At 31.7% G+C, this 72,089-nt stretch overlaps 4 protein-coding genes across 4 annotated transcripts; 2 read left to right on the top strand and 2 right to left on the bottom strand.

The window, feature by feature from the left end:
• Positions 1-7,502: 7,502 nt before the first annotated feature.
• On the bottom strand, positions 7,503-16,316 carry LOC114412765 (cullin-4-like). The gene is made up of 17 exons (XM_028376793.1): positions 16,018-16,316; positions 15,315-15,430; positions 14,854-15,200; positions 13,354-13,534; positions 13,010-13,132; positions 12,635-12,922; positions 12,143-12,268; positions 11,904-12,005; positions 11,752-11,805; positions 10,417-10,523; positions 10,198-10,258; positions 9,965-10,096; positions 9,702-9,839; positions 9,517-9,597; positions 9,290-9,370; positions 8,150-8,230; positions 7,503-7,891 (listed from the first exon to the last, which is right to left on the bottom strand). Exons 1-17 carry the CDS (start codon positions 16,211-16,213, stop codon positions 7,778-7,780), a joined length of 2,328 nt encoding a protein of 775 aa, XP_028232594.1. The 5' UTR covers positions 16,214-16,316; the 3' UTR covers positions 7,503-7,777.
• A 9,858-nt stretch (positions 16,317-26,174) lies between these two features.
• Positions 26,175-26,516, top strand: LOC114411346 (VQ motif-containing protein 1-like). Its single transcript, XM_028375053.1, has one exon. The coding sequence runs from the start codon at positions 26,175-26,177 to the stop codon at positions 26,514-26,516; it is 342 nt and encodes a 113-aa protein (XP_028230854.1).
• A 7,553-nt stretch (positions 26,517-34,069) lies between these two features.
• Positions 34,070-35,652, top strand: LOC114412764 (uncharacterized protein At4g22758-like). Its single transcript, XM_028376792.1, has 2 exons — positions 34,070-34,590; positions 35,216-35,652. Exons 1-2 carry the CDS (start codon positions 34,362-34,364, stop codon positions 35,392-35,394), a joined length of 408 nt encoding a protein of 135 aa, XP_028232593.1. The 5' UTR covers positions 34,070-34,361; the 3' UTR covers positions 35,395-35,652.
• A 26,101-nt stretch (positions 35,653-61,753) lies between these two features.
• LOC114412762 (DELLA protein RGA2-like) lies at positions 61,754-64,023 on the bottom strand. Its single transcript, XM_028376791.1, has one exon. It carries the CDS (start codon positions 63,773-63,775, stop codon positions 62,204-62,206), a length of 1,572 nt encoding a protein of 523 aa, XP_028232592.1. The 5' UTR covers positions 63,776-64,023; the 3' UTR covers positions 61,754-62,203.
• Positions 64,024-72,089: the final 8,066 nt, after the last annotated feature.

The raw sequence follows: 72,089 nt of genomic DNA, 5'->3' as shown, positions 1-72,089 counted from the left end.
CTTGAACTTCGCGTCTAATCTCTGTGTTTAAACCAGATACAAAACAGCTTAATAACATGGGAGGGGAAAGACCAACAATACGGTTGGCTAGCCTTTCAAACTCCGTCAAGTATTCGGTGACTGAAGCTCGCTGTGTCAGCTTGAATAACGCACCGCGAGGGTCATCGTAAAATGATGGTGCAAAGCGTGTCTCAATAGCCTGAAGTAACGCCGGCCATGAGGTAATAAAACCGTTTTGATGCATCCACTGGAACCAGCTAAGTGCTGCGCCGTCGAGGTAGAACGAGGCAACTGTAATACGTTCTTCCTCTGGAGTGCCTTGATACTCGAAAAATTGCGAGATTTTAAAGATCCATCCAAGCGGATCATGGCCGTCGAAACGCGGCACGTCGAGCTTGACGGGGGGTCGTTGGTGTGAGCGGAGAGACGGGGAAGAAGATGGAGCCATGGAGGAGAAACGCTCGAATATAGCGTCAACTTTAGTAGCTAATTCAGAGTGTTTGGTGGTAAGGGTGGAGATAGCTTCTTCGAGTCTATCAGTAGTGGTACGGCGGGTTCCGTGTTCCGCCATGGTCAACGGCAGGTCGGACCAAATTGTTAGGGTCGCGTTTGAAGAGAGAAGGGAGGAAGTACTCTAAGCTATTACTCAAGGGGTTTCTATATCCTTTATTCATCCGTGAGCCTGTCTTTTATACAAGGTTCTATATGAGTTAGGGCCTGTAACTACCCGTGTAACAGAATAACGGCCCTGTTAACTAACTAACTACAATCCAACTAACTGGTACATGTGCATGGCTTCTGCATGATGCTTACACGTAGTCTTCGAGGTGTTTAGGACGTGAGATCTCCCTTCGTGGTCGAGCTATTGGGTCTGTACTAACAAATAGTCACGTTAATAAATCTTTTGTCCCTTTAGACATTAATTACAATATAACACCGCATTTAATTATTGGATGCAACTTTTCATTTGCTACGAATTAAATTTTTTAAAGTCTTTTCTTAACAAAATGAGTTGATCCTATTCATGCATAGGTAAGTAAGTCATGAGTGTAGAACACAATAAGCAGAGATTGGAGCTGAATACTTAGAATATTTCTTTCTTTTTAAAAGAACTGAGTACTTTTTTCTGGTTTCCCAACGTAATTTTCGCTCGTTCTTCCTCAATTAAACTACTTCTTTGACTATTTTACATTTTCACTTCTCTTTCTACGCCGTTCTCCCACTCCCACTCACAGATGGGAATGTTGCACATTTTCCTTTTCTTTCATATTAAGAAAAAGTCATTGAGATCGTCACTGAGTGTTTTTATCGTCCAGATACATGAACCGGAGATATTAATTAACTTTTAAGCACCGGGAGACATCTTTTGACTAAAATTTCCTTCTATTTCATGTCCTTAATTAATTGCTAAAGAATTATATATACCTTTTCTTTTATGATATAATTATATATACCTTGATAAATATGGCAAGAACTTAATTATATGCATTTAAAGGGCAATTTGCGTTTGATTCACGACATCCTAAAACAATAAAGTATATGTTATATTCTTCCAGAAAATATATACAGTAAGAAATATTATCATTATAAGCCTAAATGAGTCATTTACTATCAGTTAAAATAAATGAATTTGGTATGGATTAGAATATAAGTCGTGCATGTTAGGGTTTTTTCATCAATATGGAGTAATTTACTTTTAAAATTTCTAAATTAGTTTAGTTTTTTTATAAAAAAAATTGTGGAAAAAAGTACAACTTAATTATCCCGTTCTTAAGAAAATTATGTTAGTTTAATTTTAAAAAAATCCCGTGGCAGTGTTGTTAACAGTTTTGAATTGCTCTCTTTTATATTTATCGTCAAAAAGCTTTACAGAGCTCCAAAAAATTCAAACAGTTTTCTAGTTCTTTCTTAACTGAATCTTCTAGAAATTTTTAATGCAGTTGACCAGTCTATGTAATTAATTCTAATGAGTTCATGGATAATATGTCACGAATTAGAAGCGGGTATCCTGCAGGCGTGTCCAATCATTATTTTGTAATAGAAGTCAATGTTAATACTTTTTTGTTGCTGTAAGTCAATGTTATATTACTAATCAAAGGGGGAAAAAAGGCAATTTGATGCTTATTTTGCAATTGAAACGATGATCATCGTGAAAAAAAAATGTGATTAGTGTCGCGACAATAATAATGTATGTTGACAATAATAACTATGTACACACAAAAGAAGCTTTGAATATATACTACATTCGTATAATTAAGAAGATTATTCACGAGTATTTTTCCCAAAAACATTGGAACTATCAAAATCCACCACGTAATTAATTCCTTAGTGACTTAGTTACTCTTTAAACACATGGGGGCCATAAGGAATTAAGGATAAGAATGGCATAATACAAAATATTTTAATCATATTTGTAATAATGCTTTCCCAGTCCCACACCATTGAGTCTAGACACCAAGAACTTTTTTTTTCTAATTCAAAAGTTTAGATGAGTCAGAACTATAATATATCAAAACAAAGATAAATCTCAAGATTCAATAAATTTACATGGATACTTACTGATTAGCCAAGGTCCTTACCAACTTATCAACCTTTGTTGATACTGTTATTCGTCATTATTATTACAATTGCAAGACATGCAAACACAAATATTGTGATTTAGAGAATTTCCCATAAATGTAAGTATTCTTTGTATAATACTGTATAGCTGTAGTTACTAGTTAGAACTTGACATCAACAGTTGCCATATAATATAATATATCACGTTGCTAACCAATGGTTATTATGAGTTCTGTCATAATTTGACAGAATAAAAAAAAAAAAAAAAAAAGATGTGACAGTGCTGCTGGTGCCACCTGTTGATCGATGTTTACATAGAACAGATTTGCGTGTCGTATAATTTCAATGGGGCGCGAGGTATTCTGAAGAAGCAGTTTGAGTTATGCATCGCTTACAGTTACATCAAAACCAAACATCCATATCAACAGCTTTTTTGTTGCAGAAAAGCATATCTATCTAAAATTGATGGTAGACACAACACAAACCAGAGTACAAACTACAAAGCGAGCACTCATCCTAGTGCCATGTCACAATCCAAAATGAGTTCAGCTCAATGCATAATGTCTCGTATGTGCTTTAGGTATAATTATGTTGTATAATTCTTATTTTGGCACAATTTCATATTTAATTTTAAATTTGGAGTGAGATTTACGAAGTTGTGAATCACACTTATGACTTCATTGAGTCAGTGAAAAAATTTAAGAGGTCATAATTATAATATACGATTTATTGTAAAAAAAAAAGCATAATAAATTACTGAAGTTGTGTATAACATGCATATATTAGTTTAAAATTTGCAGTAAATTAAAAAATTAGTTTAAAATTTAAATATATTTTGTCTCTACAAATATGATATCTTTAATTTAAATTATAATGTTAAAGATTAAAAATACATTATTTTTGTAATTTTAAAAATTAAAATTATGCTACTTTTATACAAACATTTCCTTGCTTAAATTATTGGCTGACGGTACGAATAACCTCACTGGTCACTGCAACATACATACAAAATAAATTCAATGCTAACCAGTTCAAATTCAAGGAACAGGTTACAACCCTCGAAAGTTAGAACTTAGAAATCATTGTGGTACTTACTGGGAAAAAAAGTCATTAATGTGGCTAAATTACAGCATGTATATGCTTGAATGTTGTCACATGTATCATGTATATACGTTATATACCAATGACGTATAGTTCACTTGACTGAAAAAGATGTGAGTTATAGGAAATCTTTAATATATATTTTTTATTTTTACGGATAATATATATATATATATATATGTATGTATATATATATGTATGTATACACGTTGTATATTGTACAATAATAGCCTGTCAGTCTGGTTGAATGTTGATTGTTGTGAACTTGAACTAAAGAAACACTTACTCTTAACACTATTTTTAAAAAATTTAAAGTGGATTTATTGGAAAAATGTGGATCCTGAACTCAAATCCAAACAAGCTATAAGTCACGTTGCACATCAAAGGCAAATAATATTGTCTGTTGTTGTTGGGATCGATATATTTCGTGTTTAGTTTATCGTTTACTTTTCATTGGATCCACATATATCTAACTCGAAGCAACACTTAATATTTGTTGCTTCTGCATTATCTTGATATTTTGACGTGCAAAAGGTGGTTGAATTGAAGACACGTCAACTACAAGACGTCGAAGTAAACACGCGGTGAGAGAGGTATGCATCATCCCCCCACCCCACCTCAGATTATTCGTTTCAACTTACTTTCAGGTTTATTTATTTCTGACCAAATTTAAGAGTGGAAAGGTAAATGAAAACGAAAGCATAGCTTAGTTAATAGTTAGTGGCTTCAAAGTACTGACTTTTTGGGCTGGGGAGGTGCCAGACTACCGTTTGATTCATGAAACCTACCTGAAGGCTGAAGCTTGTCATTGTCATGATTGATGTTGCGCATACGGAAGAGAAAGCAATGAGACTTAGTGGGTATTAGTGTAGTTTGCGTGAAAGCTATACCAAGCTAACTCAAGCTTGCATCTCAGAAGAATGTTCCTATGCATTCACGCTATACGACGAATTTATGTTCTATTATGTAAGGATACGAATTCTAAAGGTTTGGAGCAAAGTCACCTTCATAATTTGCTCTAAACTCAGATACCATTTTAATTATCACTTTCACCCAAATTAGCTATAGGATTTAACCAAAGTATGATCCCAATGTATTTTTTTCTTTTACAAAGCATACATATCTTTTTTTTAAAAAAAACAATCTTATTCGAATCAAATACAACCATTAATCATGCATATTAAATATGACAAGGGTATCACAAATAAAGAAATAAAAAAAAAAAAAACTCATTAGCATTTGATTTATTCATTCCTACATAACAAATTCCAAGTCTTTAATGGAACTTCTCAAAGATTTGGACGAGATTTGGAAAAATATGCTTGGGTCACATTAGATAATGGGGTTTTGAACATACTCTTAGAAATTTGCATCATCCTTTGCTCAAATCATTTTGGAATAAGTTACTGCCTTTGAAGGTCAACACTTCTCTTGAAAAGTCGTGTTGGAAAGGAGACCAACTAAAGAGATCGAATTTAACTAAAAAATGCTGTAATTGACCCAATAAATGAATTTTGTATTATCTCTGGTCCAATTCTAAAAAGCAAGGACAGTTTTTCTTCTGATGTGAAAAATCTTTGAAGATGTGAAATATTATTTGTAATGTTTGGATTATATACCACATTTCAAAAGTTTAGAAAAGAGCATTACTTTCAATTTGTGGACTCCCTATCTTTGATTCTAAATCATGAGCAGTGTAGAATTTAATTATGCACACAAGTTTATGGTCCATGATTAATTGGCTTCTTTTAAGTCAAAACATTCAATTCTACTATTCTAGTAATACTTTAGACTTAGTATAAAGTTTAGATTATGGTAGCGGATTCTATCAATTAAACCAAAATTCTGATTTTTCAAAATCGAATGTTTGAAGGGTTATACTGCAATGACATTTTACTTCTCTCTCTTTTTGGTCAATTAAACTTAAAAATTATAAAAGGGAGTTTAACCTTTGATACAGTGGTGGAGTGGAGTTAGGTTTTGATTTATGACCTATATATGATCTACCAAAATCTCTTTACTACGAGTGAACTTGTACAAGTCTACATTGTCCTCCCATTGCTCGCATCCTGCTATCCCATGTCCAGTTAAATTCCAACTAAACTTCAACGTAGGCAACAGTCAAAACACAACTTCAACTTTATTAATAGTATTGTTAGAAACGTAGAGAGTGAAATGAAATAGAAACGAAAAATGAAAGTCGTTCTGAGAAATAAATAGTACATAATACTAACATTTTCTTTTTGTTTTTATATACATGACTTTAGTTGAGCCCAACTGGATTGAGCAAGTTTTGTGTAAAGTTATGGACATGGTTCAAATCAAACCAATGATTTGTTGAGACAATTGCTATATCCACTCTCTCTCTTTGCTTAGACACTCCCCTTTTTAATTTGTTTTCCAAAAATATCCTCTTTCAAAAGATACACTCCCCTATTAATATTAAACCAGTAGGATATAGCACAAGGAGTACCCCATCCAGTTTCAGAATAATACAAACATCAAAATCAATAGGAACTACTTCAGGAACTACCTGGTTTATCCACCTCTGTTTTTCTTTTTTTATAAGCCAAACGAATTAATCAAAGATACGTAACAGTTATGAAATATCCAAGGCCTGACCCCTACATAAAATATAGCAGCAAAAAACATGTTTAACTCCCTCTAGTTATATGGTTCTCAAACCCTGCGCCATTGTCCCCTGCTCTCCTATTATCGAGCCATGCATCTTCCCTACCCATATAAAGTCAAGTGCTGTTATTTCTTCAATGAAATGAGGCAGTACGAGGGGCAACGATACCACTCATAGAATCAGAAGGACGCCTTCTTCCACCTAGCTGAATCATAAAAAGTTGCTGTGAAATCTACCTTTTTAGCTTTAACCCTAGACCAGACCTTGGATTTTGACAGATTTCAAAATGTGTTGCATATTATCTTTATTGCCTGCATCTTGGTTTATTCCGAAACTGTTAACGTGGGAGTGTATTTTTTTAAAAGGAAACATTTTTGGAAAACAAATTAAAAAGAGGAGTGTCTAAGGGAAAAAAGAGAGTAGATATGGCAACTTGTTTTGTTGGATATCTGAAATTGACTCATCTAAAGTTTGGACAGAACATATTTTTCTAAAGTAGGCTCTTATCCTCTTTTTTGGAGCCTGTCTATTTTTATTATACTTTGTAAGTTGTAACTGTGTGAGAATGCTTTCGTGAGAGAACATTCAGTATATTTTTCTGAAAAGCAAAGGTAATATCATTAATAAAGAGCATTTAGGATATTAATTAGGAAGTGTGTAAATGGCACATAAATTAAAGAGGTGGCAACATTATTGTAACATTGATGCGACCATGTAAAATAAGAATTCATATCAAGAGAAAGAGAATTTTAAATTAAAACAGTAATGGCAAGAACTTAAAGATATTTTATGTATTCCATTAGTTGTTTTCCATAGTCACAACAATATGAACAGCAAAAGAGTAATTAGGAAAAGAACTTTAACAAAAATAAGGAAAGGAAGTTCACTCAATCAATATAGTACAATCACACGGTACAACTGCATCTAATCACCAAAAGACCCTTCCAACAAAGGCTACTCACTTATCATCATGCCCCAATCTTAATGCAATCATTACTTTGATAAGTTTAAACTCTTGTATTTACTAATACAGCAAATAAGAATAAAGAATACTTTGTGAAAAAATTGGGAAAAAAACGATTAATTCTTTAGAGTTACTCAAATAATAAAACCTATGTAATTATGAGTAGAAAAAAACAATAAAAATAAAAACATTATATTATAGTTGAATAGTAAATTAAAAAAATAAATGCACGACTTTAAGTGGTAATGTGACTAATAACTTCTAATATTTATCATTAAATTTTATCCAAATGTTTGTGTATGGGTTTGGGTCAGTAACTTCTAATTGGAAGAAAATAGTAAAACTTAAAAGAGAATAAACATGTTTTATAATTACAGTACAGTTCCCGTCAATGAAAGGGTGGAAAATATCAAAAAAGGAATCATTCATGCTTACTGTACATATGACAAGGGATTAAACATCAAACCCTCTCCCATGTCATTTACAAAAGAAAATTTAAATGTAAAATAAAGCAGAAAATGTTATGCGAGGTAATTGTATATTTGAGGATTGCTCTTGTCCCTCTCTAGATACTCCCTGTCAATGAGGCTTTCAATCCTTTTTTTCAAATCAGCTGGTTTTATTGGGAATTTCAGCTGGACAAAAAATAATAAATACCTAAAGTGAGTATTATATCCCCGAAAATCAGACAAAAGTAGCATCAGAAGTGTGTCGTTTTTATTTAATCACAACAGAAGGGATCATGATGCATTTTACATCGTTGTCAGTTACAAAGTGGCTTCCTCTAAAACTAAGCCATCAGAGTAGCAGGAACACATTATTTTGAAATCGAAATATTAGGAGTTGACACATACAATTTGAATTAAGAAACGAAAGATAAGAACTGAGTTCACCTGTTGGAAGAGTTCAGTAATAAGAAGGGTGTGACTAAGCACTTTTCTAGTCTTCATTATCCTCACAATAGCAGCATCAATCTGAACCATGACAATAATGAAAATTTTAGTTACAGATGATAACCAGTTTTAAGAAGATTTGGTTACATAAACATTTGATCTTGGATACCACTACACCAGGACATCCTGGACCTAAGATAAGTATAACAGGTTTTTTGTGTTTGGCATTACATTGTTAGATGTCCAAGCATAAGTCATTGAGATATATATATATATATATATATATATATATATATATATATAAAGACAAGGTGGAAACACTGCAATTTCAAAATTAGTTATCATTTTAACCAAAAAAAAAATGAATATAACTATTATTCTGATATTCTCATATTTTGTAAAATAAAATTAATGAAAATATATTTGGTAATTAAAACTTCCTCCAGTCCTATTTATAAGACCCAATTATCTAATTCATCGAGAAAAGTGATTAATTTAGTCGATAGCAATAAATGTTTTAAATTTTTTTTTCAAAATTACCATTTTCATTAATACTCCTCTCTCTTTTCTAATTGTTTGTCATTACAACCTCTTTTAATTAGGGATATTTTAGTCTTAAAAAATTAATGCAAGGCCATTATGGATTAGGTCTTGTAAAAAGGAGTAAGCACCACGTGTAATTTTGGTCTTATAAATAGGACTGGAGAGAGTATATATAATATCTAATGCCTATCCATCTTAGATTCTCATGAATTTGAAAGGGTACCAAATGTCAGAGAAGATCGTGCTGCACCTAACAAACACCTTGATTCTATGAGCATTTTCTAAGGTTGTGTCGGATAGGGGTGAGGTTTTTTTTTTTGGGTGAATTCGGATACGGGTGAGTGAAATTGATTAAATGAATTCTAACGAAATAAAGCGAAATGGAAAAAGGACCACTTCCATCTCATTCCCCCAAATAAATAGAAACAGAAGAAAAAGAGGTATTGGAGGGAAATCATGGAATAAAATGGAATGCATTCCATTTCTATCAAGTTCCATTCCACTCCATTTCATCCCCTTTTACTAATCCAAACATTACCTAAACCAAAGCATCAGCTCCAAAAAAGTGGGGAACATTTGAAGGGAAAGAACATTAACCTGATATTGACGGTCATGGAAAACTCTTTCGGTGGTGCTTGTGTTCTCCTCAACTGTCTCCTTCAATTGAATTGCATTCACCTGCACTTCATAACTTAAAAATTAGTATGAAAAAAACCTGATTAAAGACAAATTTATGCCAAGCTTTTAACTTTGAGGTTGAATTAAAACGCAAAGTTCAGATTCCTCCAATATGAGACCAAGTGTTCAAAAGCAATGAGAAACACCTTTATACGGTAAAGAGGAGCTGTAAACCCATCATTAAAAACAAATAAGTCATCGTCCTCCACATCTCTTCCTTTGGGCATCTGTTGCATGGTCATTAAAGGGGAAAACAATGAGAAATATACGGAGACCATAGTTATAAATAAAAATTGTATGTTGGAAATTCTTCAAATGATTACAAACACACCTTTTGTAGGACACGAACTTTACCACAAGCTAGTGATTGCAGAGTCCTTCTGAGTTCCTTGTCCTCAATACCAGTAGCATCTTTGATATCTTGAAGACTTAGCTTCTCAGCATCATTGAATAACATTAGAACAACAGTCTGGAGGACAGCCAGGCGTGCAGAATTAATATAAAAAAAAATGGAAATTTGTGCAATAAAAGATGCTAAGATAAACTGCAAAAATAAATGGAGATTTTAACATTTTAAATAATGGTTTTTGAAACCTGAAATAGGGACACAGCCAACTCCTTTCTTCCTTTGGGAAACTCTGCCTTCAAGACACAATGACCTAGTGAATTTTGCCACATCAGACGTCTTCCACTGTATTTGCTTAGATAGAACTCTTTGAAAATATCCTGAATGCCCGATAGAGGAAAGAAAGGACCATGTCAAGGGAATCACTCAAAATACCAAGACCACAGTTAAAAGAGAAATCAGTCACTAGCACGTGCAGAACCTGGTAAACATTCAATTCATGAGGAAGTCTAACATCCATGGGCGGATATGTTGGCCAGTGCCTGCACTCATCCAACTCCAGTTAGATTCTCCAAAAATCTATCTTTCTATCCACACACACATATACATATATATGATGAGAAGACACAAACCTATCTTTCTATCAACACACACACACACACACACATATATATATATGATGAGAAGACACAAAGCTTACCCTGTAGTTAAAACATGAACACTCATTTCAATCCCTGATGCAAGTTTTGACCTCGCCTGTGATGACTGTTTGAATGAATCATTTATTTCTTTTGATAATTCAATGTCCTGATTTACAAAAATTTGAGATGTAGTTGTCAGAAGCTGTGATGTTAATAAGAACTATAATAATTCATGAAGTTTGTCAGAGCATCATCATTCAAAAGATCATCACACAAAATAATGAAACCAAGCATATGATCTATATAAATGTACTTTTCATCAACAAACGTACTTGAATCTATGTTTATGCAGAATGTTTAAAATTTACATGTATGATATAAATACTTACTCCATATCAACCAAACAAACAAAAATGCCACCATGATCTTGCTGCACATTACTGCTAGGGAACATATTCTATACACACAGAAGTATACACCATAAAAGGGTAACAAATGAACTAATATCATAACATCTTCCCATGCAAATTTTATTACATTTAATTAAATGACTTGAGTATTTGTCTATATGACCATTTCCCACTAGATATTTAAATCAAAGGGTGTTTGGTTATTCATTGGAAAGTTGTTGCACACATGCAAAGAAAAAATCATGAAAGGAAAAACTTTATGTAGATTTATAAGTCCATTAGGTTCTATTCCAACAAAAAAACAAACACACATCAGATACTGAGTTTGATTTCAATTCCTCTAGAATATTTAAACTTTGAGAAATTAAAATAATCTTCTCTATATCAAAATGAAGGAATGCACACCTACATTTAAAGCCTACGGAAATCCTCCGTTAAGGCATTAACAATTAAAAACAATTACAAAAATAATCCCAATTCAGTAACTTTCTTTAAAGAATTTGACCAATATCATACGACTCTAGTACTGTTTTCTGTTAAAGAAAAAAGATCAATTGGGTTATTTGTAGTGATTTCTTTTTAAATTGTATAGGGATGCTTTTGAAGGTATTGAAAAATAGGGGAAATATGTGGGAAATTTCAGGCAAATGCTGGGTTGGTGGGATAAACTGTCCTAATGTTGAAAAAAATATTGGACCTTTCAAAATAGGCAACAACAACAGAAGCTCTGATCTAACCCTTTGAGAAAGGGGTTGAAAAGGGTTTCTCAATGGATTTGAATTCCCTGTAAATTGGCAAGCCGAAGAAAAGTGAAAGTGATAGGTAGGAGAAAGAAAAGCCCAGTTGATGATTTCCATCAATCAGTCATTGCCACCCAAGCACGGATGTGACAAAAATTATAAGAAAACATCTATTGAACAGAAGTCCACAATTTGAATCAAATCTCTGAAATTAAAAATTGACTCCAAGAAGAAACATGTATACCTTAAACATTCCTTCCAGTTTGTTTGTGAACTGGCTGCCACACTCAGTCTTCAACTGTATTAATGAAAGAAAACTATTAACATTACTAATAATATTGCAAAGAAACCATCTATTGATTTCAGATGTTAAAATAGGGGAAGAGAAGCCTTGACCTTGGAGATCATAGATTTCTCAGCGTCAATAGAAGCACTCTTTCCTAAAAGCAGTCTTTTAGCAAGATCTTTCTTATAGAATGCTTCAAATACATCCTTGCCCTAACAACAAAAAATCAATAATGCCAATATCAGCATAGAGAGAAAGACCAATAGGAGTGCCTGATTATGGCAGAAGCCTGAATAAAAAATTCAGAAACAATTAATTATTAGCTACTCCAATAAAACATTGAGCATACCTGAATGAACCTGAATAACACCAGGACTTTATCAAGTGTAGCCTCCAGTTCCTCTTCAGAAGTACCCTTATTACCTGCACGAAGCTTCTCATCCAAAAACTTGGCAATCAACTCTGCAGGTCGGTTCTGTCATATGAAAATAGCATAACAGTGAGTTGATTGCAAGTCACATCATACACCAAACATCCCAATTTGAGTGTAAATGATTACTTGACATAAAAAGTTTAACTAGCTAATGACAAAATGGTACATGTTAGCTATATTTCCTTTCCTACTACTAACTACCATAAAAAAAGTTTTGATGTTAATTGTTCAGTTCCTAGATTAACATTATGTTAGTGGTGATATACTATGGAACAAGGATAGACTAGCACACAAATGTCAACCCAAAACATATCAGTTCAAGCTTTCTATCTTGAGGAATTTCCGCATGTTAGTATGCAAACTACATAACACAAAAGCTATAAATCATAATGGAAAAATACATAATACCTGACGAAGATTGATAAGATACTCAAATGCATCTTTAATTGAATTGCTGAAAGCTTCATTCTTGAAAAAGCTTTCTTCCCATATTGTGTCAAGAGAAGCCTTAAATTCAAGAAGGGATGAGACCATATCTTTATCTTTCTCCTCATCCATAACAATGCCCTGCCCAGTTCTCCTGATGTATGAACTAAGGGCCTGCTTCAGTGATTCAAGAGCATTGACCCTTGAAAAGAGCGAGTGCATTCTCTGAAGGTCTTCAATACGATTCCCATCCATAAGCACAGTAAAACCCTGTAAAAGAAGACAAAAGTAAAGAAAAGGGGAAAAAATTGCAAAGGAAACTTTACCAAACAAAAATCCAAAAATTGTTTTCAGAACCTTATCAAGAATGGCAGGTATATGACGTTCAAGAAGTTGCTTTTCCGCAGTTGCTATCAATGGTTTCCTAGTACTTGCATCCAAGTACAACAAACATCTTTCATGTTCCTCTTGCAATCTTGTCTATAAAAATGAGTATCCAAAAATATACCCACAGTAAATACAATGTGGAACAAGGATGGGATTGAAATTAAAAAGAAAGATAACTTGTATGGTCAAATAAAAATATTTAAAGTGAAAAGTCTTGGCATGATCCATTTGTTAAAAAATACAAAAGCAGCATATGGGAATGTCAATGATTAAAGCTAAAACTATAATACACAAAAGTAAGGGAAAAGAAGCACCTCAACATGCTTCAAGTAATCTGGAGCATCTGATTGCTGCATGTATTTCATACCTTCAGCAGCATAAAATTCGGATGTGCACTCAAGGAATGGCTTCTCAAAGGTTTCTGCATAAATTCCCAGAGCAGTAAACATCTTCAAAAGATGATTTAGAAGAGTTCTATCCACTGATTCACCTGATCTGAAAAATCAGACAAAATTGAAAATGTAAGACTTAGAGTAAGTTGAAGAATTATATGGCCTAATTCATATACAGATGGAATAGCTAGTCAACTCCCTGCAGTAAGATTGAAAATTACTGGCTAAGTCACATAATTATTGTGGAAGATGAGAAACAAAATTTTTCTTAATATGCTGGATTGTCTTTTCTACCCAGCAGAATGGCCTATTTATATTCAAGAGTATTACAAAGATAATTAATGCTAAAACAATTTACAAAAGAGCAATTCAGATCTACTACCACTTCCTAAAATGCATTGAACCTAGCTATACCAAGTATCTAGGCCACAATGAAAAACAAACATTAAAGAAGCTCTAATATCCTAAAATACTCCCATTTCCAACAATTATCACAATAGGAATCTCTATATGGTGTTTATTATATATCACTATTCTGAAATTATTACTTTAATTATACACTGATGGACCCATTTTTTGGCAAGATATAGATTCTCAGGTCACAAGGCAGCACCTTTAACATTGTACCAAGTCTCTCCATCTTGCCCAACATATTCAATAAAAAAAGTGGATATATGATTGACTACAACAGTAGGCAATTGGTAGAAGATGGTTTTGCAGGTAGTTCAAGGATTATTTCTTTCAAAAACAATAAGATCAGCAAAAATAATTATGAAAAAGCCCATCTCTAACAAGAACTCCATTCCAAACCCATTCAGAAATCTCAATTCTAGTTCCCTCATGTCAGAGTGATGGTTCCTGATTTTACAGAATAAAAAGCAGAGTGGCAACTTAAGGTCTCCCCAAACAAATGGTCACTCTGCTTGGAATATTAAGAAAATTGGATGGCCAATAAGGTAATTGCTACAAGGAAGGGAATGGGAAGTAAAAAGCGTAAACACACATGGGTGAGGAGGACAGAATAAAAAATAAAGGGAATATCCACATTGTTAAGTTTTCTGCATAACCCAAGAGCTGGACTGACAAGGAATAGTGAGAGGTCCCGCAGGTGGAAAATAATTAGGGAAAAACAAAAAAAAAATATGAGGGAAAGATATGTAGTGCATAGAAGGCATGAAGTGAGGGCAAAAAGGGAATGGGCTTGGGCTAGAGGTTCAGTATATCTGCATTTTGCAAAATTCTAGATTTATCTTTTATTCTGCACTTATGTTCTTGTAAAGAACTAGTCTTCGTTGGTTTTATCAGTAACAACTGGTTCCCATCACATGAATTCTAGAATGCATATACAGAACACATGAAGAACAACCTGCACATACACTGTACTGGTCATTTTCATAACTGAGATTGCAAAATATAAATTACCTTTCACTTCCGATCATACGAAGAAGACCAGTAACAGTTTTATGTTCTACTTCTGGAGATAGAGAAAGATATTTGCAGAAAAGTTGCAAACCCATGTCCCATAATGACTGTACATTTGTTGTTTGTTTCACATACGTCCTATCCAGAAACAAGGCTATACCACGAATCATCAACATTTGGTCACAAAGATCCTGCCAACATCTCTCAACTAGCGATAGAAAAACAATCAAATCTGGGCTTTGGCCAACTAAAGACTGCAGTGCTGCAGATATATGTGCTTCACACTCCTTTTCAATTCGTTGATAAAGATTTCCCCCCATTTTGTAAAGGCAAAGATCATTCACAGCCTATGGAAAAGAATTGAGTTCCCATAAAACTCTAATGAGCTAATGTGTGGCGAATATTCAAAGGGCTAAATTAAACCCATTACCTGATAAAATAAAAAGATTTTCCATGATTACCTGATAAAGATTCTCCAAGTCACAAGAAACAGGTTGCTTCAAGAATATAGCACCAATAGCTGACTTCAATTTTGCCCATGTATCCTCCTCAAAATTTGGGGGCAATGTTGGTATACCTTCACAAGAAAAAACAGAAGTATAAAAAAATGTAGTAGTCATCCAATCCAATTCATTAAAAAGAGGGTGATTCATTGGACAAGATTCCCACCAAGTGAGGTCTAGGGAAGATGGACACATGCAGCCTAACTACCTCAAGAGGGGACGCTGTTTCCAAGATTAGAAACCATGGCCTCCAACTCACAAGACAGCAACCTTATCTATGTGCCAAGCCTCACCCCCAATCATCCCATTCATAAGATAAATATTTAATATTTGCTATATATGACTGTATCAATGAATTAAGAAAAAAATGAAACTAAGAATAAAGTTCAAAGAAGGAAATGAAAACGAGCTCTCTAGAGTTCAAATTTCACTTTCCAAAGACTAATACGACTGAAAACGAAAGAAGAGCGCTGTGCAGCTGTCGAAGTATAAACATCGGAGAAGAGCACCAAGTAACAGAGAAAGAAACTAAAATGCAGCTTACAATTGAACTAACAAAGTAATAAACACAAATCGATGAATTCAAATATTGAATCCGGCATCTGAAGAGAGCAAGAATTGAAAAAACAGAAGAGTAATCGATTGATCAATAGTGAAGTACCTTTGTGGAACTTAATGAGAAGCTTCTTGGGGGGATGGGGAGGAGTGGCTTTTTTGCGAGACAGAATGGCGGCGACGAGAGCGGGCGCATTGGGGTCATCGGAAGCGGCGGCGGGGGATTTCAAAACGGCGTCGTCGTTCTTGGAGTCGATAGATTTCGCCTTCTTCATAGGCGGTGACAGTTTCGTATTAGACATCAACAACAACAACGCATTGAGTGAGTGAAGCTAAACAGAAGAAGAGTTTGAGAGAGAGAGAGAGAGTTGAGACGATGATGAAAAGAAGATTACAAAATCAGACTCACACACATATATTTATTTTTAAATCTATTTTTATATATTTATTTTCGCTTTTTTCTTTTATTTTGCTTTAAATTAAAATATAAAAGGTTGAATGAAAAATAAATCATTTCAGAATTTTTTTTTATAAATGAATAAACAATAAATCATTCCAGAATCTTTTTTCTTCATCTTCTTAATTTTTAAAATAATTATTTTAAAATAATTTAAATTTATAAATAAATAACAATATAAATTATTTTACAATACCAATATATTTAGACATCAAATTCTTAATTTAATATATAAAAATATTAGAAAAAAAATAATATATACTTTGACAATCAATAAGAAAGTAAGAAATTATATCATATATAATAACTTTTTATAATAATTATGCTAAAAGTTATACTTATATTATTTTTAATTAATTGATAATATAAAAAGTTTTATAATATCCGTACATAAAAATTAATCTTAAAAATATCAAAATAAATAAATAAAAAGTAAATACTAATAATTCCAAGAAACGTGAGATAATGAAATATCTTAAAATAAATAAATAAATTTAAGGTGATGTTGGATTTAACAAATAGAGATACCGTTAGGAACGACAAAATATATCAAAATTTTACCGATATTCACAAATAGATAAAATAATAATCCTACAAGTATATCGGGGACAAATAAAAACACAACTACTCATAAAAAAATTAATATATAGAATTTAAACATAAATACGTATATAAAATATAGTAGGAGTGTTGGGTTAAGTGGTCTCGGAATAATTAAAAAGGAGTTGAATTAATTATTATTGAACTTTTACCAATTAAAAAACTTATCATTCTTAATGTTACTAGATTCAGTTAGATTTTTACTACTAAGTTAAGAAAGTAAAGAACAGAAATAAAAACTTAATCAAAAGTAAAAGGGATAATTAAAGTGCAATAGTTAAAGTATACAGTGGAAATTAAATAGTGTAGGGAAGAAGAAGACAAACACAAAAATTTTATATTAGTTCGACAATAACCCGTGTCTGCATTCAGTCCCTAAACAACATGTGGTTCTTGAGATTTTTTTCAACCTTGAAAAATCCTTTACAAGCCAAAGATCCACAAGGGATGTATCCTCCCTTATTCTCTTTGAAAAACTCAAGTGGATGTACCCTCCCTTATTCTCTTTGAAAAACTCAAGTGGATGTACCCTCCACTTAAACTGATCCACAAGAGATGTACCATCTCTCATTCTCAGTATAACAATTTTCAAGTAGATGTACTCTTTACTTGTACCACAAAAAAGATGTACCCTCCAATGTGTTGAAACAAAGAATTCTCAGGCGGTTAATCCTTTGAATCTTTGTAAAGGGGAAACAAAAGATATCTCAGGCGGTTAATCCTTTAAAATCTTTTGCTTACGGAAGAATCAAAAGAATTCTCAGGCGGGATCCTTTGAATTCTCTTGGAAAGGGAGAAGGGAAACACAAAAGAATTCAGATGATTAGTCCTTCGTTCTTTTGGAAAAGGGAGAAGAGAGACACAAAAAGAATTCAGGCGATTAGTCATTGTTGAATTCTTTTTGGCAAAGAGAGAAGAGAATGAAAAAATATAACACACTTTTGTTTTCAGCAGAATTTTCACTTGCAAAAGAACAAGGTTTGGAAAACAGAAAACTTAGAAAGTTTTTTGGCAAAGGAAGAAGAAGAAAGATGAGTAGAAGAGAATTCTTAAAGACTTGTAAAGGTTGTAAAGGTTTAAAGGTTTCTCAAAAGATGTTCAAGAAGATCTTATGAATGCAAGTCAGGGTCTTGCTTTTATACACTCTTCATGTCTGGTCAAGAAAACCATTGAAAAATTTATAACCTTGAGAAAATCATGTCAAGAGTTACATCTCTTTGATCTTTTATTCAAAACTTGTCATTGATAATCGATTATCATAATTATGTAATCGATTACACAATGCATTTTATGAAAAGATGTGACTCTTCACAATGGAATTTGAATTTTAACGTTCAGATACACTGGTAATCAATTACCAATATATTGTAATCGATTACATCATTTAAAAATCATTTGGAACGTTGCAAATTCAGTTAAAAACTTTTTGAAAATAAATTTTATCATTGGTAATCGATTACAGGAGACTGGTAATCGATTACCAGAGAGTAAATACTCTGGTAACTTAGAAAAATTTGAAAAAACTTTTACAAAGTTGTGCTATGTTTGGTTTTTGAAAAATCTTTTTCAATACTTCTCTTGTGAAGTCTTGACTTGTTGCTTCTTGATTTCTTCTCTTGAATCTTGATTCTTCTTTATGTCTTTTCTTGAATCTTGAAATCATCTTCTCTTGAATCTTTAATCTTCTTGATTTCTTTTAATGAATCTTGAAATTAATCTTGATCTTGGACTCGTTGACTTAATCTTCAAATCATTCTTTTGGCCTTTTTGTCATCATCAAAACTACTTGATTCATACTTGATTCATCATCATGAAGTTTGCTCCGACAAGAAGCCTATCAAAATATATGTGTTCAAATATATATATTTTTTATCTCACACCTACAATTCTCACCCAACAAATTCTTCATTCTAATATACTTGTTTTGTTTTTAACTAGCTATAAAATTATTCATATAAAGTACCATCACATGTATTCTAATATATAATTATAAGTTAATTAATTTTGATGTATTTTTTCCAGGTCTCAAAGAATATCATCATGTAAAAAGGTTTATATTGATTATGTTAATGATTAAAACATTATATTTAAAAACGAATTGTTAGATAATTGTGTTTATAATATTGTTTTTTATGACTTATATTTGAATGCTTTAGGTTATATTTGAAAGTTAAGTAAAAAAAAGGTTATATTTAAATGTTTTATTGTTATATTTGAATGGTTTAAGAGTGAGTTTTTTTATTTAGTTGTAGTTATTTTTTTAATTAATATGTTTTTAAAATTACTATTCATACAAGTATGAAGACGAGTCGAGTTCTGAGTATTTTTTTCAAGCGCGTGTAATTATAAAATGAAATGAATCCCAGGCATGTTCATTATTATTATTTGAATTGTTTAAAATAAGATGAAATGTAAAAGAAAAAAAAATAATGTTATAAACTATACTTTATTTCATTTGATTAAATAACTTTTTTTCTGTGGCCTAAGTCGGATTGCATCGGGTGAAGCAAAATTGTTACTTCATATATAAAAGAAAATAATATTAAAATAATTATATGATCAATAATTTTATTCCATTGAACCGTAAATATAGACAATACTTTATTTTATTTTATTTTATTAAATAAGTCTTTTTTTTCTTTGTTTGGTTCCCATGGATGTGTTTCAATTCATTGAGTTAAACTAATTTTATTTACTATGAAAAAAATCAAACACAATTTTTTTTTATCAAATAAATCATGTTTCACGTGTAAAACAGTCGACCTTACACCATTACATAATTTTTTTTTCTTTATAAGCCTAACTTAGAAAGCATGAAGTGAGACAAAATTGTTACTTATTTTATAAAAGAAAATATTCAAATAAGGATGTGATAATAGTATTCCATTGTACTGCCACTTTCAAAATTTAGTATTTTTGTAAAATTATTTATGTGGAAATATTATTTAATAATTTTATTTTAATAATAGTATCCTTGATGATATTATTTTATATTTAACAACTTTTATTTCTTCGTTATCTCGATCAATTAAAATTTTGTTATGAATTTAAATTAAAAAAATCAATTATGTTATTTTATTATGTATTATATCTCAGTATGTTTGATTAAATATGCATGTAATAGAATATTCATTGTTAACTTCCTCATCTGTTTTTGGAATAACTTGTTAATTTCCTCATCAAAGATTACTAATTTTAGTCTTACTCACTTTGAGGTACGAGTGACAAAACGGACTTGACCAAGTCAATCTACTTGGTATGTCCCATTTTCCCTACCAAAAAACGAGCTTACAAAAGGGGTGAGGTAAGTTAGCTTATTAGGTCCATTTTTTATTTTTAAAATTAAATAAAATATAGTACAAGAATTTGGATTTTAGTTTCATTTATATAAAGGGGATAGTGTTTAGGATGTAATAATTTAAATTAGAGATGATCAATAATTAAAAGTAAATGTTTCTCAATTAATTGTTTTTTTTTATTAATGTCGGTATTGGAGACAAGGCAATTGCATAAGTTAGATGAAATAACACGACTAAAAACATTAGATAAACAAGTGAGAGAACTGTCAGCTAATAGGCACATAAAACTATTTTCTTTGATTATTATTTTTAATATTTTAGTTCAATCTTTATTTTATATTTCACTACACTAATAGTTTTTACTGGTATCAGTTTACGTCAGTAATATTGGTATCAATTCCTTTTAGGCACACTCAAATATTAAAGGATTATTATATTTTTATTCATTTTAAAAGTTTTATGTTAATCTTTAAGTTTTTAATTTTAATACTGGTTTCTGATAAAAAACATTAGAAAAAATTTAAAATAATTAATTTAATATAATAATGATTTATCTTTATAAGATAATCTCAATTCTAACCTTTGTCCTTCCCCAAACACCGTTTTTTCTAACGAGTCAAGCCTCATCAAACCCAGAGTCGTTGTTTTGCAATATGCATTTGGCCTATCGCAAGTAGCAGATTCTTAGTCATAAACCCAGATCTGGCTCAGTCCGTCCATGTCCACTGGATCTGAACCAACCCACAAAAGGGACGGGACAGTCGAGGATGCTGGGGGAGAGAACCTCGGGTTTCTACAGCGAAAACGACGTTGTTGGTGTTGGAGAAGACGGGGAGGAGAGGGTTGATGTTGAGATCCTGTGAGCATTTGGACGACTTGTTTGAAGGAGGTGGTAGCCTGGTGGGGAGGTTCGCCGGTGTGTCTGTGAGGAAGATGACGAGGACCAAGCGAATGGAGTGGCACAAATCTCCTGGGTTTTTTTTTTTTTTTGAAAAAAACACACTGAATATTTTTAACGCTTATTATTTTAATTTAATTATTTTAAAATTAACAGAATTATTAATGTTGTTAACGGAAATAGGAAAAAGGATTAAAATCAGACACTTTATAATTAACAGACCACAATAATTTTTTTATAATTTGATGCATTAGAATCAAATAACTAAAAATCATAATAGACTTAAAAAATGACATTAAACTAATATTAAATATGAATGTTTCTTTTACTTAACAATACTTAAATTAAGTGTGAGAACAATTACTTAATTTAGTCCACTTTGCCTACCCTCAATAGTTTTTAAGAAATACCTGCTAAAAAGCAGTTTGAAATAATTTGCGTAAGAACTTAGACCGAAGTCTTCTTATTGCCATTATACACGTTAAAAAAAATAGTTATTGAAAAATGCTAGTAATTTGATGTTATGGAACACTGTTTTGTACAAAAGAAGAGAGAAATTAAAAAGAAAACAAGAGAAAATATGTTGATATATAGTTATGATTAATGTAATTGATAAAATAAAGAAAAATAATAATTTATAAAATTAAACATTTTATAAAGAAAAATGATACATGGTTACTCAATGTGTTATGCGACACCTATAAAGAGGGAGAAAAAAAATACGGGTGTGATAAGATTTACATTATGATGTGATAAGAAGAAAAATAAGAGATTATTAGGGTTCTAAGTAAAGTTTTATAAGTGTAGAGATCCTATATAATATTCAAAAACTGACTAATTCGATTTGTCATGCAAAATACTTCTTTTGATTAGTGATTTCGAAGATGAGTATATTATGATTGAATCAAAAGTAAATTTTTATAAGTTGATATTGTGATTAAGTATCAACATTAGAATCAAGTGCATATATATTGTTTAACAAGATTTAGAAGTCATTTGATTGCATGATGGAATGAGGATTTGATTACCAATTTGAAAGAAAGTTTATTAGAGGTGTAATGTTTATTTAATTGAAAAATCAAAAAGAAGTTTGATGGAGGTGTAATGCTTATTTCAATGGATGACAATCAAAATGTGAAAGTTGATAAAGAGAAAGAAGCTTACACAAAGTGTACTGCTCATTTTGATGGACAATCAAAATGTGAAAGTTAATAAAGAGATTTGTCTGATGAAACATTTAAAAAGTTTCTAAGTGTTTGGTGAAAAAAAGCTTTTGATCATGCATCCGAAGACAACTATTAGCAGTTTGCGATAGAAGAAACAAAGAAGATAGTTATCAACGGTTTTTCAATTGACGAGGCAAAGACAATTGTGAACATCTTAGATGGTCTATTTGAATAAGTTGCATATGTGTATAAATTTTGTAATTCAACCATCGAGTAAAAAAACTATAAATGGGTATGCTAGTAGCCATTTTTCCTAGGGAAAATATTTGTACAAGTTTCATTTATACTATCACGCTACACGGGAAAAGACGTTGGTTATACAATAATGTTTATGTTTGAATATATTTTAACGCAATTTATCTTTTTTATCATTCATTTTCTTTTAATCAATTTAATTTATTGCATTCTCTTCTTTTCCATTTATTCTCCAAACTCTCACTACTAAAAAAAACATTTTCTACGACATCAAAACGAAGATGGTTCCTCAAGAACCGTCTTAGTATATAAGGCGGGGACATTTTTATAAATAAATATGATCACTCTATGACGATTTTTGTAAAAACCATCTTAAAAGGTTTTTGTTGCTTTTAATATTTGATTTCTCTGTTTTTCTAAAAACCACCTCACTCTCCTTCTCACTCTTCAACCTCCCTCTAGGGTTTTGAAGTCGCAACTACACCTGTTGGTGCTCCCACCTCCTTACCAAACCCTCCCTTTGCCCCCCCGACAACAAAAACAACTTTTCCACCATCACTCACCCAACCCTATCAAAATGCACAACGCAACACGCACCGAAGCATAGCGTCTTCTCTAGATTATGGAGAAGCAAAAGACATTGACGTCATACTCTACTAGATCGAAAATTTTTCTCCCTCTCCTTTCTTCGCCTACCACCGCGTTGGTCCACGCAAAAACATATACTTTGACCCTTCTAGTGTTCGTGTTGCCATTGTCACCTGCAAGGGTCTTTGCCCCAACCTTAACACCGTCATGAGAGAGCTTGTGGTGGGCCTCTGGCAACTCTATGGCGTCCGTCGTATTTTTGACATCACTGCTGACTACATGGGGTTTTACTCCACTGACCCACTCCCCCTCCATCCCAAACTCAATCACCATTGGCACAACATCGGTGGCACCCTCCTTTAGACATCCATGGGTGGTTTTGACCTTCATAACATCGTCGATGCCATCCAAACTCACGCCTTTAATATGGTTTTGCTCTTCATGGAACGCTCAACATTCACAATGTCGATTGCTGCCTTATCCTCGAATTAGATTTCTTCTTGGAAGGGAAATGGGGCCTCTTCAAGTTTCTTGGCTAGTGACTCAAGGAAAATAAATATGTCGTGCTTGTTGTTGTTGAGGGTGCTGGCCAGGACATAATACCCAAAACTGAAATGTGCTATTCTCATTTTTCTCCAATCAAAAGAAAACATGTCATTAAAAGAATAACATTTATTTATTAGAATAAATTTTTTTTCTCTTACTTGTTACTTTTTTAACTTCTTGAAGTGTTGTTTGAATTAGAGGAATAGAAAATGTTCACATGGAATTTGAGTTCAATATAAATACCTCTTTTACTGTTCCCATCATTTTTAATTTTAAACACTATATTTCTCTAAAATAAAATTTATATTAGTTAGAATGAAAAAAATATTAATTTTAAGTTTCATATCTCATGTATAAGTTGATATTAGATAACCCCAGAAGAAGTACTTATCCATTCCAATGGTTTGACTCAAACTATGTAAGCAGGAATCAGTCTTGGATTTCTTTATAGTATTTACCTTGAATGTTATAATGTCGAAACTAAATTGTTTCAATCTGCTTGGTGCTTCCAAGTTAAAAGGGTTTTTGCATGAAGGGGGATACTAAAGATAAAAGCAATAATTCTTGGGCTGCAACTAAAAATATAGTTTTCAGGATAATTGTTTCTAGACAGAACTGATAGATAATTCTGATTCAATTCCCCTTATATGTTTCCTAGTTCAAAATAATATATGCTAAGGTGTGAGGATATTAGTTAATAAAGTTAACCTTTTTTAATAATTAATGTCACTTGTCGATTTATTTTTCTATTAACATGTAAGATTTAAGCAACTCTAGTAGTATAATGTGTTTATTGTCATCGGAAATTATGATCTACCTTCTATTCTTATTCAAACATCATTTTTTTTTCTTTTGTTGATATAGGTGGTTGAGAATTCATTCTTTGTTAGAGATGGTGCAGCCTCATGATTTCTTATTTTTTCTTACTAATTATGAAATATGAATTATCTTTAATTTTATGTATTTTTAATGTTTTGAGTATTTTTATATGTATGCACTAATTTTTTATTCTCATAGCTCTCATTTTTCTATAGATTCATTGTATAGAATATATGCTAAATTCCAATACTTAATTAAAATCTAATGTGTGTCTCATAAGAAAAATAGGGTAACTAAATGAGTGGTTAATTTTATTCTTTTTTATATTTATTTTATTGAAAAAAACAATTAAATGCATGCATGATGATATTCAAATAAATCATCAAAGAAAATAAATCATTCTAAGACGATTCTTAACTAAAAACTGTCTTAGAAAGACATTAAGAATTGACTTAGAAATATACCCTTTTCTAAAATAGGTTTTTATGGAACCGTCATCGAAAGTGAAGACTTTCATGACGTTGGCTTCAAATACGATTTTGAATCGTCTTTGAGTATATCTTACAACCGTCGTTGTATGTATTTTTGCAGTGGTGTCAAATTTTTTTCCAATATCCATTTATTCTCCAAACTCTTATTCTTTTATTTTTCTTCATTTCATATTTCATTTCGAATACACAAACAATTATACTTTTAATTTTGCACAACTTTTCTTATTGTAAAGGTAATCAAAGAATTTTTGTTTTGATTTTATCAGTGATATATCATTATTTTTGAAGATATTAGTTTCACATAATTTTCTAATTGTGAACATAATTAAAGAATTTATGTTTTGATTTCATGAGCCATGTATCTTTATTTCTAACATATTTGTTTCACATAGTATTTTGATTGTAAACATAATTGAAGGTTTTTTGTTTCAATTTCATAAACGATTATATTTTTATTTTTAAAGATATTTTAACTTTATATAACATTCTAAATGCATTATTAGTTGTTCAAATAATTTTCTAAATTAATCTTATTGTTCTCCTAATTGAAAGTTAAAACAATGTTAGTTTAACTAAAAAGAATTTATAATTATGATTCTGTCTTACTAAATAAAATAGGTTATTTGTGATTGATTAAAATTATTTAATAAATTTTCACCATAAACAGAAATAATAGAAGTATGTTTAAAATAATCAAACGTCTTGTGTATTATTAATTTTTTATAAATAACATAATTGATAGTTCTTTTATGTATTTTAATTTGTCGGCTTGTAAATTTCATTTTCAATCGAACCACATGTATGATAATCCAAGAACAATCAAGTTGATCACATTCCAAGTTGGGTGCTTTTGACTTGGCATGGACAAGACAGCGTAACAATTTATAGTCCCTTAAGACTGCCAAGTTCAAAGGCTCACTCGAGTACTAGCCCGTGGACGCACCTCAACCACACCTATAAAACACCCACATATCCTCGTGCACTTTTTCAACCCTCACACACTCTCCAATTCAGCAATTCTCACTAGATTGAAGAATTAGCAAAGATATAGCTAGCAGAGAAGCTAAAGGGTACCTAACTTAAGATTCTGTTCACTAGGCTTCAGATTCTGTTCAGCAACAAGCTCATTGCATCACACAACATCATGACGAGTGGACCAAAGATAGTGCACATCGAAACACGGTACGTGGAAACCGACGCTATACACTTCAGAGATGTGGTTCAGCACCTCACAGGGAAGAACTCCTCCACGACAAATTGGGTAGGAAATGGTGCCTCATTCTCATCCGTGGCATGCTCTTCAGATTATAATAAAAGAGGAATTGCAAATGGTGGTGTCATGAGTGCCAAGCCACATGAAGATAGCACTACTGATGGTAAAAAGAATAGTGTTGCATCTTCCATGCTACTCATGAACGTGTCCTTCAAAGACTTTGAGGGTCTGTTGTCTGATATGCCTCCCATGGAGGAGTTGCTCATGTTGTAGGTGGAGGAACACCTTTTTTTTTCCTACTAGTTTTCCAATTTTCTCTATTTTATGTCGGTATTGCTGAATAAAATATACAAGAGAAAAAGAATTATGTATTTAGTGTAAAAACAAATGATCAATCAATCATAACTCATTATAAGCATAACTGAATGAGAGTATAAAACTGTTTATGTATAGACATTAAACTCTAAACATAATGTCGTGTTTGTAAAGTATAACTAGTTTGATGATGCCTTTAACGGCAGAGGATGATGAGATTCTATGCTAGATGCATAACTGTTCTGTGCAAATTTTTCCATCTCTAATTCGAAATCAAATAAAGGAAAACAAAAAATAAAGATAAAATAAAGGAATACTTTTGAGTTAATATATGGAACTACCATATTTTTATTTCAGCAAGTCATAAAACGATAAATTTTGAAGATTGCATTCCAGAAAATTGCGCAAACTGGCCGTTGCAGAAGTTTTATTGATTGTGGGGACATGAAAAATTAGGACCGGAGTTTGTCCTCTAAATGAAAAGGAAACTCTGTACGACGGAAACTTGACTATACATCTTTATTCATAGGTCAATTGTATAGACTCGCGAGTGGATCTAATCTAACAGACCTATATACTATTTAAATAACATGTGGTAGGAGAAGGACCGCATATATTAAATGGAAAATGATCGGTGCAAATCCAGTTGCTATTTTATACAAAGAAAAAGAAATAGAGATAAAAAAAAATACACATTGAAAGAGATAAAGATATATTGTTTAGGATTACTATTTGAAATTTTAATTTATTATACTTAGGTCTCACAAATATTAGAATTTTAAAAAGAATAATTTCTTTATCACTTCAATTCAACTGTCAAAAGATTTTTTTTAATTAACCCTTGTGTCTACATGACATGTTATTTACTTATGTAATAATTAATAATATACACATAAATGATACGTTATAAATCCATGCACATATGTGACACCTAAGCTAATAATGTACATGTGATAGTTTGGCCAATGATCAAAATGATAATAATTATTAATTAGATATTCACTTATTATTCATGTATACACAGTCTCAATTGTTATATATATATATATAGGATTATCACATATCATGCACGTAAGTATCATCAATTGATACATAAACACAAATGTTAACTTGAACAAAAATATTTTAATGGTAGGATTAAAGTGACAAACAAAATGCATTTTTATGAATTTTTTTCAAATTTTAATATTTTCAAGACATTTAAATAATGGTGGATTACACTATACCACAAAATTGATATTTATCCTATTACTTTAAGATTTAATATATAATTGGGTCTTAAAATTAGATCTTTGAAGCTAGTTTATGACTGCTTAAAAAAAAGTGAATTATACAATTCCGGCCATGTATTGGACAGTCATCACTCTAATTAATATTACGTTAATGTTTAAGGACAACTTTTGCAGTAATACGAAATTACGGAAACTGTAGTAGAAAAAGAAGTGCAATAGTGCTATTAGTATAGTGTAAAGAAGACGCCAAATGCTTCCTTTTTGAATGCCTTGAGACATGTATTTTAGTCCTTTTCTTGGTTTCAAATTTGGTTTCTTATTTTCCTTTTTCTTAGCTCCTTCTTATTTACACGTATGGAAAAAGAAGAGGTTATTTATATTTTTCAGTGGTAATATTTCTTTTTCGGACAAAACTGTAATTATGAATGATCAAACATTAAAACAGATAATATCTTAAATATGATGACCTTAAAGACTACTCTAGCATGTGCAACAAACTTAAGGTCAGATTATTATTACTATTATTTTTTGAGGAGCTATGGAATGATTTGATTCCGTACTAGTTGGTTTAGCTTCGTGCTCGAATGTTGAATGTTCTTAGTTTTCTTATGGTCAACGTTTTCATTAATTAGCCTTGATGTTAACCCTGGTAGTTTAAATTTCATCCTTCATTTGAAATGGTGTTGGAGGGTTCTGGTCATAGTAACTATACCGCTCTCTTCAATAAAACAAAACACGGCTCGTTCATTGTGTGCAGTTGAGACACGTCTTAATTCACATAAGATTCAACCGATTGCAAGTTGCAACTGTCATCCAATCACCACAAACTTCTTTTGACATATTTTCTTCTGTAAAAACAAATAAAATTGACTTGTATTTTAAATTTAAATATAAGTAAATTTAACTAAATTTATTTTTTATTTAATGATATTATTCTTAAAACACCATTTATTTTGTTGTGCCAAGAACAAGATCAAACACACTCTCACAGAAGTGTATCACTCACTCAAGCTTGATCAGAAAAAAATCTCAAAGAAAAAAGATAAAGAACACAAGATCAAAGAGAATACAGATTTACATGAGCAATGTGCTCATGTTTCAACAACAAGCTATATTCTCTTATTCGAACTCTGAGGAGGAAAACTCTCAATGATAACAATCGTGCATCTAAGACAGAGTTACAGATTTTTTTTCCATCTATGGCAGAGATCCTTCTCTCTTAGCTTCTTTTACACTGCACAAGGAATGGAAGAAATATTCTAATTTCCTAGCTAATAACTAATGTAACTGTCAAAACAGAAAGTTTCCAAAAGTAACTAACTAGCTAATGATTGTTTGAGAACCAACAAACAACATAATATTTAATTACAATTTTATTTTCAATAATTCCTTTTTATTTATAATAACAAGAAAGATATTTTAGAAATAAGTTTATTTTTTACTTAAAATTATTAAAATTAAATAGTGTCAATTAACTTTTTTAATTAGTGTTAAATTAATTATTTTTATTTATATTCGAATAAAAGGAAATATCATCTTAAATTTTACAAAGACTTCCAAAAAGGCAAATGGCATACTATAAATATATCAAAATTGAGTTGCTGATTAAGTTAGAATAACAAGCATTTATATAAAGTATAACAAAACATTATAAATATAAATATACAGTTTGGACTCCAGAAATCTCTTAGAGCATGGCTGGAATGATTTATCCTTTGAATCTTAGATACAATGTGTGTGTGAGAGAGAGAGGAAGCATGGGCTCAAAGCCTGAAACAGCATGGCATACACAAGGTAAAGCAGCATCACTGTCGCCAGAAAAGCAAATCATGGAAAAAAATATCATTTAAAAATAAATCACCTTAATTTCCAGTTTTGCAATTGGCCAAGTACAGATAGCATTCCTGACAGCTTTAGATCGCCATAAATAAATAAACAGTACCACCACTTCTAGTTGGTTAAGCAGAACACATCAATTATTGTAAATCTTCTGATATCTATTATTATGAACTTCCTGATATTTATGTTTGATTGTTACAAATAAAGAAAAGAAGAAAATAGACAGTTTTGCAACAAATTTACAACAGATCCTCAGTTAAAGTCTCATAGGAACAAGATGTAGCAAAGACAATTTTTTTATTAATTGTCCACCACACATGTAGATAAGTTACAGCAAATCAATTACTAATATCAACTACTGCATGTGATCCAGCATATAAACATGGCTGCCTGTAAGTGTTGTCTTGAAGAGCATTAAGTTATTGGCACTGGATAGCTACCTATCATGTAATTATATAGAGAAAACCAAGTCCTCTGAAGATTTCAGATATAAAACCGAAATAATTTTGTTGTTGGCATTTCATAGTGTTTGTCACTTTAATCCTACCATTAAAATTTCAGAGCCACTCTCTTGACCAGGTTGGTCTGGTTCTAAAATTGGACACTGACGTTGTTTTTCAATTTCTCTAATTAATTTTTTTGCCAGATATTGCATAAAACATATCATACATATACTTGATAACCCTATCAGGACAATATATAACCTCCAACCGCACACCACAAAATGGAGAAGGAATAAAGGGGTTCAAGAATTTGCGCAAGCTTCGCAATTTTCTTATATTGGAATGCTAAGAAATCTTTAATATAATCTGCCCCAATAAGTAAGTGTAAAGTTGTTTCCATTCCATCATGGAAGAATGAAATATGAATGGGATAATTAAAAGAAGACAGGCAGGCACTCATTAGAAATTTGATTGTCTAGATATATAAAATTAAACCATCAACTACAAATACAATTTTATCATAGTTTAGATTAATTGAAGCTAATTATCGATGTGGAACAATCATCCAGACGGGGGCATGGTTGACAGAAAATTAAGAAATGAGAAACACGAAATTCAATTCAATGGACAGGTAGACTAATTCTTATTTGACATACTCTTCTAGCTTGCCAGAATTATGGCTTTGGGCGATCTTCAGAATCAAGGACTTGTATGTTATTTCTGGGTTTACCAAAAAAATAGTTGAGTGTCTTAGAAAAACTAAATACCTTTGAGCCCAATCTAAATTGGGCCACCCATATAATGCCCTTGTGTAACAAACAAGATGGATTCTGCTATTCCCACCTAATATATTTGCTTTTTTCTCTCCATATTTTGTTTGTTATTTTTTTCAGACCTCTTTAATCTTACCCCTTCATCCTTGTTTGGTTCTTACACGAAAATTGAAACTAAAAGCTATAGGGTCGAGCTAATTCACTATCACAATTAAACAATGCAGGGGCAGAAAAGGGAACATGAAGATCTATAACTATAATTCAATTATAGGAGCTCACAAGTTATTGTTGCAAGAGTTGGGTATTCTCTTTCTAAATATGAGAGAGACACAATGTTTTACTTCTTTGATATCCAAGAAATTAAAGAGGAGACAAGGAAAATACATAAGCTGGTTATGGATTTTCTTGTAGTGGGGTATGAGACCCAAGTTTAGGACCAAAGGGTGTAATTATGAAGATAATGGAAAATGGATTCTTTGTAGGCTAAATAAATAGAAGTTTGCAATGTTGGAGTAATAATCAAGTTAATCCGCAATACCATTGCTTAGCCAGACATTCTTTTCTTAGAAGTGAGCGTTGCTTGGAGTGTCCACCTATTAATTGCAATGGTATCTCACTGATTATGATTTCTCTAAAGTGTCTTTATTGAGATCTGGCGTTACTTTTAATGGGTCTAGACTCTAGTTTCAACTACTACCGAACAAAGAATTTATTTATTTATTGAAATTGAAGTGAATTTGGCATCTAAACATAAAAGCCTCGAATCAATTTGTATATATCAGGTTTTTACGAACATCTTAAAAATAAATATTTATTTTGTTTTAATAATTTTACTTTCTTAAACTTAATTAAAATAAACAAGTGAGCAAATAAACTATTAATCAGATCATTTCTACACTTATTTTCATTGAATGCGAGCTTATAACTTCTTTGCTCTATACCGCATTTTAAAGAACTTTTTATATTAGATTAAATCAATATTTTGTTTGTCTTCCTTTCAAAAACAAAATATTTTCTTTGTCTTTAAATATTAGTTATCAGATCAAAATAGTTTTTAGAATTATTTTAATCAATATTTAATTTTCCTAAATCAGTCTTAAGTATAATGAGAAATTTGTAAACTATTATTAAAATAATAAATTTTCAAATAAAATCATTTTCTTTTTGAAATTATAAAATTTAAATTCCTGTATAATTTTTTATATAAATTAGAATATGTATCTTAAATAACAGTGCTTTTAGGAGCCATTTTTTAACGAAAATATTTTTAGGAATTTTTTTAACTTATCTCTTTCAATGTCCTTTTTATCTTTTTTTCTAAGTTGAATTTTAATATATTTTAAAAAATATAAATAATTAAAAATAACCTTGTATAAAATATAAATTGTTTATCATAAATCTAAAATATAATTTATATGTTAAAATTATATATTTTTTTTATAAATTTTAGTTAGAACATAATTTATATTCAAAAATATTTATTTATTATAAATTTTAGTGTTATAAAAAAAATTATTCTGTGCCTTATGCAAACTTAAATGCTACTTTTTTTATTATCCACCGTAAAATCGATTTTAGTAAAGTTTATATTCACATCTTCACATAAAATCCACTTTTATCTAATAAAGTAGAATCTATAATTTGGAGAGTAGGTCTCTAATTTTGTTCACTCTCTCAATTAGATATTTTTAACTTTTTTTCCTTCTTTTTTTCATGGAAGGTTTATTTCACACACTCTCACTAAAAAATATCTCTCTTAACCATTTGAAATACCGTTCTGTTGTTGTTATTATTATTATTATTATAACTACCGTTCTGTTATCTTTACATGTATACTTGATATTTATTTATTTTTGGTACAAAGTGGAAATTTGAAGACCAAAGAAAAAAGAACTAGCCAATACTGGGCAAGTCACGTAAAAACAAGTTCAAAGTTTATTTTTAAGAACTTTTACAAGTAATTTTCACTAAAAAAGTTTAACCATGTGCCTTATGTAAATCTTATATATATTGAATATTTAGTTTATTTTTTTAGATATATTTGTTAATTTAATTTTAAATTTAATAATTAGTCCAAAAGAAATATCTTCAGTTATATTTTATCTTTATTCGCATTCTTGATTTTCTTAACTTTTTATATCTTTTAATATGCTATTTTCATATTTATTTCAAACTTGAATTCAATAAATTTTTAAAAATATCAATAACTATAACAAATTTATATTATAATAAAAATATTTATTAAAATTCTACAATATAATTTATATAAATATTATAATAAATTTTAATTAAAATATAATTTAGATATTAATATTTTTGTTTATTATAAATTTTAATTATATAAAATAATATCTATTAAACAAAACAAACTAAAATACTGTTAAAGAATTTTTTATTAAAAGATTGTGTTTGACAACACATTTAAGTCTGTCTATAATTTTTTAATTAATTGAAGGGTTTGTTTGATGGCTTGATAAATGAGCTTTTGCTGTAACTTTTAATATTTTTTAAGATACTATTTAAAACGTTTCTTAAAATACTTGTTTTTAGTTTGTTATATTTATTCTCTTTTTATCCTCATATATTTATTAAATTTTTTTAATCTTTTTTATTTTTGATAAAATTTTATTATTTTTATTTCTTTACGTAATTTTACATTTCAATCGATAATATTATGAAATATTTATGATTTAATAAGATAATTTTTTAACTTTTAACTATCTACTAATATTTTTAACTTCAAACTAGTTTTAAACTAATTATACCAAACATAACATTTATGTAATTCTTTCATTTGAATTAGATTAAGAGAAATATTAGTAACATATATTTTTATTATTAATTGAAATTTAATAAAAATTATAAATTTTGGAAGTCCCAGCTCTCATTCATTTGATAATTTTCATTTTTTATTTGGTAATTTTTAATAAATTTCAACAGCGTGCCCTTAAAAAAGTGCGTTGAAAAGTATATCAGTAACATGGCTGGTAGATTAAATAGATGTTGAGTGTAATACTCCTAAAAAGAATTGAGGAGCCGTATATAAAGATAGTTATGAAATGAACCCATTTCTGTTTAGACAACCACGTGAGAGAATAAATACATATAATTTGACCCCGACTCAAAAACTCAAGAAAACAAACAATTAATAACTTACTGAGCAAAAACAAAACCCTAATAAGACTTTCACCAAGACCCTTCCCTATATAAAGACCCCCACCTTTGTCTCTGAAAGAAACCAAAGTCTATTTTTTTTTTGTTTCTGAGCCTCCCCTCCCCTCTCTCTAAGATCCCCAAATTGCTTGTGAATGCTAGAAACCCTAGACAGATTCGATTGGATGCGCTCCCATTTCACATCAAGGGCGAGCGCATTCGGTTCTTGCAAGCAAGCCTGGTACTACCGCTGCCTCGGCCTCGACCCCTGAATTTGAACCATTCATCACCACCTTTCTTCATTCATTCACGGTTTTCCTTTTCGACTCGATTTGTTGTTTTTTTTGTTTTGTTTCCTTGACGATGTTGACGATGAGCAAGCAGAAGAAGAACCAGAACGCGAAGAGGCTGTTGATAAGCATCAATGTGCTGGGGAGCGCGGGGCCCATTAGGTTCGTGGTGAACGAGGAGGAGCTTGTGGCGGCGGTCATCGACACCGCACTTAAGTCCTACGCGCGTGAGGGCAGGCTTCCCGTCCTGGGAAACAACACCACCGGTTTCGTGCTTTATTGCCCCCATCTTGGATCTGATGGTACCTTTTTTCAAGTTCTCAATCCAACCCTCTCTGTTTATTTAATTGGATTGCCAAAATTGTTTTTTTTATCTTAAATTGAATTGGAGAAATTGGTGCGTTGTTTGTGGTTGCGAGTTATTTTTAGAAATTGAATTGGACAGATTGTTCTGTTGTGGTTGCAAGATATTTTCAGAAAATTGAATTGGAGAGATTACTGTAGCCGTCCGGAGTCATGAACCATGCTAGTAATCTGTGTCTAGTGACATTTAGTTGTTTTATCAAAAAAAAAAAAATCATGAATTGAAATTTTGTTATGTGTTTGAGACATGAATTGGAATTTTCGGTGAACTTATATGGTGTGGGTGTGTTTTAAAAAGGAAAAAGCTTTGATGAGTTTTCTTAGGTGTTTTTGGTGTTATTCTCCTATTAGATTAATCTTCCATCTCTGCAATATTTATAAATAAAGGTCTGTCTTCATGTTCAGCTATGTTGCCAAAGTAAAATTCTGAATAGAGAACAACACCACAAACACCTAAGGCTAAGGAATTAGTACACATCTAAGTTTTGTCTTTTAGGTCCTTTAAAAATTTGGCTTTTTGTATTGGGTTTGTGTTGTTCTGAATTGTGTGTGATGGTGTTGCAGCTTTGAGTCCTTGGGAGAGAATTGGATCACATGGGGTGAGGAATTTCGTGCTGTTTAAGAAGCCAGAGGGTGTGGCGGATGTAGATGGAAGTACAGCACTTTCTCGCAGCAGCAGGGGGAGTGGGAGCTGGAAGGCTTGGTTCAACAAGTCCCTCAACCTCAAGATTTCTACCCACTAATGAATAAATCTCTCGGGGAATTGAACATGATGCCTTTTGTGGTGAATGCCACTAATAATATCCATAATACGTAGTATTTCTTTTGGTTGTTTTTGTTCTCGCTAGCCAGAGAACCCTCTCTTTAGGAAATTGTTCAACTTTGACATTTAGGTTTTGATTTTGATGGAATACAATAAGTTTTGATTCCTCACTTCCTTGCCATTTTTTATTCAATTAAATTAAACTTAAGATGGTGAATGTGAGCTAATATTCCAAGTATATTCTCTTCTCTTTATGTTGCTCGGAAACGTGTTAGTTTTTTTATCCTCTGATTAGTGTATGATATTGGTTATGGTTTTGGCAAATCAAAATGTATTTGTAGTCAACAAATTGTCAGCGGGAAACTTTGTTGATATTTATCTTAGAACTTAGAAGGTTGCTCATCAACAATACGCGGTGCAACTTGCAAGCCCAATAATTGCGGCAAGGAAAATGCATTTGAGCAGTAACCCTGGGTTGGTAATTTTGCTTGCGGGCAGTTAGAGATGATTTTGGAATAAAAAAATTGTAGAGTTGACAAAAAAAAAAGCCCTGTTTGTACAAGATTTTAAAACAAACGAACCTCTAATTTGGCTTCCAAAAACAATTTTCCGTGTTCATAAAGTTGCCGAATATTAATAATTTAATACAAAGAGTACTCTAAAAAAAAGTATCCACCAAAGAAAAGCTTTCTTAGCTTTTGCTTGAAAGTGGTTTATTTTTAATTCAGAACCAACCTAATGCTAAATTGAACGGAACCAGTAGTTTGTGCATTGCTTTCTTTTGATATTGAGCGTGGAATGTACGGGATGATATATGATATATGGTACGGTCAAGTCAACTAAGAGGTTAAAATATACCGACCTACGTATAACGCTCTTACAATTTCTCGAGGACAAATTGATCTTGAGATTTTATTTTATTTTGGTGGTCAAGTAAGATTAGCACGTTATTTTAATTAATTTATAATTGATTAAATACTTTATAAATTTATTTAATTAAATAAATGAGTAAAAACTTATTTTATTAATTTATAATATTTTTTAGATGCTATTAGTATCCATTTTTTAGTTTATAATTTATTATTTTTAATTTAAATACACTAATATTATATCATTTTTATATTGATAGTACATAAAAAAGCTAAAATTTTCTATTATTTATTTTAATATTTAATAAAATTATTCCTTTACTTTCTTAATATTGGACCCACTAATTTAAGAAATATTCTTACCTTTAACCTTTATATATCCACGTTATCCCCAAGTCAACAACAGCCACTGCCTCCGTCTTTCATGATATTCTCCGTCCATCTCGGTCTTCACATAAGTAAAGGTGATGGTACTCACAACAATAATTTATGATAATAAAGGTAATGATAATAATGGTGATAAGTTAATAATAATTAAGATATTTTAGAATATATTTTTTTTTGAATTTTTTAAAAATTTGATCGTTATATTTTAATTTAAATTTTTAAATATTTTAATTTTAACCGGTTATTATCTTTAATTTGATATAATGATTGTTATTAATTATTCTGATAATATTCGTACCAGAGTCATATTATATATATATATATATGTATTTTATGTTATTTTATATTTATTAACTAATTTAACAATAAATTTTATCAAACATTTCTATTTCAACAAATTAATTTTATAACTTTCTTTCAGATAATTTTTTTTATTACTTTCAGTTAATTTTTGAATTTTAAACTTATTAACTTTTCTTTTGTGAAACACCCTTAGTTGATTTATTTTTCCCAATTGATCACCGAACTAGAATTGCTGCTACCTTATCTTGATAGGTTCTCTTTGATTTCAATATGAGGATATGATCATGTGCAAAAAGGTGCATGTTTCTAAAGAATAGAACCAATAAATATAGATGTATATTTCGATGCTGCTACATTGATCTGTGTAGAGTATTAGAATATATGTCAATATATTTTTGTATCTAGTTTCTTTATTATAGCCTAGCATATGTTAGAATATATGTTAATATATTTTTGTATTTAGTTTTTTTATTATAGCCTACGATTTCTCTTGTATATAATTAGTTTCTGTATTATAGCCTAAGATCTCTCTTGTAACTATGGTATATAACCATAATTTTGTTAATGGAATGAACATGAAATTATATTCTTTCATGGTATCAGCAGTCTAGGGTGCGATCCTTTATTGCTTCTGCCGCGCCCTAACTTCTCTTCTTCTTCTTCTAGCCGCCATTTCTCTTTTCATGTCAGCCATCATGACTGACTCCAACAAATTCCACCCAGCTTTTGTTGTCTCCAACAACAAGAAACATATCTCCATCACCCTGGAGATGGAAAACGTCTAATATGTGACGTGGGCAGAATTGTTCAAGATTTATGCACGTTTTCCCAAGGTCCTCCACCACATCGTCCCACCGGAGAAAGGCAAGGAGAAGGTGCCTAAAACCGATGGAGAAAAGGAATTGTGGTTGACCCTTGATGTTGTGATCCTTCAATGGATCTATGCAACAATCTCACATGACATGTTGCATACTATTCTTGAACCTGATGGAACGACAATGGAGGCGTGGAATATGTTGCGTGATATATTCCAAGACAATAAGAATTCTCGGATTGTAACTCTTGAGCAAGAATTCTCCCGTACCAACATGAACGATTTCTCGAATGCCTCTGCGTATTGTCTATGGCTCAAGGAATTGCCCGATCAACTCAAGAACATAGGTGGACTAGTGTCGAACAACCGTCTTGTTCTTTAAATGGTTGTTGGCCTCACCGAGGCTTACAATGGGGTTGCCACACTCATTCGCCAAAGCGATCCTCTTTCACCATTCTATCAAGCCCGCTCTATGCTCACCTTAGAAAAAGTTGGTCTCGCGAAGAAGGTTGCAACCGGTGGGGTGCCGCCATGGTGGCTTGAACCACTGATGACTCTCACTCTCTCTCTCAAAAAATTCTCATCAAAATGGTGGTAAAAAAGGTCAAAATCGCAACAACGGTGGCAAAAAAAATGGTGGAAATCGTTGTGGTGGCTGCAGTGGCGACTACAATAGTGGCTGGTAGCAACAGTCCAACCAGCAACAACTGAGGCACCAATAGTAGTGGCCTATCGGACAATGGTAGTGGCTATGGATGCCTTGGGCTCTTCAACCTTGCCTATACCCTTCATCCAACAGCCCACCCCCTCCTCACATTGGGTTAGGCCTAATTTTCAGCAAGCCCAATAGCGCCAGACTGGTATCCTTGGGCCAAAGCTACCATAGGCTTACATGGCGACAACAACTCCACCCACATTGACAGACATCAAAGCAACGATGCACACTATTGGGCTTAATCCTTCGGATGTCAATTGGTACATGGACACTAGTGCCACCTCCCACATGACATCCGAGCAAGGTAGTCTCTCGTCTTATTTTAATTTGAGCAATAATTGTTGGTAATGGTCATTCAATTCCAATTCATGGTTATGGTCACACCAATTTGTCTCCCTCAAATCCACCATTTGCCTTGAAAAATGTCCTTCATGCTCCTCAATTTATTAAAAACTTAGTGTCGGTTCAAAAGTTTACAACTAATAATTCAATTTCTATTGAATTTGACCTTTTTGGTTTTTCTGTGAAGGATTTCTAGACAGGGATACGTCTCATGAGACGTAAGAATTGGGGCGACCTTTATCCTATCATTACTAATCAAGCCACTTCACCATCTACTTTTTTCGCTTTAGCACCATCGTTATGGCATGCTCGTTTAGGTGATCTGGGAGCACATGCTTTTGACTCCCTTAGGCTAAATAAGTTTATTGAGTGTAATCAAACTCATAATTCTCATGTTTGTCACTCTTGTTCTCTTGGAAAACATGTTAAGTTACCATTTGTTTCTTCTCATTCTTGTACTATTATGCCTTTTTATATTATCCATAGTGATATTTGGGCATCTCCCGTTTTGAGCTCTTCGGGCCATCGATATTATGTTTTATTGTTGGATTATTACTCTAATTTTTTGTGGACATTTTCATCATCTAAGAAGTCTCAAATTTTTTCCACATTTTTATCTTTTAGAGCTTTCATCCACACTTAGTTTGAACGAGAAGTAAAAAACATTCAATGTGATAATGGTAGGGAGTTTAATAACGGACCCTTTTGAGAATTTTGTAAAGTAAATAGGTTAGCTTTTTGCCTCTCTTGTCCACATACATCATCACAAAATGGGAAAGCCGAGAGAAAAATCTTTACCATTAACAGCATTATTTGTACTCTACTAGTCCATGCATCTTTACCACCTTCCTTTTGGCATCATCCTTTGCAGATGACAACATATCTTCTCAACATTTTTCCAAGTAAACAATTAGCCTATCAATCACCTCTCAAGGTTCTTTATCAAAAGGACCCTTCCTATTTTCATCTTCGGGTGTTTTGGTGTTTATGCTATCCACTTTTTCCCTCTACTACCCTAAAAAACTTTAAACCTATTCCACCATGTGTGTCTTTTTGGGGTACCTATCTAATCATCGAGGGTACAAGTGCTATGATTTGTCCTCTCGTAAAATCATACTAAGTCACCATGTCATTTTTTATGATACCCAATTCCCTTTTGCTAAGTTGCACACTCCACAACCTTACACTTGTGGTTTTATGGACAGCGAACCCTCCCCTTATATGGTCCACCATTTGACCTCCCCATCAGGCCCAAACCAACTGGCTCAACAGGTCTTGCCCAACCTGCAACTTGCTGCCCAAACTACACCTCTATCTGGCCCACCCACACCTAGCCCACCCACACCTAGCCCACAATTGCCACAACAACAACCCTCACCCAGCCCAACACTTACACCTTCACCTCCATATTAGCTCACTCATTTTTTGGCTCCCAGACCCATGACACGTAGTCAACATGGGATTTTCAAACCCAAACAAAATTTAAATCATAACAATATTGTCACTAAATCCTCCCTACCACGTAATCCTGTGTTTGCCCTTTGTGACCCGAATTAGAAAATGGCTATGGATGATGAATTTAATACTCTTATCAAAAATAAGATGTGAGAGTTGGTGCCTCGTCCAACTGATGTGAATGTGATTCGATCTATGTGAATTTTTACTCAAAAAAAATATAACGGTGTTTTTGAGAGGCATAAGGCCGTCTTGTAGGGGATGGCAAAACACAATAGGTTGGCGTGGATTACGATGAGACCGGAAACTATTCACATTGTTCTTAGTTTAGCTATCTCTAAAGCAAGACCCATTCACCAACTTGATGTGAAGAATGTTTTCTTGCATGGAGAACTCAAAGAGACTTTGTACATGCATCAGCCCATGGGTTTTAGGGACTCAAATCATCCTAATCATGTATGCTTGTTGAAGAAATCTCTATATGGCCTCAAGGAGGCCCCTCAGGCTTGGTACCAGAGATTAACTGATTATGTTTCTACTCTTGGATTTTTTCGCAGTACTTCTGATCATTCTTTCTTCATTTACCGACAAGGTACAATTTTGGCTTACATTCTTTTGTATGTAGATGATATTATCTTGATAGCTTCCTCTGATGTTATTCGCAAGTCTATCATATCCCTTCTTAGCTCGAAATTTGCTATGAAGGACCTAGGGGTGTTAAGTTATTTCTTAGGCATAGTTGTAACTCGTCATGTAGGTGGGCTATTCTTATCTCAGTAGAAGTATGCAACAAAGATCATTGAACGGGCCAACATGCCATCTTGTAAGCTATCTCCTATTCCGGTTGACACCAAACCAAAGCTCAGTGGTAATTCTAGCACACCATATGTTGATTCATCCCATTATCGAAGCCTTGTAAATGATCTTCAATATATCACCTTCACGAGACCCAATATTGCTTATGTTGTGCAACATGTGTGTTTATTCATGCATGACTCGAGGGAAGAATACATGCACACTCTCAAGTGCATTGTGTGCTACATTCAGGGTACTCTTGATCATGGCTTGCATCTCTATCCATCTTCCACATCCACTCTTCTCTCTTATATAGATGCTGATTAAGTTGGGTGTCCGGATACCAGACGCTCTACATCGGGTTATTGTGTGTTTCTTGGTGATAATTTAATTTCTTGGTCCGTCAAACGGCAAGCTACATTGTCACGATCTAGTGCGGAGGCAGAATATCGAGGTGATACCAATGTGGTTTCTGAGTCTTGTTGATTATGAAACCTTCTTCTAGAGCTTTATTGTCCTATTCGAAAAGCTACCTTGGTATATTGTGATAATGTTAGTGCGATATATCTCTCTAGAAATCCTATTCAACATCAGCGCACTAAACACAGAGATGGATATTCACTTTGTTCGCGAAAAGGTTGCTCGTGGGGAATTTTGAGTCTTACATGTCCCGTCACGTTATCAGATTGCATATATTTTTACAAAGGGTCTTCCCTTGGTTCTATTTTGAGGATTTTCAAAACAGTCTCAATGTATGACAACCTCCCGCTTCGACAGCAGGGGTATGTTAGAATATATGTCAATATATTTTTGTATCTAGTTTCCTTATTATAACCTAAGATATGTTAGAATATATGTCAATATATTTTTGTATCTAATTTTCTTATTATAGTCTAGGATCTCTTTTGTGTATAATTAATTTTTTTATTATTAGTTTCCTTATTATAGCTTAGGATCTTTTTTGTAACTATGATATATAATCATAATTTTGCTAATGGAATGAACACGAAATTATATTCGAGAAGATACCACTTTTTCTTTTAACAAATTAACATAAAATGTAGAGTTTAATAAATGAAAGGCTCAAATTAAAGAAGAGATGATTTCAGAAAAAGACCACCCCATGATTTGAGAATCAAGAAAGTGATGACGACCGTCCTCCATTTGCACCAAAATGTATGTTTTAAATTTGAGTTATATGCAACATGATGAATCCTCCTCCAATATAAGTCATGTCTTACACTTGTAGATAACGAAGTTTTGGCTTGAAAGTTCCCACGCAAAGGAAGAGTGTGGGCTACGTGTGTGGTTATATGTTGCTATCAAAGTGTGTGCATGATCATACGATTCCATTCTACTCAGTTTCACTACGGCCATCCCTTTTGCGAATGCATGATGATACGCGAATCTTTGAGATTGTTATTTTCTTTGGTCTATGCACGTTACTTCACCTATATCAGTATATATGCATGGTCTTAAATGAAATCCATAAATAAATTAAGACATTCACTTAAGATAAAAAATTTTGAGTGATAGGGAAAAACATTATTTTCTTTTAAAATGACATCATATCAAAATATCGTAGAAAAAATTAAGGATACAATTACTCGTTTTCTTGCTTATTATCTAACGGAATTCTAACTTCACAGCCAATATTAATCGCTTGTGATGAAACAAGATTTTTTAAAGAATGTAAAGCTATATGAAAGACTGCCTTGTGTGAGGGAATTCTAAGTTGTTTTCTTTTTTTGGTAATAATTTATTTTATCAGTAAATATTAGTTTGTTAGGATATCTCTCTCCTTCTCCCTTATTTCTTTTTTTGTATTAATGGCTTCCTTGTTTTCTTAATGAATATAATATAGACATTTCATTATTTTATAATTTTTAGTGTTAGGGTTTTGCAAGGTTGGTTTCAAGGACTAAACCCCTCTAAATGAGAGATAGACTTTAATATTGTGTTTGATTAACAATAAAATTTAGGAAAAAAATAAAGTAAAAATATATTATTTAAATAGATAGAAATGAGAAAAGTTTTCTTCACTTTGTTTAGATGAATGGAAGAGTAGATAGAAAGAAATTGATAATATGTATAAAGACATTTTTATCAGTATGTAAAGAAAATTGAGAAAAATAGAATATAAAAATGACAGATTTGTTGATTTTTTTCAACAACTACTTTTAAAAGTCATATTACTACTATTTTTTATTGATGAACAGTGTAATTTTTTTTTACATTAACACTATATAGCTATTAAACTAAAAGGTTAATAGTTAATAATATAAAAAATTATACATGCATATAGCTAGTAAATCATGAAGTTATTAATTTTTTAACTATTAATTTATAAATAATTATTATAATTAAAATTTATATTTTAAAATGTACTTCCTTGATTTTGAAAAGTAAATTCTAATTTCGAATGGTTTGTATTTTATAGTTAGATGCCATGGTCCTAAATCAAGCATTGTTTTTTAGGAGTTCCTAGATTAATCTAAGGCATACACTCTTACTATACGCTCACCACACCAAAACATTTCCCTCTTTACTCTCACTTCGTCTTTGGCGGCTATTTCTCCCTCCACTTCGACGACTCCTCTACTGTCTCCGGTGACCCGTCACCACACACCATCGCCAAAAACGCCACCTCCTCCACTCCCTTCTTCCCCAAATCAATGTTCCTCCTCATGACCATGAGACACACTTCAAGGCTCCTCCTCACATCCTAAAACCCTAGCATCTTCCTCCTCTAAACCATCGTCTCCAAACCTAAGATTGGATATCCAAAAGCCTCTGTCGCACAATCGGAGCACCCTCCATGGATACCATTCACTGACATGTGCATCCAATTCAAAAACCCCGATTGTTCCATCAGGTGCAATGAAAATCCTGAAGGGAATGACCATTCTACAGGCCTGCGAGGTCATTGATTGACATCAACATCTCTCAATTTGTGTCACAACAGACTCTCGTCAGTAGTTGGAAGTGTTGGAATTTTCTATTCCAATAATTAATGTGGACTAATATTATAAGACAATTATATTAGTTATTTATCATTAGTGAGTTTTATTTTATGTAATCAAATTAAATGAGCCCGTTAAACAACTAAATTAGATAATATGAGCTTAAATGAGTAGATGTCAATGTTGGCCCATTAGGAGATAATGGGAACCTTATTGGGTTAACACACTATAAGAAGATTATGGTTCCTAATATACTAAGCCGTTTGATAACTGAGAAATTTAGGTTTAATTGATAGTCAAATCAGACAAAAATGGTTAAATTTTCTCTACTTTACTGTTTGTTTTTAAGAGAATAATGAGGATTTTAATATCATTTTAGTTCTTGACCAGCAAAATTCAAAAGAAGGAAAATTATAAGTGCTTTGGAGGTAAATTGATGCAGAAACTTGAAGTAAAGTCTTGAAGAAGAAGTTGAAGTTAAAGAGCATCTTGCTTAGCGCGTAAGACAAGTTCAGCTCGACACCTCGATCAGCGGCCAGCCAAAGCTTAGCACGAAGAAAGCCCACGAATAAACTTGAAGGCGTGCTTAGTGCGAATTCCGCATTAAGCATGTAATCACCACTATACTCGCTAAGCGCAGAAGTCGCGCTTAACGCAAGGTTGCATGAAAAATTTCCCTCCTTCTCTGTCCCTTTTCTTCTTTCACCCCCTTCAACCCTCAAAGTATAAAACCTCTAATGACAATGGGAAGCTAAACCCCCCATTGTTGGGAGTCTAGTGGTCAAACTCTTGTAATGTAATTTTTTTTCTACTATCTATTTAATGCAATTCTAGTTTTTATTATTCCTTTTCTATGCTTATTGTTATTGATTGTGGTCTGATCACCCATACTCATGCATCTGTTTAGAATTTAGGCATTGGAAAGTGTTTATTTTTTAAAGAATTGGGAAAGGGCATCTAAATGAATCATGTCTAGGGATAGAATGATTTTGTTTAGCCTATTCATGCATCTCTATTTGTAATGTAATTTACTGTTTTATCTTTGCAAAGGGATTAAAGAGAGAAAATAGATAAATTAGGATCTTTCACTTGAGGAATCAGGATTAGAGTATCAGAGTAAATGTAAATAAAAATTGGGATAATATGCTAGACCACAACACATTTGCATTTTGAATTAACCTTCGCATTTAAAAGTGTCTTATTACAATTCATTGTCTTATTACAATTCTTTAAAACCAATTCTTTCATTTTAAACTTTACTACTTGTGATGATTTGGTGCATTTGTCAATGAGTTAACACCGTTACACATAGTTTTTCTTCTCATCATCTGAAGAGTTACGAAGGTCCTATTGAGGAATAAAGAGGCTCCAGTTGAGGAAGAACCATGAAAGTCGCTGGTTACGCTGTTAGATGATTTTCTGTTGTCTCTACAAAATCAGATTTCGTTGGATTTGCTTGATCAATCATTATAGATCTAGGTATTCATAAAACTCTTCTTGATAATCTAACATAATGTGTTTCTAGTGATTATTGGTATTTTATAAATATCTCCTAAAATTCCAACAGGAAGCATAATCGTTGTTGGAGAAACGAATTTTAGGGGAATTCTCAATGCGTATTGGAGAATCTTGTGCTTTGTGTTTTTGTTGATTGTTTAGTGTTCAAGTTCCGTGCATTTGGTTTGGAATTGTTTTGCTGAAAACTTGTTCCAATTGTGGATTTGTTTCATTCATTTATTAGTTTTCATCTTTTAATTTTCAAATCAAATGTCATCGATGGTTAACATTCTCGTGGTGACGACATGTTTGTTTTTATTGGTGAATGAAATGGTTAATTCTGGTTTCGTTTGATGTGCGTGTTGTTGTCTTTCCTTTTGCAGTTTCAGGAGATTAATTTCAAATTGTGGCTTGTTTTCTCATTGAGGTCGAGAAATCACCCAAACCCATCGTACGCCTGATATGTTGATGTTGCTTGTTAGAGTTTGATGTTGTTGATGATTATTAGAGTGATTCTGCACATTCATATTTGTTTTTATTTATTTATTTATTTGATGAACTGTTTTTTGTTTGATTTCCATGACATAGGATTTTAGATGGACATTGATCAGGAGGGGAATGGCAATGGTGTGTGGTGACGGGTCGTCGGAGATGGTGGAGGAGCCATCGAAATGAGAAAGAGCTGCTAGAAAGAAAGAGAGAGAAAAGAAGGAAGTGCTTTAATGTGGAGGATGTATGGTAAGAGTGTGTGCGTTAAATTATTCTAAGAACTCCTACAAATGGTGGTGCTTGATGGACCACTTACAAAAGTGGTCCACCTTAAAACACTGTCTAAATTTCTATATATTAAATTTGTATATATTAATTAGTTTTTGTACTTTGTTGGCTCAAAATAAAACTCCCGTTGCAAAATTCTTAATGCACCCTGGGATCAAATTATCAACATCGAACAACATTTTGATACGATACAAATTTAATCCAGTGAAAAGTTGGACGGATATTACTTATTTGTATACATTCTCACCATGGTTGTATACAGCTGCCTCTCTAAATGGTTTAAGGCACCCATTTGTGGGCTCTTGCACCATAATAGTGTAATTTTTTTTTATAAAATTACCATAACAGATTTTTTTTAAATTATAAAAATGGGTAAATTGTGTTTTAAAGTATAATTTTATTATAAAAAATCATATTACAAAATACAATTTTTTTTTCAAAAAATTATTACATTAAAATCGTATATGTACATACTATTTTAGTTTTAAATTTTTATTTATTTATTAAAAGCTGGAATCATGTTAAACTATGATTTCAACGTTTTTTTTTAATTATTTTAGAAATCGTATGTAATAGAAAAAAGATTGAATCGTATTTTAACATATGATTTTAGTTCTTAGAGAAAAAAATATTTTAAACAAATGAAAAGTAAAATTATGTTTTGATATGTGATTTTTTCAGAAATCGTATATCAAAATACGATATATCTCTTTCTGTAAATTTTTTTAAAATATCTATTACATATTTTTTTAAAAAAAATTGTCTATTTCCTTAATTAGCCCCCATTTGTGCCTTTCTTTATTATATAGAAATACCCTTTTCTGATAAAAAAAATTGTAGGGTCACCAACTGAAAGAAATCAAAGAAAAAGAAGTGTACGGTACGCAAATCCTTTGTGCCTGAACTCTTCTTATGTCGTTATCTATATTGTACTGTTAATCTTTTGCAATTAGGGGTCATTTTCTTTATTCGATAAAGGCTAATATCAAATATCTATGTTTACCCAAAAAGAATATCTTTTACGGGTCCATGCAAATGCTAGTACGTGTCGTATTCATTAGTAAGATAGACACATCAATCTTGGCATATTTCGATTATTAAAAAAAAATCAGTAAATACTTTATTAATAATAAAAATGTAAATGTCCAAAAAAAAAATTAATTAGTAAATTATCATTTTAATGATGATTTGTAAATGTGTTATATATATATATTCTTTGTTTTTTAAGAAGATGATAGACTTGAATACATTTGGATTTGATGTGAACCTCACACCTGTTGTGATTGATCGTGTCGTCTTGTTTTGTGTTTATGAATTAGTGATCTTTAACTTCAAAGAGATCCAAAATGAAAATAAAAAATCATTTAAAAAATCTAAAACGGAATCGAAATGATATTTTTTTTATTTGCTTGCATGATTTTTTTTTTGAAGCTGATTGATTTGTTTTGGTTTACCATTTGTATTTTTTAAATTTAATCAAATTACACTTGTGATAATACTTATATTAGTTTAACGTTAAATATTACTTGAGTTTCATAATATTTTGTAGTGTTATTTATATAATATATATTATTTTCTTTTTTTAATTTCTTTTAAATATTTTTAATTTAAAATAAATACAAACTTAGTAGATTTTTATTATAAAAGGTGTAACGTATTAATAAGTTTTATAAATTATTATTAATAATTTTGTAAAATATAATTCAATTTAAAATATGAGAAGAAAGTATATAAATTTTAATGAAATGATATTTTATTAAAAACTACAAAAATAAAGTTAAATTAAACACTAAAATGTTGATTTGATTTGGTTTAAATTTTATTTTAAATGAAAATTTAACAAAACATAATTATATATATTTTTTAAGTTTGATTTGGATGATTTTTTTTCAAACCAAATCAAATTACGAACGACTCTATATGAATGTATGTTGGGTCTTGCCTAGCTTATTTAGTTTTTTTTTTGGCTTATATTATATTCTTATTCCTTTGAGAGGTTAAACTTTTAAGTCCATGAGCCATGATTAAATATTCATATGAAAAGTTTTCATAATTACAATAAATCAAGTGCGTAATAATTTGTTAAATCAATTTAATTCATTGGTTAAATCAGTGCTAATTGATGTGTGAATACGTTAATTGGCGTTATAATCTTGTTCAAAGTGAAAATAGTTCGTTTATAGGCTTGGATGTTGCAAATATATGTAACCGAACCTGAATCTCTTGTAACAAATTATTAGTTTGTTGAAATAAAATAAATTATTCTTCTTCTATTTCTAGAACTTTATGAACAAGAACAAGGTAGTTAGTTACAAGGATTTTTTAAAAGCTATATACAAAGCAATTCTATATGGAATAATCAATTACTCTCTCTAATCCTATTTACAACACTCAATTAAAAGTAATGTTTGATATTTTTCATAAAATTAATTTATAATATTTCTTACATTAATTATTTTTATATTATATTATCCTAAATAAAATAGAGATTGCAATGTAGAAATGATTAAAAGAAAGAGAAAATGGAGTATTGTTAAGGATAATAGTAGCAATTTTGAAAGAAAAAAAATATAAATTCAGGGCATATTTATTATTATTAATTAAATTTAAATCTTTTGTTAATGTTATAAATTAAGTAATTGAGTCTTACTAAACATATAAGACGAGAGAAAGTATAAGATTTGATGATAAATTATTAGTTTAATGGTGATAAGTTAACAATGTAAAATGGTTTTACACGTGTGATACATGTTCCCTCTATTTCTCTGAGTAAAACTCTTCGCATTGCAATGTCTATTATATCGACTTGACCTTTCATAGATGGAGACAGAATAAAACGTCCATAATAAAGATGTTTACCGTCTATTTTTTATCCAACACATTTTCATTGTAGTGTCCAAGTATATATTATTTTGATCAAACCCTTAACTTATTTATTTCTCTTGAAATCTTCTCCATGTTTCTTTTTAGTTTTACACAAGTTATTCTTTAGAAGATCTACATCCATTATGTGACATAGGAGTTACATCTCATATAAAATTTAATAGTATACCACTTTTATGAATAGCTCTTAATGCAATAATCAACTAATTATAATAGTTGTTGTAAAAGTAAATAAATTTATTATACATAATTAATTATGATTGAATGATTGTGTAAACTTTTTTAATAATGTTATTAAATGCAAATATTGATAGCACGAAACACAAAATTTGAAAAAGAACCAATGATATTTTAGTAAATAAATATTAATTAAAAATATGAAAGTATATAAATTGATTTGAACGGAAACAACACATTCTGTTAAACATACAAAAATCAATTCGTACTAAATAGGATTTTTCAAATCTTTTTTACACTTGTTTGTACATCACCTATTTTCTCGTCAATTATGTTGTTCATATTTGCAGCCTCAAATTGTCTTAAGAACTAAATATTCGATTTAGAAGCGGCACAAATCGATTGCCTCATTAACAAAAGCCTAAAAATAACATAATAAGTTACTATCTTTTTGTGCTACGAATTTTAATATATATATATATATATATATATATATATATATATATATATATATATATAAAAGTAAAATTCTTTCATTATTATAATAATATACTATATGAAAAACATTGTCTCTGTATCTTAAACAACCAAAATCAACTAAAAACTTTTATTAAAATTGTTTTTGGAATAATTGGACTGAATGTTGGAAAAAGTTTTTACAATCCAATTTACCCCTCTTGGATTTGCTTGTCATTTGTCTCACAAACAGGATATGACAACCCAATGCCATGTTGATGGAACACTATTTGGAGACTATTGGTCGAGAATGGTTAAGGTTGCCAAACAGAGCAAGGCCTAAAAATGCTACGTAACAAATGAGAAAGAAGAAAGAAATATTTTTTTTAAGTTAAATATTAAAAATAATACCCCTAAAATAATTTAAGTAAAATAAAAGAAATGATTGAGATTTTTAGCCTTAAATTTCTGTATAGGTTGCTAATAAGGTCTTAAATTTTTTGTATAAATTACTAATGTACTGCAACTAAAAAAGTTTGAACATGTTAGAAAGTAGCAACCCCTCTCTCTATATATATACGAAAAAATTGCATCACAATTAGTTGAATTAGTTAGCAGTGAAACAGATAACAAATTAAATTTAAATGATGGGATGTGAAAAAAAATTGTTATTGTAAGTGATGTTGAACAATGTACAGTGACTATGTGTGTCACAGGCGCTTGATTTTTGGGATTGAAGGGAGTCGCATGCATCATCAAGAGTCATCAGAGTTAATATGAGTTGAAAATGGGAGTGAAATCATTCAACAAGAAAAATTTTATTTTACCCTTTTACCATTTTATTTAAACAATTATTCTTGGTACAACAAGTGTAATAACTCCAGATTATTCAATTTTTATAATGATAAATCAATGTATCCTGCATCATGATAAGAGTAGAACGAGTTCTGATTATAAATAATTAATTTGAGATTTTGTGATTGAAATAAATTGAGTTGGATCACTTTGGACGAAATAAAAACTTCTTGTTTATATTAGATATGTGATGATCATTATTTTAAATTGCGATTGCAATTGCGGTAAACTAGAAAACCTTTTACATTACAGACCATTGCTGGAAAATGTGGTTGATGCAATGGCAATTGTGGTTGCGATAAGTTGAAATATCTTGATGTTGTGACCACAATTTAAAACCATAATGATTACGGGTGTGCAGGTTGGAGGGTCTTGATGTTTAGGGAGTGTAAGATCATCACCCAAAAAAAAAGGATTTGAACAAGTTGGCCATAATTTATCCACTAAATTAGCAGTGCTGGTTTTGTTTACAAGGTATAGGGTTATATAGCTCTAATCAAAACAACCTGTTTTGGTTTTTATCATTTCCCGCTTACTGCTTTACCTTGTTACCCTATCTCTATATGCATCTATACTAGGCTTAATTTCCATGGACAGATTCCTTTTAAAACAATATTGTCTTTTGGGCAAGGGGATACAGGAATGGAAAAGATACAAAGTGTATCATGTGAAATATTTGGAACTTATATATTAATAATTTGTCTTAATAGATTAATCAATTGATACAAAATGAATATGTTCTTCCAACAGATCAGTGAAATCTGGATCAATGGGTCTTGTTGATATTCTCTGTCGGTTGTTTTCAACTAACAGGATAGGAATCTCTTTAAAGTGATTTAACAATTTGTTGATAATGTAGTTCACTTTCTAGATAAGGGTTGTGAATATTCTTTCTTTCCTCAAGATTTTGAAGACTATCTCTAGTTTGTAGGTTAAGTTGCCTAGCTTTGGCTAATTTTTCATGTGGACCAGCTTCTATCTAATTTTGTGGCAGTGGCCGGTTTGTCAGGTTCTGCAGTGGTTTCTTACTTTATTATTGGAGCTACTTTGGGTGTGGTAATATCCACTGATCTTTCGAGGTTATAGAAATATTCTATCCCCCAAATATGTTCCATTTCCCTGTCCCACCAGTTAGAATTGATCGAACACTTCACTTGAGATGTTTTTTGACCCACCCATGTCTATTCAGTGAAATGTTTATAGTTAAGTGTGTGTTTGATTTATCATTGAATGTGGGAAAACAATCGATGGAATGACATAACATGTTAGCTTTCTGGTTGTTCTATAGAAAGTATGAATTCCTTTTTGCCTTAATGCAAACAAGTTTCCAAACTTCTATAGACGCATTTTAATTATGTGGAATATTTGAGAGAACTTAATTATCTATTGGAGGAACAATCTGAGTGAAGGTACAATGTAAGTACAAATTGGACTCTTCATAATTTTAAACTTATCTGTTGTCCTGTTAACCCAAGACAGAGGGACACTAATTTTGTATTTATAAAATGGACTCTTCGTAACTTTCCATAGCAAAAGGCAAGAAAAATCAAATTAACTTTTGTAACTAAGTGTATAAAATATTACTGATATTAATACACAGATCAATGTACGTATGAAGAACATAGAAATATAAGTTCTAAAAATCATTTGAGATTTAGTTATTAGAGCATCTCGTACTAACATGCACAGTTCACTGATCTTCTGTCCAAGTGAAGGTACATTGTGATACACATCGGTTCTAAACCAATAGTTTTGCATCTGGACTTATGCAAAAAGGTTGTCCTAAGAGAAATGGTTATTAGCATGAAAAGGATAGTATCCATGCCTCGAAGGTTGTACTATAGGCTCCCCATTGCAGCCTTTTTAGCATTCATTGCTCAATAAAGAGTGTTTGTTCAATGTTCATCTCAATTCTGGTTTAGTTCTATCGGGTTCCTTTCCAACAAATGACAATATTCTTAATTTGGATATATATGATATCTGGACAGGTTCTCGTTAGAGTGATTAGCACTTCCCTTTTCAGTTAATTCACACACACAAATAAAATAAAATCGCTTGATACATATGATGTGATTAATATACCATGATTTCATCTTGGTTTTTTTACATGAATAAATAATATATGATTGAAAAGTGAATAAAATCGATCTGTTCATAATTTATTATGTATGATAAGTTAGTTAATTTTATAATGGTTATTTTAAAACTTAGAAGTGATTAATTGATAATGTAAAGAAAATAATTTCAAAATGCTAATAACAATTAGTTAGAATATTTGTAAATGATTTTTAGAGCTAATGCTTTCCTTGACATAAGTCTGGAATTTCTTTGTCTATTGAGCATTTGATAGGACTTAGAAGCCGTTTGTTAAATCCCTGACGGGTTTTGCAGCGGGCTTCAGATGTAATCTTTAGGAACCCAATACACATTATTTCAAAATATGATATAAACAACCATACTATATAAAAGATATTATTTGTGGGCTGTGCTTGCGGCCTTTTTATTCTTAAAGACCAAAGAACTATACTACGAGGGTGGGAGTGGCCCAAAAATGGAGGAAAAGAAAATCATGAGAGGCTTTTTTCAAAATTAAATTTTATATGTTTGCTTTCAGGTTAAAAGGAAGATTTCAAAATTAATTCTGGTTCTAAAATTGATTCTAAGTTAAAATAACTTCAAGTAATTTTTACGTTGAATCAGAAAATTTATACTAAATCTTACTCCTATTTTAATTCTATAATAAAACATCCAAACATAAATTAGGTTGCTTCAAAATCAATTTTATTAATACTCATTCAAACACCCACTATACATCTCTTGCCTTATGGTTTCGCTTTAGTCGAGTCCACCTAACTTGATTCACATGGCTATAAATGATTACCAATCTGTATTTATCGCTCTTCGTTGCATTAAATTCGTAAATTTTTTACTTTCAAGGGCAGTCTTAGGTGTTCCATTCAAGAATAGGGATAATTGTACTTATTCTAGTTTTTAAAAAACACTCACCACCCCTAGGTAACATTAAAGAAGGGGTGTGAATGTCACTTTACTAAGTAAAATAAGGGAAAGTGAGTGTCTATTTAAAAACTAAGAGTGTCTGTTATTTAGAAAGACTTCAAAGTGAGTCTAATCTCTCCTAAATTATATCGAGCATACTCAAAGTAAATCAGTTGAACGGTGAGAAAATAGTGGCAAATGTCGTAGAATGTTGCATCTTTCTATTTTTTTTTATCCAAAAATGCATTCAGTATGCAGAGCCGTTTTAAAAATGGATGCTAATTGCTCACAAATGACTACAATACAAGAGTGAGAGTTCTCTGTAAAGCATCAGTGGGGGACCTGTAGAAATAATTTGGTCAAGTGTACAAAATATCACCAAGGTTATAATTGATGAAATTTGAGTTCTGACCTCTGACTTCCTCAATGTTTTTACAAGAAATCAGTATTACAATATGGAAAGGATTCTAGGGATTGGTGCTGAGTTTTGGTTTCTGTGCTAATTAGAGATACTATATGAATTTTGTGCATTTATGATTTAAAGTGTTGTGGACTAGTCTTTCATTCTTTAAATGGCTTGTTCGGAAAAGAACCTTGGTCCGGTTAATGTGGGACACTCAACTGTGAAACACATGTTCTGTTCAATATTATAAATGCCTACAGCACCACCTATGTGACTATGCCTAATGGTGCATCTGGGGTTACTAGTCCCCCTATAGCGACTGAAGCATCTGGTAGGACAGAAACGTGTTTCTAGTGGTTGTATGTTAGAATGTTCTTATTTTAATATTATTAGGTAATTGATGCTACAGACAATGGAATCAATGTGTATCAGGAACACCATATGTGAATCACACACATTTGTTCTCAATAGTAGTAGGAAGGTTGAATCTGGATTGAAATATGAAAGATTCTGCTCAGTCAGTCCCCTAAGAAGAAAATGAGGCTTTAATTTTCAATGTGCCATAACTCTTTTGCTGGCAGCGAGTGTGAATGAGACTCTTTCTCAAGTATGCATGTATAATCATATTTGGAAAACCAGCTGTTATGATCGTGATTCGTGATATATATACATGCATGTATAACAAATAATGAAGTTGTTTAAATTAAATCAATTGATTTTCTAGTAGTGAATATAAAATTATGATGCAGTCTAAATCCATTAAAATTTTCTCATCAACTGATATAACTACTTGATTTAGATGAGTCTAAAAACATACTAGCCTGCTATATATAATATTCCTTTTGCTTTGGATTGTATAGGCCAATGACTGTAACCTAGGAAGAGTGAAGAGTGATTTATGAATATTGAATAATGACTATGGTGACTCTTTGAATTTAGTTGTTTTACTGTGGCTCCCACCCCAAAAAATTGCAATGCATTTCATAGCTACCAGCACAGTCATTTGTACTGGAGACCCTCGCGGCAAAACAAACTGTTGAATCCAGTGGAGAAATTGTAGTTTTGATTCTGTTCAGCAAGTTGGAAATTTATTCCTTCTAACTGTTTTGTAAATTGATCCATTCAAATTATACCTATTCGATTTTCTTAAGTTCTGAAATCATAATTTTGAGACCTGAATGAGTACAATGAACATTGTAAAGACATCAATGTTTGATATGAGTGATATCAAACAGATGATATATATAGACACAATTGAACAAGTTTACAAACTTCCTGGTGAATGTTATTGCCTCAGTGACTGTGACTGGTTGTGGTTGGTTCTTACTTTTTGCTCCCAAGTGAATAATGTAAGTTTAATACACTAGATGCGCTGTGGTCTTTGCTGTTGTGTGACAGCTGTTTTGATTGAAGTGTTTCCTTCCTTTCTAACTAAAAATTAACATAACATTAGGAACTATTATGAGCACCAACAGGCTACAGTTGTTGCATACGTGACCTAGAAATTGTCATGTCTGGACCATGTTCAGTTATTTTAGTAAATGTTCTTTAAAATTGTCTCCCTGCTAAATTTCTCTTCCTCTATCCTCCTAGGTGTTGACTGCATCAGCATGAACTGTCAAGAGGGGTAGGCATCCATCTTGTGTTTTTGTGCATGAGAGGACGTTTGGAGATGTAGGCACAAGTCACTTGGTGTTTTAAAAGTTTTTCACACCATAGCATGTTTGGCTTCGCGTATCAGACATGATTTTTCACATTTTGGATTTGATTTATAGAAACTAATAGTTATAACTTCTACGTCTCAAAGGTAATTAGAGTTATAAGATGATTTGGTGATGAAAGAAAAGAAGAGAACGAGAGGCCGTGAGTTCAAACTAACAAATAAAACTAATGACATTTATTGATAAAAAAAACATCTCAAAGGTCATTTCTTTATTCTCAAAATGTTTCCAAACATGCTAAAAAGCTATGTTCGTAGTTGCGTCAATCCATCACTCCCGATTTTTAACTGGGCCAAAGAGCAATTCATAGTCTACTAATAAATCTTATATACAGACTACGTGCAAAGTCTTCATGTATGCACATTTTTTTTTTTACATATAAATGTTGATTTGAGTGTCAAAGTAGGACTCTTGCATCATAATGGGATAATTTTTTAAAAAAATTAGCATAATGGATATATTTTTAAAGAATTGTGAAAATGAATAAATCATGCTTTGAAATACGATTTTATTATAAAAAAATCATGCTTCAAAGTACGATTTTATTTCTTAAAAAATTATTACACTAAAATTGTATATGCACATTTCAGTTTTTTTATTATTAAAAGTTGAAATCATATTTTAACATGTGATTTCAACATGTTTTTTTTAATTATTTTAGAAATCATATTTTAACAAATGATTTTAATATGTTTTTTTTAATTATTTTAGAAATAGTATTTTAACACGAATTCATTAGAAAAAAGAAAAAAAATGAAATCATATTTTAACATACCATTTTATTTCTCAGCGAAAAAAATATTTTAAATAAATGAAATGTGAAATCGCACATTGATATATGATTTCTTTATTATGAAATCGTATAACAAGGTATGAGATATCTATTTTTGTAATTTTTAAAAAAAAAAATACACGTGGTAATCTTTTTTAAAATATACCAATTTCTGTAATTAACACGTCAAAGTAGCTTTAAAGATATTTCCACCTTTATGGTCGAATTGGACCATCAGACTCCTCATTTCACAGAAATAGATCTACTAACCTTACCAATCATTTGAGCTCGAATAGATCAGAAAAAAGAAAAATGCTAAAATATGTCTTTTCTACCTTCGAAATTTATTTTTACAAAAATTTTAATACTTTTTTGTCCTCATAAAATTTATTTTTTTTGCCTGAAATAAGGGCTGGGCATTCAAATTCAAACTACATTGTTTTATTTTATCAATTATATGCATAATTATAAAAAATCATATTTACATATTTTAATTTTGTGAGGATAAAAAACATACTAAAAATTTAGAGGATAAATTCTGAATATTTTCATATTTATAAAGACAAAAAAAACATATTTTAACCAAAGAAAAATTACTATTTACAAACTTTGCTAATTTCCCTTCCAATGATTTTAAGAAACGATGTATTTTTAAGATACTATATATGGTTTTATGGTATTTTTGCTCGTCCCAATTGTCAAATGTCAATAGGACCACTTTGTCAAGTCCAATATTATTAACCCAAATGACCTTGATGAAAGACCGAGGAATCAAGAAGAAGAATCAAATCTAGGAGATATAAGTTTGGTTAGGTGATTAAGAAAAAAAAATTGTAGATCCAATCATTCTTTGCTAACAAAAATTAAAATTAAAAAATAATATTTGTCAATATGAAAAAAATCCGGTAATCCGATCTTAACCAGATCCGAAAGTACTTCATGTTATTGTTCTCATCTTGGATGGACTAGGGAATAGGGATCTCTCTCCTCTGTACCTCTGTAGAACTATAATTGCACATACAAAATTTGTATAGATTTAAGTACACATAATTAATCAAAGATCAAAATACCACGTAGTGCATTGAAACTTTGTATTTTTTAGTGTATGCGGGTGTTTGATAAGTTATTTTAGTTAATTTATAATTTATTTAACTAATTTATAAATTTGTTCAACTAAAATAGAAATGTTTGGTAACAAATTTATTTTACTAGCTTAATTATAGCATTTTTCATATAAAATAGAGTTTAAATTTATAACATATTATTATTATTATTTTATTTTTTTATCTCTAATACTTTTATAAATTTCCTCGCTTAGCATCTCATTTCATAGAACATTATTTATTTTAATGTTTAACACAATATTTGATCATTAAACAAAAATTACAAGAGTTTTATATAAAAAATGATAAGAGTTCAAAATAGTTTTAAAAAATTGTCAATATTATAATTTTTTTTTTTTTTTTAAAAGTTAACTTAAAAGGGTGTGAGCTAAGGATGCGAAGAGTGTTTGGGCTTTACTCTTGAGCTCTTATCGTAGGTTTATAATGTATTCATTTAATAAAAATATTTCGAATGAATATTTTTCTTTAATATAGTACGAGTTCGATAGATATTTGTGAATATGTATGGGTACTCGTGAATATCTATTAATTTATTAAAAATTAAAAGAAATGTCAAGAATATCTAAAAACACAATTATTGGAAAAATTATAATAGTAAATAGTAATTAAATTTTAAATATTAATTAAATTAATTTTTTGCAGGAAAATTAAATTTTATTTAAATAGTTAAAATTATTTTAAGTAATATCACGTGTTGGTTATTTATTGTACGGGTATTTCATCATCCAGTCTCATCTTGTTTAATAAATGAGTGTAAAAGTAAAACACATGCTTTCTCTAGGAAGGGGGAAAATAAACTTCCCAAATTCATTCTATATTTAGTTTTATTTACGGATATAGATAATTAATTGTGTCATCCACTCATCCTCACATACTAGAAAAATGGGGAATGCATATTTTTATGCTAAAATTTCACATCACATTGTCACGCGAAAATGCTAGATTTAACTTCTTTAAAATAAAATTGTATAAAAAAAGTCAGAATTTATCTCAGAAACTCAACTTATTTTAAATCATCAATAAATAAGTCATTTCTTCTCACTTTACGTATCTCCTTCCTTTATTGAAGTTTAGTTGAAGCATTTGGTTTATCTACATTTCCCCCTTCAGAAACATTAAATAGGTCAGGTGCTATCAAATTTATGAAGAAAGATAAACATAAAACTTTCATACGACAAAGTGGTATAAAATTTATTAATAAAACCCTGCAGGAAAACAGCGAGAGTGGCAAAGTTTTGCATTAAGGACAACACATTCCTCATGTTTCAAGCCCAATTCATTTCTATATTTTTTATCCGCTATCGGAACATGGCACAACAATTTGAATTGCTGATTTTATAGTTATTTTATCTTTAATGTTATTCCTGCGTTCCAAAAATAATGTAACGAATGCACACTACGAGGAAGTTTATAATAGGAAACAAGTATCCGTCCGTACAATGAAATGGATAAGGATGAACAAGGTCTCCCATGAAAATAAAATAGCCATATGGGTATGTATGGATGGTGATAAAAAAAAGTGGGATATATATGGATTTTAGGAAACTCATAAAGAAAAGGAAAACCAAGAGAAGCAAAAACGTGGAAGAGTGGGAGATAGGGTGATGTTATGGTCAAACAAAGCTCAAAGGGCATGCACAAACAATTGAGCATTGTTTACCGTCCAAGAACGGCAGCAAGGTCACATTCAGGTCCCCCACATGCTTAACTGTTCTAACCACACGAGTGATTCAGACACTGTCCATCATACCAATGTGACTCTCCACACACCATCTTAAGTTCCAATAATCCATCTTGTTTAACAAACACCTTGACTTCTATATACATCCATGTATGTAGCACTAAGCGCGTTACCAACTGATACCAGATTATTCTAGTTTAACTTATAGTTTCAAATTCAAATTTGAATTCTATGCATGCAACACTGGATTGTTCAAAGAAAATTTTATTGTTTATAATAGTTTAATCAACTAAAACAGAATTGCCTTTTAAGTGGAAAATACATGTGGGTTATATATATGTCCTGGTTGTCAGCCGCAGCTTCCACAATTTGAAGAATTCGTGTACCAATAATGTCTTTGACTAAGTTAACCGCTCACTCAATTTTTTGCATAATTAGTTTCATGATCCAAGAGAAGGCACCCAGCAAGCAGCAATTTTGGTTTGACTTGGCTTCTCTAATTACCGGTCACTCATAATTGTTAAAAAGATTTTATGCAGATACCTTTTTTTTTTTCTCCACCTTTTTCCTTTTTAAATATTGTGGCTGATGCGTGTAACTGAAAGAGACCTCATACATTCTCGTCGGTAGAAAAGGGCGAGGAAAAAAAGATAATAAAAGCAACAGCCGCATGTGGAGAATTAAAATAGGTAACTGATTTGAGCAGCTACAGAAAACTTTTTAAGATCACTCAACAGTGGAAGTGCTATTAGAATAAGATTTTGGTGGGGGCCCGACCAAGTAGGAAGTAACATGTGTATATAGTATACCATTAGAAGGTGGCAAACATATACCAAGTAAGATGGCCCAATACGTAGAAACAAAATATCAATATGAGTGTGAGTGCTACATATGGATCTTTCATTCATTGACTCATCTACTGGCCTGCAAAATAAAAACAGTAATTAAATGATCCATGCTGATGAGGCAGTCTCTTTTGGTTCATATGATTGTTCCTTCTCACCCTGGTGGGTATGGAGGGAAGTGTCACCTTATTGCATTTTAAGTTTTGTGCTTGTCATCACTCAATTATTGTTCAATTTTAAAATTTTCCTAACTTTAATCAATTTGTAGTTTGTGATATGAGATGGGTCAGCTAAATTGACATTTGAGTTGTTAGAAGCATTCTATGTAGGAATGAAATGAAGATATTCTCTTATCATTTAATTTTATTCTAATGGGCTGAGTGCCCGGCCAACTAGGGAGGGGTTAGGCTATAGATAACTGATCAAATACGTTACTAGTTGGAGGAAATTGTAATTGCAAATTTACAAACAGAGGAAATGCTTTGGTCATTTTTATTTTTTTTAATTACTACACTTCAGAATATAATAGAGTAAGTAGAGTATTCCATGCGAAATTGATGGTGTATTCTGCACTTGCCAGACTGTTCAGATTTAAATTTGAGAGAAAATAATTTAAATAATAGAGGGAATAAGTCTAGAGAAAGGGTGGAAAAAATTGCAGGTTTCCTCTGCCAGATGATCTCAGGAACTCGAGATTCCTTGAAAGTCCAACAGTATACTAATATTCTGCAGCTGGCTAAGTACAATCAAAGTTATCACTGAGTTAATAAAGGAATGAGCCAAATGGTGATTTTGATTCTTGCCTTGACCAATGATCTTTATGCTGCTTTATTTAAGACACTTTCTTGGTTAGGTATTTAGGGGATATTAATAAACAGCAAAGTTATATACAAGACCAGTTATCACCATCATCAATATACAGAAAATCAGATCATAATATGTAATAAACCCATGATTTTGATATAACCGGCAAAGGAAAGAAAGAAGTGAAACTGGAAAAGGAGGAAAAAGGCTGGCAATCAATCTGCAGGACAATAATTAAAAGGGAATAACCATTAAAAGTGAAACTTTTTAGGGGGGAATAGCATTAGGAAGATCTTGGACATTAAAGTGGGTGATCCTTTTTTTTAATTATAATTTAATTTAATTTAAAATTTTCACTTTCTGATGACAGAGCTTTGTCTGACACAAAAGGGGGACTCGACTGAGACTGAGATTGCAGTAATTTTGTTATGCAAAATACATGCGTTTTGCAGTAACAGTTCCATCCACTTTGATGCTGTGTATCACTCAACTCTTGAAATGTATGCCACATAAGGTAAGGTGCTTTATCCGTGCTAATGCAATGCAACTAGCCGCGGATTCTCCATTTTGGTTACTTGTCTTCATACCAATTCTATCAAAGCCGGCTCCATGGCCCAGACAAGAGGGCTACCATCATTCTTAATTTGACAATGATGGCTCATACCAATCCCATTCATCAAGAAATCACTTAATTCAAATAAAAGGAAACACTAAAAATATATTCTAATTTATTATATCACCAGCAAGCTACATAATACAACTAATATATTAATTAAACCATAATAAATAAATACACATTAAGCTTTTTGATTTCCCAACCCTGAAAAATTACAAGAGATTTCCACCCAACCCATCCCAAAAGAAAGCCAAGTAAAATAAAATCAAGGTTTACAAATGCGGCAAATGCAAAATAAGTAAATTAAGGGTTGGAGAGAGACATAAGTTGGGGCAGGAAAATAGACAATGGTGGGTCTCAGGCTCATGCAATCAGTGCTCACAGCTCAGCATAGCACAATTACACACTGACCTCTCAATCCCCCCTCAAGTTCCCCTTCTTTTTTTTTTTTTTTCCTTTTTTTCGGTGGGCATGATTAGAAATTAATTTAAAACAAAAAATAAAAAGAAAAAGCTGGCTGAGGAATCGGCGAGTCGACTCAGTGAGCAGCAACCACCGATTTTGTAGCGAGTTGCCACACGGAGGTGGCAATCAAGGGCCTAGTGTGCCATCCCAACATGAGACACCCATTGTTCTCTTCCACTCTATACCCATCCCCACCCCCGAAAAGCGATAGCAACATGCTGGCCTGCTTGTACGCGTTCGAACCCAAGTGAACCGGAGAAAACCCGGTCGAACCGAACCGGTTCCGCCACTGGTTCAGCGTCTCGTGCCTTTCCACGCGGTCCATTCCCTCGCACGCCACCACGTTGCAGATTTGCTTCCCTAAGTAAACCTCCGACATGGCCTTGTCGTTCGGGTTCACAGGCGAACCCTCCAGCGAGTCGAATAGGGTTGAATAATAGTGCAGTGACTCGGTGAACCGGTCGACAAAACTCAGTCCGTTGTGGTTCGCTTCTTGCTCGACGACGGTGAGGATCTCCGGCCGAATCTGCCGAACGACGGAGAGGACTTTCTCCACCGCGCCGGGGCGGGCGAGGAGCTTGTGAAACTCGAAGACGGAGTTCACCGCCACGGACTCGTCTTCTCGGAGATCCAGCATGGAGGCGTCGAGATCGGCGAGGCTGTTTGCGACGAAGCCGCGGTACTCGAACTGCACGTGGATCCTCTCCGCCAGCTGCGCGAGCTTCCACCCTACCTCCTGGAGGTGGTCGGAGTTGTCCGCCGCCGGCGGTCCGATTCCGGTTAGCCGGAAAACCGGAGGGCCGTCGTTGCGAAGCGCAAGGGCTTGCATCAGTGCCGGCCACTGCATCCCCTGGTTGATTCCGAAATCAATCACGTGGACGCGATTTTTCCCTTGAAACGCTTCGAGAATCGCCTGGTTTGCGGTGAAGTGCGCGAACTTAAGGTAAGGACAAGTTTCGTAGAAGTGAATCTGTAGAGAATCCGAGAGGGAGTGCTGCTGAGGGAAGACTCTGTAGATTCGCCTCGCGAGCGCTTCGGCGAAGTAGGTTGCGACTTTCCTCATAGCTCCGACCTGTGACAAGGCGAGGAAGCCGATCTGTTTCACCAGCGCCTCCGCCACGGCGAGGTTGTTGTTCTCTACCGCCTCCGCGCACGCCATGAGGCTGTGCACGAGGCGGATCCCGTTCTCCTGCAAGTCAACGACCACCACCGCGCGCGTTGACTCGTCGGTTCTCACGCGCTTAGGGTTTGGTAGCGCGTCACTACCACCTCCATAGATTGCTTTCCCCGGAATAGCCTTGAGATCGTAGTCCGACGAGGCGGAGTCCTTCTCGGGCTCCTCGGAGGGGAGGGGGTCAAAATTGGAAAGCATGGTTTGGAGCCAGTTGGAGATGTCGGAAGGGTTGTAATGAACGGCGTCGTTTGAAAGGTCCGTGAGGTCATCTTGGACATTTCCCATGGCTTCCTCAAGACGCTCCAGCTTCTGCGCCACTTCCGCCATGTCCGATGACCTCACCTTGTAACCCACCACTGCAAGAAGCTCGTCCATGCCTCCTTCTTCCTCCCAAAGATTCGATTTTCCGCTTGAATAACCGCAGCTTGAGGTTCCTGCGTTGGAACCAAGCTGCTGGCGCTCTCTCTTCATCCTTTCTCTTGGGTAACTCACCAAACCCTCTCTTTTCCTTTCTCTTCTGTTCTCTGTTGCCTTTTGTTACCACTATTACTATTCTACTGCATCTCCCTCACTACGCACATCACTCGCCCCCAAATATCAACCAATTATTATATACTATAAGTACAATACTTTCTTCTTCTTTTTTTAATGCCCTCAGAATAAAAATATTTCACAAAACGAAAAGGGGGAAACGCTCGTGACCGAGCTCGAACCCCAATGAAACTCCACGCAACCTCCTCTAACAGATAAGATCCAAAAGATTCATATTTGTGTTTTACTTTGTTTCCATTTTTGTGTTTTACTTAATTTAACAGATAAGTTTTTATTGCTGCTTGTAAAAAAAACCTAGCTACTTGTTTAATTAAGTTTAATAACTATTTGAAATAATGAATAATGTAATAATATCTAATTAAGATTAAATTATTTCTTTGCTTTGACGTTATACCAGTCTTTTTTTTTTTTTTTGCGAAGGATAATAGTATAACATATTAGCATTTCTCAAAGAGAAAAAAGATTCAATATGGGAAAAATATGTTTGGACTTTGTGAGTTTATTTTATTTTATACCGCTGCGCGCCGCTAATACTTCATTGTTACTGCCGTTAAAAGCTTAAATTAAGTACACGCAATACAGCTATGAAAATTGTATAGCCTCTCTACATTACTCTATTTCTAGGCGATGGCATAGACCTTATAGGTGAATTTGGCTACATGGTAAGGACCATGAGTATCTTCATTAATTGCTAATTAAGATTCCGTAGATATGCTCAGAAAAATGGGAAAATAGTAGTGTTTAGTTATAGGTTTTTATTTCTTTAATTCATTTATAATCTTAGTTTTCATATTTTTTTAAGGTAAATAAGCTTTATTTTAAAATTAAAGTGAATTTGCTCTGGTTGTTATTTTATGATAAAAGTGTTCTTCTAACCTCACAGCTATAGGAAAGTCTATCAAAATGTACTTTAATACAATTCACACGACCCATTGTCTTTGGCTCAAAATTAATTGGAGATCATTGGAAATTTTTGGCTCAACTGTGTATGGTATAATATATAATATATAATACAAGGGAGGGAGATTTCCATCTCTTATGTACCTCACGTGGATTTTCTAATTACATTATCAAAACTTGTTCTTTATCAATCCATATTTTGGTAATTAAGCATAAAGTGGCAATGATAGACAGTCAAACTTCAACTGACACTATCACGTAATTAATTATCCTTGAAAATCAAGCTTTATTATCTGTCATTGTCTAAGTAAAGTCGCACGGAAATCAGGTAGTAGTTACAAAGGAAAAAAAAAACTTCCACTGATTCAAAAAGTCATAAATCTAGAAAGGGTAAATCAGAAAACCATAAATTGAATGCAATAATCAAAGAGAATGTCCCTACAAAAATTGTTAATCATGATTCAGTTACCATTATTAAATGGATCACACCAATACGTGACGACTTCTACCACGCATGATGACTATGGGCATTCTAATACAAGTAGACTCTCATGTAAGAATCACAATAAAAGAATCGTGTGAAAAGTGCAAATAAAGGAAAGACCTTTTAGGGCTGAGCTCCTACACATATGTCTATGGCAGCAGGTCATGGAATGCACACCGCACTAGCATATGTTATTTGAGATTATTGATTGTTGGAAAGTTTTGCCACAATGGTATATGTTATAATAAATAATACGAGGGACAAAGGTCTCCATCTCTCGTATACCTTGAGTGGATGTTATGGTTACATTACTAACACATCTTATTTGAGAGATTATTGATGGTTGGAAAGTTTTGACTCAATGATATCTATTATAATATATAATAAGGAGGGGTCTCCATCTCATATGTATCTCATGTGAATGTTATAGTTACATTACTAGAATTTGTTCTTTATCAATCCATATTTCGATAATTAAGCATAAAGTGACAATGGTAACGGTAGAAATTGAAAATTCAACGGACAGTACTACAACATTAATTTTCCCTGGAAATCAGGCTTTATTAACCACCACCGTCTCAGTAAATTCACACAAAAATAAGCTAGTAGTTACAAGGAAAAAAAGAAGAAGAAGAAAATGGTAGCTTTCACCGATTAGGAACAATAAATTAGAAAGCAACAAATTCGATGCACTAACCAAAAAGAATATCCCTACAGAATTTGTTAGACATAATTTAGTTACCATTATTAACCATAAAGGGTCACACCAATACTGGCGACATCTGCCACATATAATGACTATGGGCATTCTAATACAAGTTGACTCTCATGTAAGAATGACAATAAAAGAATTGTGTGAAAAGTGTAACTAAAGGAAAAACCTTTTAGGGCTAGGCTCCTACACAAATGCCTAAGGAAGCAAGTCATGGAATGCACACCACACTAGCACATCTTATTTGAGATCATAAAGAGGTCGATAACAAAATCAAACTTCAACCGACATTATCATAAAAAAGTTCTCCCAGAAAATTAGGCCTTCTTAACTGTCACCATCTCAATAAATCCACATGAAAATAAGCTAGCAGTTACAAGAGAAAAAGAAAAGGAAAGTTTTCACCGATTAAAAAAACCATAAATGGAGATTAAAGCGGAAATAATAAATTCAATGCCGAAGGAGAATATCCATACAAAATTTATTGAACATGATTCGATTACTATTATTAACCACATTGGGTCGTCATTAAGTGACAACTTCTATCACTATTGATGAGTATGAACATTCCAATATAGACAAATTCTCGTGTAAAAATGGCAAGAAAAGAATTTGTGCGGAAAATACGACTCGGGAAAAACCTGTTAGGGCCAAGCTCTTATGCAAATGTCCAATGGAATGCATCTGGGACATTATTTAGAAATAGTACTCGTTGACATCACATATAGGCTAACAGATGACCTCAAAATTAGGTCTTTGTGCTAAAAAAAATGATTATATCAAACATATTATAATCTTGCACAACTTGGTCTTTACATTAGGAAAAAAAGACTTGTTATGCTCATTTAAAATCTTTTTATCATTCTTATGTGATATTCTCCTTGCTTAGCGCATTGAATTTATTATCTTCAAATTCATTTTTTTATTATGTCTTTTCAATTATTCTGTTGGGAAATATTCAAGTCTCTGTCTCACATCGACTGCCTCGTTCATTCATTGAAATGCAGTTTATATATCTGTTGGATAACTTCACTTAAAACCAATTGATTTTGAAATGAAATTTAATAATATATATATATATATATATATATATATATATATATATATATATTACTTTCTACTTTCTACATGTTTAAAGAAAGAATTGAGCAGAGTTTTAATCTCTTTTTTCCCCTCCTAAACAACTTATAAAATCATCTTACTTTTTACTTGTTATTTTCTTTCTTTTCCTTCACTTTCTTCTCTTTTACCTTCTTTTATAAACCAAGTGCATACTCTTAAATATTAAATAGTACTTATCTTTAGTTCTTTTGAACAACATGCTATTAATTGTACTACAGCTATACTTTTTTAACCGGTGATTAACTTTCTAACTTTAAACTCTAGGATAAAACTTTCCTTTAAATGAACCAATATTAATTCACAATATGTGTAGATACTTAATATTTTTTATTCCACAAAAAAAATACTTAAGATTTTTTAAACTTACATGAATATAAATTAGTGCATTTCTAGTAAAGAAATTAGGTGGCTTATATAAATTAATAAGATTATAAATTCCTCATTTTATTGTCTCTTCTCTCGAACTTACTATGATTAAGTCCATCCTCAGAGAAAAAAATAGCCATTAATTTTTTTTTTACACTCAACATGTTATAAATAGGCAGAATTTAAGCATAAAAATAAACAATAAAAAAAGGAAAGTAAAATCAAGATCACATTTTACACATGGAAAATTTAGATCCCATGATGTTTTTTTTCCTACTAAATAATTGTGGTACAAACGTTGCAGGTAAGAGATAGAAGCTTTTTTTTTTTATCAATAGAAGCTTTCTAAATAAATAAATAAACACGGATAAAGTTTAATAGCTTATTTTCTTGGGTTATAGGAGACATGTCGAAGGTGATTATCATGGGTCTCATTCAAGAAGTTACTGCAAATGAATGTATACCAAATCATTCGTAATTTTTTTTTTTACAAAGATGATAATAAATTTTAAATTACATACAAATTATATAAATTATATTTTTTAAAATTCAACGGGACTAAAAATCCGAAAAAATTATTTAAAGCTTCACCAGTGTACCAACTCTACTTCAGTAAATAGTAATGCATTAAATAAATGTTATTTAGTTATCTTTTGTGTATAATGAGTGCACCAAAATTTAAATTTATAATTCCATGCATATTAGTCCCAATCCCCCGCCACTATACTGAATTTAGTGGATTAAATCTTATTTACTTTAAAATAATAACACTCATGCATGCGTAGAAATTTTAAGAAAAACTTAATGCCTCAACTTTATTGTAACAACTAGTTAAGAACTTCAACTTTACTTTAATGATCAGTTAAATTATTTAAGTTTAATGATAAAATATTTGAATAATTTCATCAATTAAAAAAGTTTATATGAATCATAAAATGCTATTTTTTGTTAATCCTCATGATATTCTATATAAAAAATAGTAAATTAATAGTAAATATATTAAATATTTTAAACATATAAAATATATTTAATTTTTTTCTTTATTTAGTAAGTAGGAAGAGTTATAGAAAATGTTATGGAAAATATAAAATTATCCATAAACACAATATTAATTAAAATTTTAAACATACAGCTCTAATTTTTTTTTTGTTCAAAAATCGGTTCACAACAGGTTGGTCTATCCAGCTATATACTCTCAACACGTCTCATCCAATCAGGACAGGTCACCACAAAGATATCATATTAAGGTGCAGTAAAGTTATCCGAAAGATTTCCTTAAAATTGATCAAAGAAGATGATCTATCCAGCTATATAAATATTTATCATGTTTATTAACCAGCCGATGTGAGACTCTAATATAAATACTTTGAATTTTAAAAAGTTAAGTATTGACTTTATATTTTGAATAAATTATTTTTTTATTTTTAATTTTTTATAAATAGGTTTATGCCTTACACATTGACTTTGATTATAGCGAGAAGAGTAGAGAAGCCCTACAAGGCCGAAATACAGTAGCCTGCATTGAAAGTTTAGCGCCTGCACTCTACATCCAATGCATCCACAATAAAGTCATAATTTCAGGAAGGGTAAGTAAGTCAAAAGGAGTGATCCATCTATCTCTTCTTCCATGTAGTTGCAACTTCAGTTCACTCTAAGAAGCGCGTGAGTAACGCTAATGGGCACGTGGAATGAGATTAATTATTGTAAAAGAAGAGATTAGAGATTAATCAAACTCTCAAATGTCAGCTCTGCCCCGCATGATGGAGACCATTTCACTAAAACGGCCCCGCCGTCCACGTCAGTCTCCGTTACATTAGGTTTTAACCTAACGTCCTACGCAACGCAGGTTACTCCATTTTTATTTTTTTTTTGAACGGGGATTATGATCTCTAGATAGAATCGTAAAATAAAAATTGTAAAAAGAAATCATAATTTTTTTTTTTATAGAAACTGAGTTATATTATTGTTAGAGGAAATTATACATATCCTCTTTTGATATTTTGGACGTAAACAACGTTGAAGGAGAGAGGTCATGTGACCAGCACATGAGTTTTATTAAACATTTTTTTTTTATCAAAAGTACTATGAATCTCAAATCTGTGGGCATTTAATTTTTGTTTTCCAACAACATTTACAGCTAGCTAATCACGTTATTTTTTACTTCCAAGATCAAAAAAGAAATTAAAACCCAGAACAAAAGAACATTGAAAGTTATAAAACATTTGGTCTTGAAGTTTCCCACACCCCAATCTTGACAAAGAAAGAATAAAAAATACATGGAGAAATATTTTCAAAAGATGTTAGTGTTGCTGAACTGCACGTACGTACCCAAGTGGTGCCTTTTGTTTTGGCGGCTGAATCCATGTATTGCTTAAACTAGTTGGCGAAAAAGACAAGGAACGCGTGAATAATGCTTCTCCCCCCAACTTCCCTGTCGTCCCCATCCCCTCACCAGGTGAGTAGAAAGCAGATCTGTCATGGAGTATGCAGCCAGAGAAGGTTGTGGTCTCAGAAATGAACCCTACTCCAACCCTAATCTGTCAATGTTGTTCAGAAGAGCAAATTTGGTTTATGATAAAATTATATTTCATTTATTTCTTTTTAAATAACTTAAGGGAATCCAGGATGCCGTTTGAGACAGAGGGTTAAAAATAATGTTCTAAACGGAGGAATAATAGTTATAATCTGCACATACTTCAGGAGTGATAAGTGTAATTAACTCGATCTTATTGCTAAATCAAGATTGATTGGCTGCAATACGTGACGGGAACTCGAAATGGAAAGGCTTTGTTTAATTACAAACAATATCTAAAGTTTGATAAATTTTGTTGAAAAAAAATCTAAGTCACATATCAACTAAAAATAAAATAAAATTAAAATATATAAGTAAGTGTTCAATAGTAAGACCAAATTCAAAAAATTTATAATTAACCAAATCAATTTTTACTCTCTCGTTATTCTATCTTTTAAAAATCACTAATAATCAAATACGTGAAAACATTATATTTGTTAAATATTTAGAAAAATTAATTAAAAAACACCAAATATACATTCTTAAATGTTTTTAGTTACTTACAAAGAAATATTGAATTATTTGTTGTTTTGAATATAATTTATACTTTAATTTTAATAAAAATATATTAATTTTCTTAGTGTATAAACTTGATATATAATAGATAAAAAAAAACTGTTGACAAACTTTATATATGATTGAAGTGAAAATTATTTGAATTTTATTTATAAGAGAAGTTTAAAGATTATGTGATAGCATTCTCAATTTCTCATGATATATCATATTTATAATTATTAAAACTTTCTATTTATAGACCATTTTTTTGTCATTGTAATTTTTTCATCATATTTTTCATTGAACTATATAATAATAATAATAATAATAATAATAATAATAATAATAATAATAATAATAATAATAATAATAATAATAATAATAATAATAATAATAACACATTTATTAAAATAAAACTTTAATATTTCTATATTTTTATTTATTTAAAATTTATTTTTATCGTACACACATGAGTGATATACTGACACTATAACATACTGATGAAAAAAAAGTGATAATATGACATGCTAGAATGACAGTATAAAATAGCTACGGTAGGATTTATACTATCAAAACTTAAGTTTTTTGTGTTAATGGATCGTCTTTCAAATAGGATTTATACTATTATCCATCTTTTCCTACGGACTTTTCCTTAGCATGACTATCGCAACACCACCAGCATGTGTGGAAAGAGATGGTTTTTGACAGGGCATGTGTGCCATTAAGTGAGAAGCTCCAAGACTCGATTTGTTTGAACTAATCTATTAACATTAATTTAAAAATAATGTCAATGTATTTCGTGAATTTAAATACAATTTTGTTGTTCTTATGTTTTTTAATCCCTAATTTTAGTTCTTCCATTTTAAAATAAAGATATTTAATTCTCTTAATTTTAAAAATTTACAATTATGATTTTTATATTTTATTTCTTTTGTTTTAATACAATTAAATCTTAAATTTAACATATGGTATCATTAAGAAATAAACAAGTTAACTAAAATGTAAGAAATATATAGATAAAATTAATAATTTAATCAAAATTATAATTTTTTTAAAATGGATGATTAAATGTCTTTATTTTTAAATAGGAAAACCAAAATTAAAATTTGAACAAAATTGAGAAACTAAAAATTGTATTCGAGCTTAACTCTAAATGATATTGTTTTTCGGTACTCTAATTTGATTTTGGTGAACAATATGAAGTTGGTGACACAGTCAAATGAGAAAACATTTTATTTGTGTAATCAAATGCTGCGTCTTATGTTTTCCTCATTCACTTGATTATTATCAGGACCAATTTTATTGCTTGTTAACGAGGGTTGAAAAGGAGATTAATGGCTAAAGTTTGGTGACTGAGAAGAGGAAGAAGTAAAAGGACAAAGATGATGAGTTTTAAGGTTGAGAAGGACAAAAATGTATCCTATAGCACGAGAGGGACACGAATCATTTTTCTTCTAAACATCTCAAAAATTAAAGTCAACAACCTCAATAATTTTGAAGAGGAGGGTGAAGACTTACTCTAATTTGACGCAGTTTTTCTCAATGCACCCCGCTAAAAAAAGATTTGGGGACAAGCAAAATC

The sequence above is a fragment of the Glycine soja genome, chromosome 5, assembly GCF_004193775.1.
Source record: "Glycine soja cultivar W05 chromosome 5, ASM419377v2, whole genome shotgun sequence".
In the NCBI taxonomy this organism is placed as follows: Eukaryota; Viridiplantae; Streptophyta; class Magnoliopsida; order Fabales; family Fabaceae; genus Glycine; species Glycine soja.
The sequence above is the reverse complement of the archived record's forward strand: the minus strand, read 5'-3'. Positions and strand labels throughout refer to the sequence as shown.

What these genes read in the sequence shown, in the direction of transcription:
- LOC114412765 (XM_028376793.1), bottom strand. Translation starts at nt 16,213, where the DNA reads ATGTCTAATACGAAACTGTCACCGCCTATGAAGAAGGCGAAATCTATC. An exon ending in CGTATGATCGGAAGTGAAAG is followed by an intron (nt 13,535 to 14,853) that starts GTAATTTATATT and finishes CTGATTTTTCAG; the next exon opens with ATCAGGTGAATCAGTGGATA. An exon ending in ATCTTATCAATCTTCGTCAG is followed by an intron (nt 12,269 to 12,634) that starts GTATTATGTATT and finishes TTCATATGACAG; the next exon opens with AACCGACCTGCAGAGTTGAT.
- LOC114411346 (XM_028375053.1), top strand. Translation starts at nt 26,175, where the DNA reads ATGACGAGTGGACCAAAGATAGTGCACATCGAAACACGGTACGTGGAA.
- LOC114412764 (XM_028376792.1), top strand. Translation starts at nt 34,362, where the DNA reads ATGTTGACGATGAGCAAGCAGAAGAAGAACCAGAACGCGAAGAGGCTG. An exon ending in CCCCCATCTTGGATCTGATG is followed by an intron (nt 34,591 to 35,215) that starts GTACCTTTTTTC and finishes ATGGTGTTGCAG; the next exon opens with CTTTGAGTCCTTGGGAGAGA.
- LOC114412762 (XM_028376791.1), bottom strand. Translation starts at nt 63,775, where the DNA reads ATGAAGAGAGAGCGCCAGCAGCTTGGTTCCAACGCAGGAACCTCAAGC.